The following is a 72089-nucleotide window of genomic DNA, read 5'->3' as shown; positions in this document are numbered from 1 at the left end:
CCTTTTTTACCTGAAAGATTTCTTTTGAGAAATCAGCTGATAGTCTTATGGGAATTCCTTTGTAAGTAACTATCTCCTTTTCTCTTGCTGCTTTTAAGATTCTCTCCTTATTTTTACTCTTCAGTAATGTAATTATGAAGTGTGTTGGTATGTCTCTCCTTGGATCCAACTTCTTTGTGACTCTCTGAGCTTCCTGGACTTGCATGACTATTTCCCTTGTCAGTTTGGGGAAATTTTCCTTCATTATTTTTTCAGATACTTTTTGAATTTCTTGCTCTTCCTCTTCTCCTTCTGGCACCCCTATGATTCAGATGTTGGAATGTTTAAAGTCCCAGAAGTTCTAAGCCTTTTCTCAGTTTTTTGAATTCTTGTTTCTTCATTTTGTTCGGGTTGAATGTTTATTTCCCCATTTTGTTCCAAATCATTGATTTGAGTCCTGGTTTCCTTCTCTTCACTGTTGCTTCCCTGTATATTTTTCTTTATTTCATTTTGTATAGCTTCACTCCTACCTTCATTTTATGTCCATACTCAATTATTTCTGTGAGCATCCTGATTACCAGTGTTTTGAATTCTGCATCTGATAGGTTGTCTATCTCCTCATCACTTAGTTCTTTTTCTAGAGTTTTGATCTGTTCTTTTATTTGGGCGATATTTCTTTGTCTAGGTGCACCTGTTGCATTGTGAGGGGCAGAGCCTTAGGTATTTGGCAGGGTGGGGCAACTCATGTTGCTGTGTTGTGGTGCTGTATATGGGGGAAGGATCAGAGAGGAAACAATGACACTTGCTCAGCTCTCCCCATCCTCCTCATTCCCTTTCAATCACTTCCCTCGCTTCCTATAAGAAGACTGTGCTCTTTCAGGTTCTTCCCTGGTGCCGATTCCTGGAGAGGATGAGGTTTATGTATGTTCTAGGACCCTGTAGGCCTCCCAGTGGACTCTTCTGTGAGACTTGTTTCTCCTGCTGCTGCAACTCCCACAGGTTTTTACATCTAGAGGTTTCGAGGTTTTATTTCCCCGCACTGGAACCCTGGGTTGCGCAGTCTGTCTCACTCCCCAGTTGTTCCTCCCAGCTAATCCCCATGCATATATGGGATATCCCTGCCTGCCAGCTGCCACCTTGCTGTGCATCCTTTCTGCCCCAGCTTCCAATCTCCACCCCTCCTACCAGTCTGGATGAATGTTTCTTCTTTAACTCCTTGGTTTTTGGATTTTCAAATAGTTTGATTTTCTGGTAATTCTGGTTGTTTTTTGTTTTTAAATTGGTCGTTATACTTCTTTTGGTTCTGTGAGGAAATGAAGTGTATCTACCTACGCCTCCGTCTTGGCCAGAAGCCTATCATGTGTTCTTTATCTTTGACCCTTGTTCCCTGTTGCGTAAAAATGTCCTCCTCCCTCCATATCTTTTGCAATATTGGATATAACTATTTTTTTTCAAGTTTTATAAGGAGTAAGGCTATCAACCAAGAAAAACAGATCTTAATTCCAAAGGAAATGATCTACCTAAACATACCTATTAGTATATTTAGGAAGAAATACTTCATGAGTTACAGAGTAACTCTTCCCTGAAAATACTATAAATTAGATTCCTGCTACAAAGGTGTGGTGGAACTGAAATTGCTGGTATTTACACATAGCTGATCATACACAGAGCTTTCCAATGCGCCTGTGTGTTTGAGACCTTAAGAATCTTCTGTGCCATCTAATGGAAACAAAGAAAACTGCAACTTGCTTTGGAAGACAATACTCAGGTTTCCTCACACACATCAATGCAGGAGATATGAAAGCTATAGAGAATTAGTGGATCAAATATGAGCCTCTAAATGTAATGGTTTGGGGGAATTGGCCCTCAATTTTATAGCACACACAATTCAGACATTCCCAGGATATTATGATTTCAACTTGTAAATGAATAAAAATACAATGTATCCATTCACAGCAGCAAACAATGATGTTAACCCACACGATCTTCCAAATCAAGATCCAGAATATTCCAGGTTTTATTTTCACTAAGTATTCATTTGCACGCTAGTGCTGTATTTCTTTTTCACATCTATACTGCAGGTACAATAAATTTAATTTTTAAAGTGTTTGCCTGTTTTAAAAACCATGAATTTCATGTCAGTACTGTGTCTAGAATTGTAAACCCAAATACAAACAAAGATATGTAGGTAATTTAGATGAAAAGTGAAGAGGGCATGGTGCATGTAAGTCAGTGGGGAGGGGAGGCACTTGGCAAAAAGGCTATTACCCTGCCTGTCTAAAGGGAGTGAGTGCTATTTATTCAACAGGTGATTGTTCTTTAGTGAGCATGTCCCAGGAAAGTCAGAAACCTGTACTCTTAAGTGTATTTCCTTATTTTTAAAATACTTGTTCATACCTCAAATGCAACTGTGGGCCAGATATGACCTAGACCTAAGTCCCACCATTTTTAATTGCTGTTTCTTCATAATCTAAGGCAATAAAATGAGAAGATAGTCGTAAGTCCCACAGTTCCTGAATCATTCTGAAAATAAATATTTTGAGAAATGAATACTCTTAAATTTTAATTATTATGCATAGATTCATTTTAACTCTATACGGTGATAGGGAATATCAAATCACAAATATCGTACAATCTTTCTACTATTCTAGGTCAAGCAGTTCTGAGTCTAAGTGCGCTGGGTCCATAGCCAGACTGCCGCCTGTGCAGCCCAGGGACAAAAGGCAGCTGTCCAGTTCTGTCAGTCCACGGTTTCTATTACTCCCAGCCCTCAGAGATGAGCACGCGGGAATGAATGCAAAGTGGACGTCTGCATTTGAAAGGTGTTTTCATGTGATTATCAATACACTTTTATATTTCTTGGGCAAATAAAGAGAAGGAAGGGACTAGCAGTTAATCAAAACTCAAACAAACACACACAAAATATATAATGATGGAAGGTAAGAGATGTTGGATATAAATAAACCCAACCAGGCAAAGCTGTGACTTTCCCCCTAAAAATGTTTTAAATTTGAAGTATTTCCTTTCAATCCTTTCCATGTTTCAGACTCTGTTGATCGCTACCTCACTATTTGGAAATATTTCTGTAGACATAGTTCCTCTAAATGAGATGTGTGCTTCCCTCTGCCATAGACCCACAGAGCCTGTAGGGACTCCTTTCACCAGTCTCGGGACAGGTGAATGAATGTCTAGCCTACACACTTTCTACAGTACCTAGGCAGCAGTTTAGTACTGACCTGACCCTTTATCCACCAATTGCTATGTCACAGAACTAGATCCTGCGTTCAGGAAATACTCATAATGCAATGCATATTAATTAAGCACTTAGCATAGCACTGAGTATATAGTAGATTTTTAGCAAATGCAGGTAATTATTATTCTCCCTCCAGAACTGCCAAAAGAGCTGCTCCTTTGCACTTTATAGGGAGCGGGGAAGGAGTCTACAATGGTGACAAAGCTAACAAGGGTTGGATTTGCTTCCCGTGTGTTCTCTTTTGCATGGCACACCTGGGGTTTCACTGGGGTGAAGGCAGAATGTGTGCTTCACTGGCCATTCTAGCTGGAGGGATTCATCTGGCCACTACTATTATCATTATTAAAATATTTCACATTCATATTCTGTCCATTAAATTTCAAGTTTCTTAAAGGCAAGAACTATGTCTCTTTTCTTTTGCAATCTTCTATTGTACTTTAATGCTGTTATACATGCGATAAGTTTTTTTAAAAATGAATAATAATAAATAAATAACACTTATTTCAGTTTTATGATACTGTCTTTGGGACCTCAGAGTGTTGACAAGTTAATTACATATACTATTTTATTTGTGATATACTGACATTAATCCTTCTATATGGCAGTTACAATTTACTGATGGCAAAGTATTATAATCTTAGTAAGGTATAGAAATTGATGAGTTAATATTTACAAAATAAAATAATTTTTTGTGCTTGTGTTGATTATTCTATGAGACTTAGTATCGCTTACTTGGTAGCATAGTAAATTGGTAACCAACTAACCTAAATAAAGCTAAATTATTAACCTTTTTAACATTTAAATGAAAAACTCAGGAAGATTTTGAAAGGCTATGTTATATTTAGAAATGAATATCTTTAAGGTACAAATTACTGAGGAATTTTTAAATTGCCCATATATATGGCACATTGTATGTTCCAGCCTTTTAATCTTATCTGGCTTCTTAAGTTTGCTGTCTCATAAGTGAGGTCCAGCACACCAGATGTCCTTTGACATTATGACCCAGTAATGTTGCCTCACTATTCCCTCTATGAAATATTTTTTGGTTTAACCTCAATTTCTGTTCCTCTGGACTCTTGGATCTGCTGCCCCTGAATTCAGTTTCCACCTTTGGCCTTTCCTGGTACTGATATTAAGATCCCCAATTATGAATCGGAAGTATTAGTTTTCTCCACACTAACCGATCCCATTCTGCCTGATACCCCCAGTTTTTAAAGGCACAATCTATGTTTCTCCCTAGAACTCACAGCCTTGTGAGGAGCCAACTCCCTTTCCTGGTCTAGGAAACAGTCACACAGAACAATATCTTTGTTCCAACTTTGTTAATAGAATGGAAAACATATTTTTAGGAAGCTTGAAAAACTGTCATCTTGTTTTGTGCAAGATACCCTAGGAGGTTCAATACTGGGAGTTCAGCAAACTTTAGATTTATAAAGTTCATTTATGCTAATATATCTTGAATGCCAAAATATTATGGGAAGATTGTTCCCAAGAGCGGGCAGTCTGGTTTGAAGACCTAAGTGGCAGAGGTTTCTGGGGGCGGTGGGGGGGGAAACAACTGGAAAAGGACGTTTCTCTCAGCTGAATCATGGGCACTAGGGATTGGCTAAGAACATTTGAGTGCAATGAAGTAATTCCTATGGAATGAGCCTTGGCCAGAAAAACACACTGGTGTTGGACAGAGGAAAGGAATTATCTATGGCTTCAGCTTTGCTAGAGCAAAATCTTAATTAGCCTGATTCTCTCCCTTTGGCTTTCACTGTCATTTAACTTTGAAAAGAAAGGGGTTATAATAAGTGAACACCTGAAAGCCAGGTGTTTTCCCCTCAGGGTTTGATGGCACCTTCTTTTGCATAGAGGATAAGTATTAATTCACATTTATTCTCATAAATAATACTGTGTATTTTCTTAGTTTTAAAAATAATATATGCCCATTATACAAATTGGGAAATTTTAAAAGAATAAATAAGAAAATTACAATTCCCAAATTAGATAAAGTTATTAAATTTGGGGTATTTTTCTCAATACTTTCTCTTGGCATCTTTTAATTTAAATATGATCAGATCCTCCTGCTATTTATTACTTAGAATTCAATATAAATATTTTCCTATTGATTTTAAAATGTGTTTGAGCATATTTTGGATATACTCAAGTCTTTATGATTTTGCTTATGTAAATAGACTACAGTTTACTTAACTATCCCCCTTTGTTACCCACTGTGGTGATAATCATTTGTGATTATGCTTTATTTTCTCTTCCTTTTACATATTAAGTATAACTTCTAAAGCTAAAAGTAGATTCTCCCATCCTGTGAGGTAAGTCATTGATGTGAAGTGAAAATGTAGGAAGAACTGAGACAGCAAATTTTTGTCTGTTCAAAATTGGACAATGAACTGCTTACTGATTAATGAAATAGCTGTTGTCAAGACTAATTTTCTGAAAAATTACAAAGAAAAATTTCTTTCTTTACATATTGGGCTAAGAAGTTTTGGAATTGAAGAGGTTTAGTATCTGAAAGTAACCCAGTTTGTCATTTGTAATCTCTCTCTTAAATGCTGCATAATGTCTTATAATGGAATTTCATTAGGATTCCGGTGGATGTTTTTAATTTCTGCATATTTCATGTTTTTATTTAAAATACTCTTAACAAATGATTTTTTATATTTATAATATAAAGTCAATTCAACATTTTGTAGAGTAAAGAAACAATGGACATTTGTGTATTTCCTGTTCAATATATTGTTCATATTAAATTCTCCACAGATAGCAATAAGAAAGCAATATAACCCCATCAATATTAAATACCAAATCTTAATCACAAATGAGTTGTAATTGGATTAAATTGCAAATGGGTTTTTTCTTCTCACTGCACAATTAAAATTTACTCACAGATTTTTTTTTCATTAGAAAAAAATCAGCTGCTTAGTTCTAAAAATGTTCTGTTACAAGAGCAAGGACGTTTCCTCTCTGCTGGTTTTGCTTCTTGAAGGCTGTCATATTCTGGTTTTCAGTTCTCTGGTATCAGTAATCCATTTTGTAGGGGTAAGAATCATTTAAGCTAAAATGAAGTATAAGACATTATGAAGAACAGTATCATAGAGGACGTTAGACTTCAATTGCTCAGAAGAGCAAGACATCTTCATTTTAAATATATTCTGAGCTCAGATACATTTACATTAAATGAAGAGTAAATTTCTGTGGTAGTTTATGTTACCTTCAGTCCACTGTGGACTTTGTCTTTGCTGGGGACAAAAAAAGTATTAAATCAATTTACTTCTTTTCATGTCCACTCTCTCTTTTTCTCTCTCTCTCTCACACACACACAAGCAAGAAATACCAAAGCAAAACAAAACAAAAAAACCCCACAAGATTTTAAAATCAAAACAGAATCCACTTCTCAAACATTCTGGTTGAAGCCACAATGGAAAGACACTTAAGAGGAAGAGAGACTGGAGTCTGGCAGAGGGGAGGCCAAAATTTCTCCACTTCTGGTAAGAAAAGTCCATTTCTCTCTCTCTAGAGATTTTGTCTAGACAATGGTAAATGTCACCCTGGATGATTAACTAGTTAGAAATATTTCTGGGAGACACTCTGCCAGATTTGGGGTGAACCAGCAATTTGGCTAAACTAAGGGACACAAACAGTGGCTACCATTTTCACTCAAAACACAAGAGTAGTGTATGTATCTTAATCTAGTGTTTAATTCAATTTTTTTAGTTATGTCTTTCCATTTTTGTCTTTTAATTCCTGTCTTCTATTTCCTCCTCAGTAGAATACAGATATTGAAGATAGATGAACTCTTGAGCCCTGTAGAATGTTAAAGAAACTTTCCTGGATTGTGAGTGCTAGGGGTGTGCATGTGTGCGAGCACATGCACTCACCCTGTGATCACTTCTTCTGCAAGTATGAAAATGACAAAGGAAGGACTATGTCCCTGTTTGGATATTTTATTTTCTTCCCTTTTAACTGTAAGTCAGTGCATATTCAACTAGAAACTTTTTAAATGAAGAAGATGGGATTCTAATTATGAATGCAAAATGAGATGAAGATCTTCACTGAGAGGTGAATATCATAAAAGTGAGCCGTCAGGGCTCTAGGCCAATCTTTTGATCTGCTTTAAAAATATCATCATCAAATAAAAATTACTTTTCTTAGGTTTTAAAATAGCATTATAATATTTGAGGTGAATATTTAGTTCTTTAGTGGTGTGTTTGAGGCAAGGTTCTCAAAAGCTTTAGAAGGTATTAGTGGGTATCTTATTGAACTCTGAAAAGAGGAAGATTTTAAGCTTTAAAAAAAGAAAAAAATAAGTTTTCATCCTTTCCCAAAGATGATATTCCCCACTGTAAATAAGCATGGATTTGATTTCTAAATATAATATTACTCTCCTCCCATTCCCTTCTCCTTCTGCCCTAGCTTTTCTTAGTTCCACCTTCCAAATGAACTAATTAATGATGGAAAAACCAAAGTTTGGGGTAGTCTGGAAACAAAGTGAGCAGGAAATCATTTGGCTGGGATACAAGTCTTAAAACCTCTGTGCCTGATTACCAACAAAAATCCCATTTCGGCTGGAGAGAAATCTATCCTGTCACATCAATGCCAGCTCATTGTCTTTCAGACCAGGTTTGAAGGCATCTTAATTAAATTATTTTCAGCAATTTTAGACTTCAAAATGCAGAGTGAGAGGTTGATCGATTTTATATTTAGTGGCCAAGCCATGTGATTGCCTATAGCTTGAGAAAATCTAAACCTGGGTACTAAATATTTAACAATTCTTTTGTGCATAGAAATTTAATGGGTTTACCATCTCTATGGAAAGCATTTTGAATTTTATTTTTTCAAGTGAAGAATGAACATGTACTGATTCAGTTTGGTTCCCCTTGACTGATGAATGTTGGTATGCAGTTTATGATAGTGATTTAGAGACCCAGAATCAATTTGTTGCTGTGGAACTCAAGGAAATGTCATGACTGGTTAATAGGATGAGCACAGGATACTCTTAGGAAGACATAATCTGCCATACTGATACAAGAATAATCTAGTTTAAGTTAATAATGTGAATAGGCAAGAGGATATTCCGACTCAGGTTGACTTATAAGGAAGAAGACTCTTATAATGCTTTGATAATGGTCAAAGAGGCAGACAAGAATATTTGGGAGATGATGTTAATGATGTATGATTTAGACAAGTATAAGAATATGGAACAGAGTAACAGGCTCCAATTTAAAAGATGGGACACATCTAAAATCTTAATTTTCTTTGTCTCTTGGTCTAACCAAAAAGATGAATCTAATAAAATCATTGCAGGGGAAAAAAAAAAACAAAGTGATAAAAACTCCAAAGAGAACCAGTAAAAACAGTTTGACTTAATCCTCATCTAAATTGTGTTGACCTTCCTTTTAGCCATTGCTTCTTATGATCAGAAAATGCTACCTATCGTAAAGGACATTAGATAATGTGTTGGAATGGCTCCTTGGTGAATACATCTAATAAAACTTATTCTCTAAACTCATCTGCCACATGGTATCTGTTGCTACACTGGCAATAAATTCTCAGGGATAGAGGATGAAAAACTCAGGGGGAATCTGGCAAAGTCTGGAAACAGAAATAGACCATCTGCCTCATGGAGAAATTGACAAGAGACTCAGAACAGATGCAGGCACCCTTTCACCACAAGGCAGATGGATAAAGAGAGAAAATAGGACCCAAAGCTGATTCTGGGAGACAAATAAGTAAGAGGCACAGGAGAGGGCTGGTTCTAAAGGATAAAATACAAATTCATCAGTCTAAGCTTGAGGCCTTTTATAGTATGGCTCCACTCTGGTTTTCCACACCTATCCATTACTATTCTCCCCAGACACATCTTTCCAGCCAGAAATACCAATTTAGCATCATGCAGAGTTAACTTTTACATCCATGCTGCCCCTGCCCCCCTCTTTGACAATGTGTATTTTACCTACCTTTAAAGGCTCTTTTCTCGGCAAAAATTTTTCATAACACAACTCGTAATGATCTTTTCCTCATGAGTGTTCAACATACATTATTAGGCCTCCTACTTTATAATTGTTGTGCTTGGGATAAAAATTCAATTTTTTCACTACTGAACTTCAATAGTTTATTTAACTAAATCTTATTTTTCCAATTCATCCTGTGGAAACCTCTGCATGGTTATGCACCAGCTACATTCAGCTTCTTTGAGGACTCGAACACTTCATGTTGATTTCTACCTCGTAACTTTGGCACAATACTTCCTTGAGCATCAGAATGAGACACGACCTTTAGAACAATAGAATGGAGAAAGCAGAGAGAAATTAGGGAGGGCTGCATTTCAGGCAGAGCTAATAGCAAATGAAAGCTAGGGATGAAGACAGCATCGGATGAGCACCTTTGGGAGCAAATAAGCAGAAGACACAGCGAAGAGTTCAGAATTTCCAAGAGCAAAGGGAGAGCAGTCAGTGGAGGCTCTGCTTCTTTGATAGTTAGCTTCTTTGATCTTGATGTCCAGGTACAGTATGTGTTTGGAGACAAACAGCTAGAGGCCACAGAAGAGAAAGGGTGAAGAAACAATATTGACAATGATGGACAGGGCATATGCTTTGTTTCCTGATATACAGGGTAAGCTTGTCACACTTCGACCTCCTTCTTCCAGAGATATTTTATTCTATAGCTGAAGAATGTACCAAATATAAATAGGAAAACACAATAATATCCAAGAAAAGTTAAGAAAGCCAGAATTAAAACTTGGGTATGTTTATGTTTTATTCAGAGACCCAACATTATTCAGCAGATGCATGACCAAAAACAAGATTAGCATGCACAGTTTTGTTAGACCCTCAATCTCCTTCATTTTAAAATTTTCTTTCCAATGCTAAACTTTGTTAATACAAGTATCTTCTACATTTAACTGTGTGTGGGGGGGAGAGTGGGCGTGGGAGTACGCGTGGGAGTGCACGTGTTTGCATACCTTGGGCATATTAGGTTTTCAGGTAATGTTTGTTGATTTATGTATAACACTATGCCACCAAGTTGCATCAGCGTGTGGCTAGGAATGAGATTGCAGTTGGTATTTATACCACCTTGCACTGGCATTTCAGTACTTTAACATGGCTCTGTGGTTTCTGCGGGACTTCAGCTCCCTCTGCTTTTCCCCCTACTTCAAGTGTTTTGGTGGTCCTGACAGTGCTTCACATAATCCTGTATGAGGACAAGCTGCTGGGCATGGCCCCTCTCTAGTCAAGTGTGGGCTGTACCTCTCTGGCACCTGCTGTCATATTCTCTAGATTTCTGTGGCTGTGGTTTGTACAAATATCCAAGAGAAAAAGAAATCTAAGGTGCTCTCTACTCAGCTGCATAATCTCAATTAAGCTTTAGTTCATATCCTTGCCAAGTATATGTAGCAGGAAAGTTCAACGAAATAGAAATTTGAATAGGGAACATTTTCTTGGGACATCCAAGACTAAAAGTTATTTGTGAGAATGTCTCAGAAGTATGGCCACCACATTTGCAGCTCAACTTCAAGCATTTCTAGAAGGCCAAAGACTTATTTCAGACACTACTAATACAACATATGTTTCAGGAAATTGTGTGTAAACCCCAAGGCAGCAGAATTATGGATCCATCCTCTCTCTTTACTATTGACAACCATTACGGTTGTAAAATCACACCATATGTTAATAACATCTTAAAGCATAAAAAAAACTGTAATATGAATTTAAACATAGTCTCTGACTGATATTTCTTATCAAGTGATCTACAAGAATAAGGACATTTCTATCACCTCTGTCAATGAAAAGAAAGAGCTTGGTTATATGCCACACTCTTGCATCATCTTGATTCCCCAGAATGGACTAAATCAATTGAAAGATAAACTCACTGTAGTCAGGCATATGCTGACATGTTGGCCCCTTCACAAAAGCTCATGGACAGATTTCCTCTAGACCCAAACAAACTATGTAAAGAGTCTGTTTTGATTCTTGTTAGCTTTGCACTCTCTCAGCAAGCTGCTAAGAAAATTCAAATATGGCTACTCTTTTGGAAAGAAATGGAATTCCAGGATCTTTCAGGTTTTTTTAAATATAAGTAAAAGTTATTTTTACAGAGCAGTGCTACTCTACAAAGCGCTTGGGATGGCATACAGTTCTGACAACTCAGTTAATTCAGAATTTGGGCTTAATGTGTAAAGACTTAAATTAATGGAAATATTATGTACAAATTGACCCTTGATGTCAAGATGACACTTGGCTCACTCCCTCTATCTGAGAAGCTACAGCTTGTCACAAATCATAAGATGGCTTTAGCGCTACACTATTTTTTCTCAACACCTAAAACGCTCCCTAGTGATTACAAATTAGAAATATGGAGTTCATACATGTTTTGTTAAATGAAAGAATAAACAAAATGTGTGTTGGAAAATTGAAAGACTAATTTAATAATTTCAAGCCTCTCATTTTTCATTTCAAAGCATGTTTACATGCCTTGGCAAAGGGAACTATCTGATGAAACTACACATGATTATTTGATTATTTGTGAAGTACTAGGTTTTATTTTTTCTCATTAATTCTTTTAAATATTTTATTTTTGATTTTAGAGAGAGAAAGGAAGGAAGAGAGAGAAGCATCTATTTATTGTTCCACTTACTTCTGCATTCATTGGTTGATTCTTATATGTGTCCTGACAGGGGATTGAACCCTGTCAACCTTGGCATATGGGGATGATGCTCTAACCAACTTAACTACTTGGCCAGAGCCTCATTATTTCTTAAAATCCTGTGAGATTTCCTATCAGTAAAATTTGGATAATAAGATTTAGGTTAATTGAGTTTTTAAAAATACACAGTTGGCAAGTGATTTCTAAATTTGTTTTCTTTTTCAAAATTCCATGTTTTCTAGATGAGGACACTGACTCTAAGAAAAGTGGACGATTATATACTTCTGGGTCTCAGCATAAGGTTTAACAGTATATTCCACTCTGATTTAGACAAAATGTTACATGTAAATACTCTCCCTATAACAAGCCTTTGAACCAGAATGTACTCAGGGGAGAAGGCTTTGTGCTGGCCATATGATGTAAGACATCAAGGCCTGGATGATATCTTAACTCACTTCACATGACAAGTTGCAAAATAACCCAAGCATCCTTATACAGTGTACGAAAACATCATTTGCTGTTATTCTCATTCTGTAGGGGCCTTTTACTAACCAAAATTGTTTCTAAATGATAACTTTCTACTCTTAATGAATAGAAAATTGAAGCCCTTGCAAGCACAGCGCTACCTGAGAGCTTTAAGAAGGATCTCAGCTTTGGAATGGCTTACACATTTTCTTAGTTTTCTCATATGATTCCAGCATTTAAAAAAAAAAAAAAAGTAATGGCTGAGAGACTCCAGTTGTGAAAGATATGTAACTCTGAGGACTATAAATTCTTCTAGTATTGAGTAAAAGAACAAGCAAATTATTAGAAAAGAGTGTGTTTTCTCAATGGATATTGATAGTTTCCTTAAGGTTAAGTAGTAAACCGATTATAGGTCACCTAAGTGCTGAGATACGGTACTAGACTTGAACATCTCTAGTTAAATGATCACTCCAGGAGCTGTTATGGTTTGATACTTTGATTACTTTTGGAATGAAAGGATTTGTTTCTCAAGCAAACTTTTCAATCATACAATGACTCTCATTATCATTTTCTAATTATACTCATTAATGTAGGTAGGAGGTCAAAAGACCAGAGTGGATAACCCTAGGGTGTCAATAAATTAGACAAGCATTATCTTTGGCATTGGAATCTAAATTAAAGTTGCAATTTGAATCATAAAATTTATAATATTTCAAGCAAAGTAATAAAACTTACAAGGAAGATAATACATCAGAGTTGGTAATTTTCTCATCATGGGACACTATACAAAACTACTCAGAAATCAACTCTCCAGAAAAAAAACCTTTATACTTTCTACTATTAGATAATAAAAAAGTACTGGTCATCTATTCTATGCTATCTTCTGTCCTATATATTAAGCCAGTTTTATGACCATTGCAAGCTTTAAATTCAAGGGACCAAATATCAACCTATGATTAAAGCACTGTGATTTGATCCAAATCTTCTTTTCCTTCACCATCCTGTATAGTCTTGCTTCACAGCCTGGATTTGAGGCTATATATTTTCATCTAATATTCTCCACCTCAACTCACTTTTCTGGAGAGTAAGTCTGCCTAATTCACTCTCGTTACCTTCACTCAGCTAACTCCTAATCAGCCTCTAGCTTTCCACCTAGATATATTTCCTTCAGAAAGTCTTTTTTGATGCTGCAATCCAGGGTTAGTAGTACCTTTCAATGAGTCATATAATTGTCTTTTTACTGGATATAATTCCTATTAGATTATCATACCACTCAAGGACAGAGACTAAATTATGTTCATCCCTTTGGCCCCAGCAACTAACATGGTACCTAAAGAATAGTAAGTATTTTTTAATGAAAGCATATGAATAGTCATATTATTTCTAAGTAAAATAAGATAACAATTCAACCCTCCAGGGGAAGGTCTTTCTCTGGTATCATAATTCAGTCAAATAGTTTCAAACAGGGAGAAGAAAACAAAATAGCTGGCTCCACTGTCAGGAAGACATTTTGACTTTTTTATTTTTTGTGCTATGTGATGTCAATCCATACTGTAACATTTTCTAGTTTTATTACCTGTCTCTGAGATGCAGATTATTATGCTATTGATTTTTTCTTAATATTTATGGATTGCATCCCAGGAATACAGAGGATATCTTTACAGTGTTCTACAGTGTCAAAGCAAACAATAGATATGATTACTTGGGATGCTAGATTATGAACATTTTTCTAAAAAAATATTTTCTAGACTAAAATGATTCTTTTGTCCAATAGCCAATCAAGGAAAATCAAAGACTTAAGCAAAATCTCCATCTTAACCTAGGTTCCTTGGGTTCCAGCACCACCCCCATCCCAAAAAGAGACCTTAGTTTCAATTTTGTTTTAAAGGTATATGTACATGGAAATAGGATAGGGACATTTGTATCAACATCTGGGAATGACAGGGCATTCTTCTAGAGAATTAGGGAATTGGGCATTTTGGGGTTTGGATCCTTTCTCTTGTCCACTCTCTCTAGACAGGTCTGTGTCTTTCACCCTTCACCTAAGAATTTTCCCAGTCTCACAATGCAGAAGTATTCCTTCTCATTAAATCACTTGCTGGGGCTTTGCTTTGATGTGGAGAATCCAGGTAAAGGGCCACATGGAATTCAGACTAGAGAAAGTCAGAACTTTGTTAAAAGCGTGGGAGTTGGTGAAAGAAGGTAAGAAGCTGGTGAGGCTGGGTGCCAGGAAGATTTTCTGAGGGTACAGATGAGAGGCTGTAGGTATGAGAGAAATGTTGGAGGAAAGGAAAAATTGAAGGGGGTTATAAATGGGATACTCTTTAGCTACATATCCATGTGCCCTTCTCTGGGCAGAATGTCTATATCTTTCTTCACATTTTCAAAAGAGTCTAATGATCTAAAAATGTTAAGTATTGATATGAGTCATATTAAATGTTCTGATCTCAAAGGACTTTTATTAGGAGCCACAGATTGTTCACAGAAACATTGCAATACTAACAGAAACATTTTCAACATGTCAAAAAAAAGGACCTATCTGAAGAGGATAGTTATTTAAAAATTTTCTTGGATAATATATGGTTGTGTGATTGAGTTGATTCATTCATTCACTCTTAGACCTTCCCTATAATATGGCAGTAATATAATCTAGGAAACAAGATTATTGAATAGCTACTATGTTATAGGTCTTAAATAGTATATACATAAATGAGGACACATTTACATTTATGCCCAAATGGTGATGGTTTCCAGACCTCACCTGCATTACTAATAAGATTTCTAATTCTTCCCAGTAGTTTTTCCCTATAACGTTTTTAAAAACTTCCAGGGCTTTCCTGGACTGCAAAGTGCTATAGTTTTTAATGACACTGCTATGTAAGTCACACACGCATACACCTTTTTTTTTCCAAAGGTGAAACTGAAACTTTTCGGTGACAGGATTGTGATGGGTTCTTTTTAAGCCACGCAGTGGTCTCAGAATCTGTACCCCTCTGCCTCCTTTATCCTTCAAGACTGTTTTTTATTCACTGGTTTCTATTTCTTGTCCTTTAATGTATACTTTCTTTCAAGAGCCCATTACTCTGTTTTTGCAATCTAACCTCCACCCAACAGCCACTTCATCAGACATGTATTTCTGCACGTGCATATCTCCATGGAGTCCTGAGCCTTTCTCCTTGGGGGGGCTCCAAGTCTCTTATGTAAATTGGTGATTTGAAAATCAATACTTAGCAAGTTTTGCTAAGGATCCAAGACACAGTGCAGATACGCGCTAGGGAGGGGGTGTTCTAACTCCACTGGTCAACAGTTCTAGAGCCTCAGACTCCTCATTAAACAATTTTACAAAAACCCTTCCAAATATGATATCATTTGTTCTTTTGCATTAATAAAAATATTAAATATGTTTTGATTTTTGGCTTTTCAGTGAGGTAGACTAATTGGTTTCATGTTTTTATAATTTTTCTTTATATATAAAGAATGTATCTTCTCATAATTTTATCTGACTTATTTAGAAGTTAATTGAAATGCAATGTTAAATAAAATTTTTATTTTCTAATAATTTTAATCAAGGCCCAGATTTTTTTCTTTAAATCAATTATTATTTCTATTTTCTGGACTTAACACAAAGTAAAACAAAAAAATTTTATTCCTTTTAGTATAGGGGAAAAAATAGGGAAATTTGTAAAACTTACAAAGTGGCCTAATATCTAGTATTCTGATAAACTAATACCAGAGACATCTATGTAAGAAAAGCTATCTTAATAGCACTCAAGTCTTAGCCATTTCAGTAAATATCTGCTGTGGGTTGCCTAAAGGTAGTATTTACTTGGATATTTAAAATATTCAGAAGTGAAAGCGGAGGCAGTGCTGGAAGTCAGAGGCACAGGCATTTTAAGGTACCACTAAGAGAAGCTGAACTCTTTCAGAGCATCACTGAGTTTCAGCTCTTTGGGTTCAGTTGTGCAGAAGAGTAAGGACTCCTCAAGTCTCTGTGTATTTACTGTTTTGTAAAACAAAAATGTGTGTCTTGGCATATTATTCAGGAAACATTTTGTTGTTGTTGTTGTTAGCTAATACCTCTGAATCAGCTGCATCTGGTCTTCCATGGTAGTTTTAGGGGCTTCCCTGTGGAATTTTCTGAAGATGGATGGGACCACTTCAAGCCTTTACTCAACCAATGTTAGAAAAACAGTGTGAGGAAAATACTTGTGGGCTTGGACATCTGCCTCTATGTTTATCTGCTCCAGATTTAAGAGCTGCAGTTTTATGGGTGAAGATGAGTTCTGAAACCTGCTGGGTCCCAGCGTCTCCACCGCTGTTTCTAAATGTGAGAGTGAGCACACACAGAGCAGGAGGCAGAGGGTGAGGAAGCCCCTTGGGACCATGGGATCCACAGAGCTGTGAAGAACAGCTTCAAGCTTTCAAATCTTTCTCTTTCACACTTTAAGCATCTTCTTAAAACTCTAGGCTTTTGTTGTTTTGTTGTTGTGTTGACTAGCCAGACATTGGAAGGAGCAATAGGATAAAAATCATTGATACAATGTTAGTCTTTCAGGTATATTTGCATTTTATTTTATTTTTTAAAAAGTTTTAAAGGTTTTACTTTTCTGTAGACAGGGAAGGGAGGAAGAAAGAGAGGGAGAAACATCAATGTGTGGTTGCCTCTCATGTGCCCCCTACTGGGGACCTGGACTGCAACCTAGGCATGTGTCCTAGACTGGGAATGGAACTAGCAAGCCTTTGATTTGTAGGCCATCACTCACTCCACTGAGCCACACCAGCTAGGGCTATATTTGCATTTTAAAACAAGGAAGGCAACGAGAGAAAAAAAATGCTTGACAAAAGTAATGCCTTATTAAGAGTGGTCTTTAAGTCTTCCGTAAGTAAGGCAGTTTTAGTTAGCATGACTTTCCAATACCCCACCTACCAAAACGGTGCCTTACACTTACCTTAAAAGATAATAATCACAACACACAGATCTATATAAAAATAAATATTTTCCAACAATATCATTAAGCTCTGTTTAAAAACATGATGAATTTCTTTCCTGAGATTGCCATTTTTGAGCTATATGATGTTGAATAAGGTGCTTAGTTATGTTGAGCCCCAGTTTCCTAATCTCCAAATAATAATTACTATTTTAAAAATATGTTTATTGATTTTAGAGAGACAGAGAGAGAGAGAGGGAGAGAGACAGGCACATGTGAGGGAGAAATACCTACTGGTGGCCTCCCATATTTGCCCTGACCAGGGATCAAACAGTCAACCTACATATATGCCCTGACTGGGGAATCTAACCCACAACATTTTGTTGTATGACACAACTCTCCAACTGAGCCACACCAGCCAGGGCCCAAATGAGGATTATTTTAACACCACAGTTTTTTTCTGAGGATCAAATGAAACTGGTTTACAAAGTTTTACATTGCCAAGCAAGACTTCATTTTGAGACATATAGCTACTTAGCAATGGAAGGTTGCTGTAGGGACTGAGCCATGAAAATTAACATTCTGGGAACAGCAGGACTGCTGTCCTCAATGTTGAGTTTATAACTTATAATTCACACATTGCCACAATGTGAATTAATTATGGAGTTTAGTTATGTTTCTTTTTTGGGGAAGCTGAGTTATGGATTTTTACAAAGTCAATATGACTATGGTAATTTCCCAAGACAGTCTTCACAGGAGCATGCGGTGAATGATGTTTAAGAGGGAGCAGGATTAACCTTGGTTCTGTTTCAGTCTTCATCTCTCTAGATCTATATAGCTTTCAGTCACACTGGTTAGCTTGAGACTCTTTATGTACATACAGAAGATAAAGAAGAGTATGATAGGACTTTAGTCAAGATGGAGTCAACGGAAACATGCTTCACCTCCTCTTGCAACCACAGAAAGAATTACAACTAGACCTCAAAACAACACCGAGAACCATCAAAAGATCAAGCTATATGGGAGTCTGACAACCAAGGATTTAAAAAAGCCACATTCAGCTAGATGGCTAGGAGAGCAGAGATGCTAAGATAGGCAGAGAGGCATGGTGATGTGGTGTGGTGTGGTGTGGTGTGGTGTGGTGTGGTGTGGTGTGGTGTGGTGAGGCAGCAACAGCGGAACGGGCAGTCCCACATTAATGTGTGGTGGATAAAAATTGGGAGGGATATCTTGGGGGTGAGTGATCCTAGCTGCAGGCCAAATCACACAGCCCAGGGTTCCAGTGCCAGGAAGGTAAATCCCCATAGCTTCTTGCTGTAAAAAACAATGGGGGTTGGGGCAGAATAAGAAACTGCTAGTTTTTCAGGAAAATCTACTTAAAGGGCCCATGAAGACTTAAAATGTACACAGACCCACCTCCTCTGGGATTTGATACCAGGACAACAGCTAGAAGGGTGCCAGTCACACAGGGTGCATACTAGGCAAAACTCCCAAAGCCAGGTAGTAGCATTGTCCCCTCTCCGAGCCCTCCCCCAACACAGAGCCACAAGTCAGTGAAACAGGTTGCCCCACTCGTGATTACCTAAGGCTCAGCCCCCCTCAATTTACAGGCTCCTTTTCTACAATAGGCCATGCTACTAAGACAGTGAGTCAAAGCAGCTCTACCTAATACACAGAAACAAACACAGGGCAGCTACCAAAATGAGGAGAAAAAAAAATATGGCCCAAATGAAAGAAAGGGAAAAAACCACAGAAAAATAAATAAACAGAATGGAGATAACCAATATATCAGATGCAGAGTTCAAATCACTAGTGATCAGGATGTTCAAAGGACTCAATGAATATGACAACAAAATAAAAAAGATCCAGGAAGAAATGAATGTTACACTAAGTGATACTGAAGAAATATCTACAGGGAAACAACAGAGGAAGGGATAAGATGGGATTCAAATCTATGATTTTGAACAGAAGGAAGAAATGAGCATTCAACCAGAACAGCAAGAAGAAAAAAAGAACTCAAAAAAACAAAGACAGTATAAGGAGCCTCTGGGATATCTCCAAATGTACCAACTTCAAATCATAGGGATGCCAGAAGGAGAAGAGGAAGAGCAAGAAATGGAAAACTTATTTGAAAGTGAAAGAAAACTTCCCTAATTTGGGGAAGGAAATAGATGTACAAGCCCAAGAAGCAAAGAGAGTCCCAAACAAGTTGGACCCAAGGAGGACCACACCAAAACATATTATAATTAAAATGCCAAAAGTTAGAGATAAAGAGAAACTATTAAAAGCAGCAAGAGAAAAGCAGAGAGTTACCTACAAAGGAGTTCCTATAAGACTATCAGCTGATTTCTCCAAAGAAAACCTTACAGGCAAGAAGGGACTGGCAAGAAGTGTTGAAAATGAGAAAAAGCAAGGACATGCAACCAAGATTAGTCTATCCAGCAAAGCTATCATTTAGAATGGAAGGGCAGATAAAGTGTTTCCCAAGTAAGGTAAAGTTAAAGGAGTTCACCACCACCAGGCCTTTAATATATGAAATGGTAAAGTGACTTACTTAAGAAAAAGAAGATCAAAACTATAAACATTAAAACGGCAACAAATTTGCAACTATCAGCAACTGAATATAAAAAATACAAACTAAGCAAACAACCAGAACAGGAACAGAATCATATATATGGAGATTATTTGGAGAGTTATCAGCTGGGAGGGGGAAGGGAGTGAATGTTGGAAAAGTTGCAGGGATTAAGAAGCATAATTAGTAGGAACAAAATAGACAGAGGGATATTAAGAATAATATAGGAAATGGAGAAGCCAAATAATTTATATGCACAACCCATGGACATGTACTAAGAGAGGGATTGCTGAATGGGATGGGGATACTGAGCAGAGGGGGGTGGGAAAGGGGGAAAAATTGGGATGGCTGTAACAACATAATCAGTAAAGTTTTGTGGGGTTTTTTTTTGTTTGTTTTTTTAAGAGACATACACAGGAGCAGGGGCAGTGACTCAGGCAATCCTGCCTGCAGACATGTTCTTGCAGGGAGCAGTGTACAAACCACAGGGAACAACTTTTCATGGACAAGCTAAATTGGCATTCAAGAACAAGGCTCCTGGCTTCAAGTTTAAGATGGTAGAGTAGGAAGATCCTGATTTCACCTTTTCTCATTGACTCCAAAACTGCAACTATATATAGAACAACTATCTCTGAGAACCACCTGAAGACTAGCAGAGAAGATTTTCTACAACTACAGATATGAAGTAAAAGCCACACTGAAAAGAGTAGAGACTAAGCCTAGTCAGGACCTACCTTACTCCCCACTCCTCATGGAGTGACTCATGAGTAGGAGGGTTATCACAACCACAAAAGTTATCCCTGAAGAACGAAGGGTCTGAGCCCTAGCCTGGTTGACCTGAACCAGAAAGTGGAGTCCTCATAACATCTGGCTTTGAAAACCAGCAAGGCTTACATCTGGGCTGTAGGAAACACAGATTGTGCTCTTTCTGAGTTCTGGTACAGAGGGAGAAGTTTGAAAAGCAGGTAGGTCATACATGCAGGTGATACATTGACTAATTTTAAGATGTGTGTTTTGTCGGGCAGGAGCCTGTTGGAACTTGCTTGCATCAGAAGTGCTGGTGGGAGCCGTTTTCACCCTTTCTTTAACCTAGCTGGTCTGACACTGGCAGATGCCATATCTGACACTGCTCATTAACCTTGCTAACACTGTTCACCCAACCCTGACATTTCACTGAGGACCTACCCAGGGTAGCACCCCTCCAAAGCACTTCCTGCCCTGCCACACCTAGTGGGTGGCATCACTCAGTACCAACACACAGCAGTGTGTCTGCAACAGCCAGGGTGGATTTTGCAGCTGGCCACATTGAAGTCTTGCCCTGTGCACCATTGAGACTGCGACAGTTGTGGCCAAGTCTCACAACCAGCAGGCCAGATATCAGCCTTTCCTGCTAGTGTGTCCACAGAAGTTGTGGCCCAGTCACAACAGAAGGCTATACTAGTTCACTGTCTAGAGCACCTGGCTGAAGTGACAAGGGGACCATCTTCTAAATAAGTACCCCACAAGAAGATAAGGCCATTTTTTCAAGACTAAGAGATTTAGCTTACCTGTCTAATACAATACATAGAAACAAACGGGCAAAATGAGGATAGAAAATAAAATGTTCCAAACAAAAAGACTGGACAAAACCGCAGAAAAAAAACTAAATGCAACTGAGGTAAGCTGTCTATAAGATGAAGAGTTCAAAGTAACAGTCATTATGATGCTCATTCAACTGTCCAAACAAATGAAGAAACTCAGCCAGAACTTCAACAACTTGAACAGAGACATAAAAATTCTAAGGAAGGACCTATCAGAACTGAAGAACATAAGTCAAAATGAAAAATACACTGGTGGGAACCAATAGCGAATCAGACGACACAAAAGAATGAAACAGCAATCAGGAAAACAGGATACTGGAAGCACCCAGATAGGAGACCAAAAAGGAAAAAAAAAATAAAAAGAATAAAGGTAGTATAGGGCACCTTTCGAACAACATCAAGTGTAGTAACATTAGAATGATATGGGGCTCCAGAAGGAGGAGAGACAAAAGGATGGAAAACCTATTTGGAGAAATAATGGCTGAAAACTTTCCTAAGTTGGCAAAGGAAACAGACATCTAAGTCTAGGAAGTGCAGAGTCCCAAACAAGATGTACACAAACATATCTGCACCAAGACACATTATAATTAAGTTGTTAAAAGTTAAAGATAAAGAGAGACTCTTAAAAGCAGCAAGAGAAAAAAAACTAGCTATATACAAGGGTATTTCCATAAGACTGTCAGCTGACTTTTAAACAAACTTTGCAGGCCAAAAGGGAGTGGATGATATATTCAACATGATGAAAGAAAAAAAAGCCCTACAACCAAGAATACTCTATCCAGCAAGGTTATCATTCAGAATTAAAGGAGAGATAAAGATTTTCTCAGACAAGCAAGAATTAAAGGAGATCATCACTGCTAAACCAGTATTACAAGAAATGTTAAAGGGAATTCTTTAAGTGGAAAAGAAAAGGCCAAATGAGAAATAATAAAATATATGATAGAATATCTTACTGGTAAAGTCAAACATACAGTAAAGATAGAAACCAACCAGTTATAAAAGTAGTATGAAAACAATTAAAATTGCAATAAGCACATACCTATCAATAATTACTTCAAATGTAAGTTGACTAAGTGTTCCATTGAAAAAAAACAGGATGACTGAATGGATTAAAAAAAAAAGAGAGATCCCTAAATATACTGCCTAAATGAGACTCCAGGGTGAAAGACAAATGGAGACTGAAAATAAAGGGATGGAAAAGATAGTTCATGAAAATGGAAATGAAAAAAAGGGATGGTGGGATAGCAATATTTATATCAGACAAAAACACTTTAAAACAAAGGCTATATAACAATAGACAAAGAAGGACCCAGAAGTGAAACAATTCAAAAAGGTATATACACCTCTATTTTACTGCAGCATTATTTACAATAGTCAAGTTATTGAAGCAGCATAGGTGTTCATCACGAGATGGATGGATAAAGAAATGGTGGATGTGTGTGTGCACATGCATATAACACACTGAAATATTACACCGCCATGAAAAAGAAATTGACTTTGACATTTGCAACAACAAGGATGGACCTAGAGGGTATTATGCTGGGTGAAATTAAGTCAGAGAAAGACAAATACTGTCTCATTTAATTGGGGTGTGGAATCTGAAAAATCAAAAGAAATGAATAAACAAAACAAACTGGCCTATAGATACAGAAAAACTGATAATTGCCAGAGGGTTGGGCCGCGGGGGATATGGGCAAAAAGGTTAAGGGGATTAAGAAGTACAAACTTATAAACAAGCCATGGAGATATAAAGTACAACATACAGAATATCAGTTATAACAATAATATCACAATAACTTCATGTGGTGACAGATGGATAGTGGACTTATCGTGGTGATCACTTTGTAAGGTATATAAATGTGAAATCTCAATATGTTCTATACCTGAAACTAATATAATATTGTATGTCAGTTGTACTTTAACTCAGAAGAGTTTTACATTTCAGAACAAAAATTAGACATGAAGCCCCCCCCAAAAAATAAGAGTATAATAACGTATTAAATGAGCCACCGGTGATGACTCCAAGGATGTCACTAGGAGGCACAGAGAGAAATGGCTCCTCTGCTTTTCATGGTACAATCATTACTACAGACTTGTTATGCAGACATGATAGATAGTCCACATTCCCTTAGTTTCAGTGGGATGTTTGGCAGAGCTCAGTCCTGCTCATTCCTCATCCCCTCTAGACCTTAGATGACCTTTGTTCAAATAGTGCTTTGGAATGTGATCCATTCTTTATCCAAGTTATTGCAAATATTTATCAAGAGAAGCTCTAATTTTACATTTCCCAGGCATTATTTTTGCCATAAACATCCATTTCAATGTGTCATAATCATAGTTCTTGTTGCATGCAACAGAAACAACTTCTGGCTAAGGGATTTATTAGAAGAATATCAGTGGGAAGGCTGTATATAGAGCCAGGATTGGCAGGAACCAAAGGAGGCAGATACAGGCAAATCTCTGCCACAAAGCTGGTCTGTTGAAGGATGCCACTGATGGCTCCATTGCCCTTGGAAAATGAGTTGCCTTGCAATGACTCTGAGTAATCTCTAACTGATCCCATTTATTTTTGTCACTTCCAAAATATATGAAATCCTGGTAGGACTTCTAACTGGCTACATAGAAGTCATGGACCAAGCTCAAGCTGGTAAAGGAAGGGATATACCCCTGACCTTCTACCTGCGATAACAAGGATATTCAGATACTAAACAGGATCAAAAAGTGGGCAATGTTCTTCTCTTTAGAGGACTGACTGCTTTTTGAAGCTCTTTTGTCTCAACTTTTCAGAGCTTGCTCTTCTCCTCAAACCCCGCCACTAGTTCTTTTTCCTTTTCTTTAACTCTCTTTGGGTCTCAACTCCTCTCTCAGAGAGATGAGGACCTCTCCTATAGCCTTGGTCACTTAGAGTCTCTTTTTTATCATGCACTTAATGTTCAAGCTCCTTTACCTACTGTTGTAAAAGGCAAAGAATCATCTTCCTCCACTTCCGCCAAAAATCACCCTTCATGAGAGATTCACGATGATGTGTAATTTCGTTTCTTGCCATTACTTCTAACTGCAATGTTACTACCAAATACCCTGAAAAAAACTTCACTTCATATGTTTTATTATATTGAGAAGCAATTGTATGCTATGGATGAAAGGGGAATATTTATACAATGTTACATCTCTTCATACCCTTATAGCTTCCCTCTTTATACCCTAGAAATGCTCAGATTTGTGACAGACATATGAGATAAAGTACATATATTATTGTAAATATTCTTGGGTTTTGAATAATTAAAAATGACAATAAAAATATTTAATTTTAGAACAGAGGATTTGACATGAGATAAGCAAACCTACTTTTAAAACCAGGTGTTACCACTTCCAAGCTTTCTGACCTTTAAGTAAGCCTTTAAGTTCTCAAAATCTGTTTCCAATCCCATTGGATTGTTCTGAAGATCTAATGAGAAAAATAACTAACACACTTTGTACAAAACCTAACACATAATAGGTACTCCATAATAAGATTATCACTATTAGTTTGGAAAGTGAGATATTTTCCATAAACCTACACAAATTTCCAAATCCTCATATCGAATGTTTCTGCAAACATCTATTTTTCTCCAGAATTTAATTTTCATGAGAATGAATGATTTTTTAAAAAAATAGATAATTGTTATTAAATTCTATCTATCATTGGATTGTTGTTTCTCAAAATAATGTTAGAGTTACTCTGATTAAAATGGTGAAAAGACAGCAACAATTCCACACTGAGTTAAAGACACGTGGCTGGTCATACAAGCACTATAGACTTTGTGTTTCAAACATAGTCTTCAAATTCCAAATTATTTTACATTTATATTACATTACATTATTATATATTTTACAAGGTATTTTACATTACATTGATTATTTTATATTGCCCTTGGTTTGTAATTATCAAAATCATGTCCCTTACACATGTGACTCTTAGGAGAATGGTCTGCACTGAATACAGAACATGTACATGACTATTTCAAACACTCTGACCTACAGCTACAGGACAATCAATAGGTCATCATAGGCTTTATTTAAATTCTGAACTCAGAATTTCATTGTTTACTTCTGAATACATTTGGATATTTCTAAATGAAGCTGAACATTCTTAAACATCATGTTAAAATATCAGTTATTCTTATGAGATTTTTTCTTTACTGAGGTAACTGAGTATTGAGATATTGGGCTTCTCAATAATCCTGAGATGAGGTAACCAAAGACCTGTGGAATCAAGGAATATACATTCTGAAGCTCACCTCAAATCTCTGTTGAGACTTTTGTTGACCAAATTTTATTTTTAAATTTGTTTTATCTATGTTACTTTATATGATAATTCTATGAGTTGCCAGTCTCACAGCTTGCTGACACAACATGCTCTTGATGACAAAATTCCTTTCCTGAACACCTTTAAGGATGGATGATACTAAACGTTGAGCTGGGGGCAAGTAGGGTAATAATGAGGAAAGACTTATTATGTGCACCAGACTACATAGCATTCATTTCATCTGCTTTTTTTATCCATCAATGAACTGTTTTCAAATATGATTGGTTGATTAGTTACCTTGCGTCACCCAGTGCTTGTTCCAGTAGACTAGCAGTAGTTTACAAAAGTTTTGGTCATGCATCTCTGCCAGTAAAAAGGTTTTTTTTTCCCTTTTCCTCTAATATGTGCTTTTTATTTATAAAATGTACACAAATACTAATATGCTAGGTACATTGTTCAAGAGTAGATAATAAAAAGTATGAGATAAAAATAGATACAAAGGGGAGTCTTAATATTTTTTCCCACATATGATCCAATGGACCAGCTTGCACACCTACTGTGGTGTTTGCATTCCATTTTGAAGACCACTAGTCTAAAGGTATTAGATAGCACTTGACAGGTAAAAACAGCAGTGTTGGACAATGGCCAGCTCTTCCAAAGGAGGCTATGATCTTCATCTGTGAAGAGTACAAACCACATCTAGGCAAGCACGAAGTTTTTGATCCCCAAACTCTCACCAGGTGTTACTGCAACTGTTCCACAGCATGCTGAGTATGAAAGCTAATAGAGAAGGGAGGAGTCTGGGGTAAACATAGACAGGGGGACAGCAGTCTTAAGGGCAGTTTGACCATTAGCACTCAATTCTAGAAAAATGAATGTTCATCTCCAATTTAATTGCATGACTAATAAGAGTTGAATAATACTCTTGAGTATATGAGGTCAGAGTCCATCATAAATGTTCAAGTCTCCAGTTTGATTTGGAGCAGGAAGCACAGAAAGCACCAGTAGGATGTAGAAAAAGTATCACAGCAGAAAACAAGATGCCTGTCTAAAGAAGAGTAGAGGGCTCCCCTTAATTCCAGGTGCAAAAGTATCAAGTCAAGAGGTGGCAAGAAGATTACCCTGGTTCCCAGTAGCTGGTAAAACAGAAGAGACAGACTGATACGTTCCCTTCTTTCCTCTAAGCTCTATTCCCCATACGTCATCATTTCAATGTTTTATCAAGGTACCATCACTCTTTTTGCCTCCAGCAGGAGTCAGAACTAATCTATGAAGCTCCAGAAAGTTCCTTATATCCTTTCTAGAACAACATTTTTAGATAGGAGGTTGGAGTTAAGACTGGGGGTAAAGGGCTACATATAACCAAATGAGAAAAATGGCATGAAATTTGGACAAGAGGTAGGTACAGTTACAGAGCTCTGGGGAATAACCCGCAACTTGAACACAAGGAGAAAAGAAACAACAGGGGTACATTTTGATTTTTATCTTTATTCTCTTGCTAATTGATTCCCGTTTCTGCTATGTTTTTGGCCCTCTGTTTTCTGGTCCACGTGGCTACTCCATTTTGATGAACCCAATGGTGACTGGAAATTGTGCTTTACACCATTCACCTTTCTCTCCAGAGTTCCTGGGTCCATTCATCCAAATCCTGAAGCTGCAAGGTATCCAAAATGATGTTAATCCACCTTTGACATTTTGAGCTGCCAGATAATGATACCAACTGGTAGAGTCACATTTGAATTAAATAATTGAAATATATCATACAACTACCTCTTTGTAATTCTGCCCCTATGTGAAACAGAATCATTATCACTAATGGATTAATCATATTAGACAGAGAAACTTGGTTTTACCTGGAAAAATGGGGACAAAATTAGATTTTATACATAATTAAACTGTATAACAATTACAAAGTATGAGTGGCAAAATGATCCAATGAGAGCACTATAGAAGAGAAAGTGAGGAGACATGAGTTCCAGTTCTTACTCTTTATTAAGCTATAAATTGTTTAATCTATTTATAATTAAGTTTTCTTATCTGCAAAATTAAATATATAATGTAAGGTATCAGAGATTTCTCCAAACGTTAATATTCTATGATTCTTTATTATAATGGTGTGGCTTATATAGTCTTAATAAAATATTGCCATTACCAATTTTCTAGGGGTTGGGGAGTAAATAAACTGTGATCCAACTGAAAATTAGTATTCACAAAAGCAGAACTATCTTAAGGCGAGCTTCAATAGTTCTCTACCACCCCACCCCTGGAATAATAACAGCTTTCTTTTCCTTGCATGGAGTCTGCTGAACCACCAATTCTATAGTAAGAGTAATTAGAAGGAGATATGTTTGCAAAAGAGTGCTGGGAAACATCCAGGATGTGTTTATTCCAAGGGAAAACAGAAACTCATGCAAATTAACAAGATTGTTGACTTTGAAAATAGCATATTATTAATTTGAAGAATATGTACTTAGCTATAATAACTTAATAATTTCAGAAAAGGAAAGGAAGATGCTTGGTAAAATATGCCATTATTTCTGAAGGTATGTTTTCAGAAATGTTCACAAGGAGGAAAAACGAGTCGGAACGAGTCTCCCTGTTTGTTTCAGCCCAGAGGGCTATTTGAATAAATTCTGAACTCAACAGGTTCTTACATGTCACCTGAAAAGCATTTGTTGTTTGGATAGATTTGAAATAATGTTCAAAAGGCCACAGTTTGAGCATTTAAAAAATGTTCCTCCTAGTAAAAGTCAGTTGCAGAAGTTTGTTTTTACTTCTTTCTCCTGTCCTTTGGTTTTTCACCACACTTCAGACGGTCTTTAGCTCTATGAAAAATTGCTAAATTTTTGCATTACACTCAAATATATGAGCCCCATGTTGGAAATAACTCCCTTGTTTAGAAAAGTAGATGCTATTGTTTCCAAATGATCCTTTTTCACCGAGAGAACAGAATGTAAAAAATAACTGTCTTTCTTTTTCCACTTGTAAGTTATATGGAAATAAAACCCTGAATTCAGCATTTTTCAAATATGACTTTCAAAAAAAATGACATATAAATTTTAAGGGCAACAAAAAGTTTAACCTTTAGAACAAATAAAACAACATGAGCAATAAGCATGTAATTTCAGAAGGGAACACACTGCTTTCTGGCAGCCCTGCTAACAATCGGCTACTGTAGATTGTGCAATTCTTCCAGTAATATGATTTCTCTATACCCTGGATCTGTTATAGTGAAAGGCTACAATCCAGGAACTTGAGACACTCTCTTGTAATTCTTTACTATTAGCCATCTCTTTTGGGGACTGGGTAAAAAAAAGATTTAAAAACTATATATGTAGATTTATAGATATAGATATAGATACTTTACAAGTAATCAAGCAGCGTATAGCAGTTTATTAACATATTTGGGATGATTCAAGTAGAAATGAACAATTTCTTAGAAAAGGCAAGCTGGAAAAGGCAATTTTTTAAAGACGTTAACCTAAAAGGAGGATCTAGAATGTAACAGAAGAGAAAAATTGTGGAATCCACAGGTTAACATAATTTTGGAGATTCTAAGAAGACCCCTTAGAGAATGTGTAGGTAGAATCCACATGTGATGAATTCCCTTTCATAATATGAATACACAGAAACAAGAATATAATTTATTGACTTTAACAATGTAGTGAAATAAAAACCTCTTCTGATATGATCCACAGTAGAAATAAATCTAAAGTATTATGGTATTCTTTATAGATTACAAATTAATAATTAAAAATTACATACCAGTTATATTAGATGAAGGAATGTTTATATTCTTCCTGTAGTAGCACATTTGATTCATCAATAAGGTATGTGTTATCACATTTTACAATGAAGGAACTATATGGAGTGAGTGGTGACTTTCCCAAGTTCACACAACTACAAGAGGTACTTTTGGATTTGAACACAGGCTGTCTGCCTTTTAGGTCTTAGCACTTAACGCAGCCTCCCTTGAGTCATGGAACCTGAAAGGCATGTTAAATATCAAGGAGTCCAACCGTCTAATCTTATAGATAAGGGGCTGCAGCTCTGAGAGGTGAAAGGATATTTGCATACCTTAGCAGCAGAGCCAGAAACAAAATCCTCATTTCATTAGTCCCACTTAAGAAGTCTCAAGTCTATTTTTTTTTCCCCTTGGAAAAGCAAAGTACTTAATAATGCCTTTAAACATTTATAATTATATCATTCTTTTTCTTCTTTGGTCTATACACAGTCAGTTGAAGAAAAACTAGGACTGTCATTGCTCACTTAGTGGGAGATGAGGTATACTCCATTCCCAAATGACCCAGAAGCATCTGGAGGCTCAGACAAGGAGCAAGCAAAACACTCCTTTCCTCAGGATTCATTTTCCCTCCAGACTACACAAGTAGTATCACTGTGAATATTTGTTTTGAAATAGAGAACACAACTTTGTTTTATCCTTCCTTGCTCTGTCTCTATGAAAAACCTCCTGGAATAGCTTCCCCCTCTTTCGCTCATGATAATGTCTTCAACTGTTTTTTTCTTGTTTGATAATGTATCCATCAGGTGGGGGCAGAGGTAGGAACAGAAATTAAAACTACTTCTGTGTGTCTATGAAGGCCTATGAAACAATAAAATGTTGACACTATTGGCTAAAATCAAAGTATAATCTCTTACAGAATTCTTCAAACTTTTGGATTCTTCACTATAATAATAGAGAAAGCTGATGTTCACATGCACAGTAGAATCACAAGAATTTTATAGGAGAAAATTAAGCTTCATGACTAATTTGTCATTACCACAACTACTAGAAATTATTCATTACAGACTATAGCATAGATGAACTCAGGCTTGGTATTATGTGCACCCACCTCTGTGGATGTAACTTAACTGTTTTCCTTCCCCTCAAGTGAACATATTGAAATGCAAATGGTTGACAGCCACATTATTATAAGGGTCACCTTGAACGTGTTTTCCTTTGTTTTAATAAAAGTAAATATTAACACATTTTAGTACACTCTTAACACTCCATTTTAATTCCTCTCACAATACTGTGGATAACCCATTCAAATCCCAAAACTGCACTAGAGGACCAAAGAATTTATAGAGCGGGGTCAAGCACATGCTCATTCATTCATTCAGCCACATATTTGAAGCCCTGCTTTGTGTTAGGTTCTGTGTTGGAGACTGTGAAATACTAAGATGAACAAGGAAAGGTTCTAGATCTCAAAGCTCACATTCTAACAAGGGAAAGAGAGAGCAATGTAGAGCATTAGAGTGTGATGGAGGAACACATGGTAGAAATAGGCAGAAGGCTTATGGGAACACTCGGGATCTTTGCCTTATATAGAGCCTGTAGAATGTCTGCAAAGCCTTGACTTTTTAGAGGATGCAAAACCTGAGAGCCTTAAAGGATGGCCAGTAAGTGGCCAGGTGGATTGGATGTTGTAATAAATCATGCAGAAGAAGAAAGACATTTCTGGCAAAAAGTACAAACTAAGGGGAAAAAAGGTTAAGCAAAAGGAGTGTGTTGTGACTTGGTTATTTTAACATTTAAGTTTAGATCTGGGGTGTTGGATGGTGGGCCACTATTCAATAAGAGACCCCAAAAGAATTGAAATAGAGACTATTACTCACAGGCGCAGGAAGAAATACCCAACATGCTTTGAGTGGCCACAACGGAGGTCAAGACAGAGTGCAGTCAGTGGGTGGAGTGCTTTGAGATTTCTGGATATGTAGTTTTTGTTTGGATTGGCCAATTCAGACGAAAAAGATTGGGATTTTAGTAAGCTTTGCACAGGGTGTTTTATCTAAGGGGTGCACAAGGTAGATTCTTTATTACAGGAAAAGTACTTTCAGAAACTTACATTTACTTGTCACTTTGTGGGCTGTTAACTAGGGCATATGCTTGTGTAAGGGGCTAAGTCAGCTTTAGGTCCCTGCCAATCACTTGACCAAACAAAATGGATGTTGGGGCCTCAGTATCATGGGGAAGCTTAGCTGAACCCTTGATACAGAGAAATAAGAAACATGGTATGTGTAGAGCCCCTCAAATACCTCTTGTGTTCTGGAGCTGAAACAGAAGATGAAGCTGGTGGTGAGGTGAACACCAGCGCTTCAGGAGGCTTCTATCAAAGTTGAAGGACTTGTACAGCCTCACTTAGGAGCTGGTGAGCCACTGAAAGTTCTAAAGCAAAGGAGTAAGTTGCTAAGGTTTCTTTTTTGAGTGAAGAATGTTGTCTGCTGTGTGAAGGGGGCATTTCAGGGGCCATATATTAGCTGTAAGAAAACCCATTAGAGACCTGCTGTATAATCCAGGAAAAAAAATGATGAGAATGTCAAATAGCTAGTGATAGAGGTAAATGACACCAGGCAGAGAGAGGGTCAAGATGACACCCAAATTTCTTACACAGTTGAATACCATTTATTGATTTAGAGAATACTGGGAAACTTGAACTGTTGAAGTGGAAGTTGTGAGTTCACTGTTGTACTGTGGTTTGCAGAACTTATGGAAACAGCCAGGTTGACATGTCCAGTGGTCACTTAGATACTGAGACTGAAGTTTTAAGGACAGGTCTCTGCTAGAGATAAAAATCCAGGAATCCCCCATGAGTGATAGCTGAGGTCTGAGTGGGTGGGGTAGGCCTGGAGGAGCATGCGCAGATAAAAGAACTGGTATCCAAGAACGATAACTTGGTGGCACTGGCATATAATGGGTAGGCAAAGGAAGAGGAATCTGATCCACAGACATTCTTACTTCATAGGTGGAAGAAGGAGAGCCCCACAGAAACTGAGCCAGGAAAGAAAAGACTTTTTTACTATAGAACATAGACTCTGAGACAAAATATTTTTCTATCTATGATTGTCCAACAATCACGTTGTACATCACATTGAGGAGTCTAAAGTGTCTTCCTTCCTTAGTTGTTTGACCTCATAACTCATTCATTACAGATTACATCACATCACCCCTTTGCGTTTTCATGCCTGTGGGTACACTAAACAGAATATGTCCATACTTGATATAGAGATACTATGTGTTGTGTACAAAAAGTGCCACTAACAGTTTTTCCAGGAGAATATTTGAAGGATCTCAGAGGTACCATTTCTAAATAAATGCTGGGTGCAATTTGAATATTTTATGTAATGCTGCCAGTCCTTTTTTACTTAGATTGATAGAATGTAGTCAAAGTGGCCTTCAAGAAAGTAGATTCATAAACAAACTGTCTCTAAAACAAATCTTATAAACTAGACAATACTATATTCCACAAAGCCTCTTCTCAGTTCTTACCATTGTAACACTTACAAAAAATTAAAGTCTAATTGACTTTTATTATGCTGTTAGTTTTAGGTGTACATTGTAGTGATTTGATATTTGTATACATTATGAAATGATCACCACAATAAGTCTAGTTACTATTTGCTTTTGAGGTCACAACTGAAGTAGCTAATCTCACATACATGCAAATCATGTTAGATACATGGCATACCAGAAGGGAAATAAATACTTAAAATATTAATTTTGGCACAACTGTGCTCACTGGCAGATAATGTTCCTGAATTTTGGGTGTCTGGAGTTCTCCTGGAATTTTCCTAACTAGCTGGTTTTTGCCACCTGTTTTCTATATCAAATTTGACATTTCTGTGTAAAACACATGGGCTATTTCTGGTAGGAATGAAGTGACATAAATATTTTACAAGTATACTGTGTAAACGCCTTATCTTATCCTGTATCATTAATTATGCTGTCATCAAACAAGCCCACTTTACTAGAGAATTCACAGGAAAAAAAATGAAGATGACCTTACTAGCTAAAAAAATCCAGATATAGAGTTATGTGAAGCTTCACCAAGACATTGTTGCCTATTAAATGTCATTCTATCTTTGGCCCTTGCTCTTACATATAAAGGCTCTTCTGAAAACTGTAGGAATGAGAACACTGTTCAGTATCAATTTTTTTTCAATTTTCCTATTTCCAACCTGCAAATAACTTTTGGATGATGTCTTTGGCTATGGGCTGAATGCATCTCTCCACAAATTTACGTGAATAAACATGATATCATAACTGAAGACTAGACATTTAACTTCTCTACACCCCAGTTTCCTGACTGCAAAAGCAGAAAACACATGATGTGTATGATAATATTATATATGAAACTGCTTTGGAAAGCATATGAAGTGGCCCACAAATGTCATTGTTTCTGTTCTGTGTTCAGAATTGTCCCAGGCACCTTCAAGTTCCCTATGTCACGAGGCTCCTGGGCCTGTTTTTGGTTGTTTCTTAGCTAAGTCACAAAGGCATTACTTTAGCTTTCTGATGGATTTTGATGTTGAATTTGGGATTCATTCACCTACTTTGGCCTGTTTCCTGCTGTGATAATTTATTGAGACTTGTGGGTCCTGCTCTTCTGTGTAGGAAAGACTCCTTGGACATTAGCGTAAACAAAGAAAAGAAAATGGGAGGCACTTTTATGTTTTAAGAAAAAAAAAGCCATTTAAATTCAAGGTAGTGCTGTGGATATAAGAAGAGAAATCTTCAGATGAAAGCATTCACTCAGAAAGACAGTGTCCTATTTTTCTTCAAAGAACCTCAGGTGATCTCACGTGTCAAAACAATTTGAGTAAACTCAAAATATTCCTTGAAGTACTCGTTAGAGTGGTAGTTTTGCTGGTAATATTAAATTGACTCAGAGGCTTTAATTTCACAGGAGACTACTTACCTCAGCTTTTAAATGATGCATTTTTATTCTTTACTGAAGGACACACTAAGAGGAGTTAACACGCTTTATTCTCCAAGTGCCATACAACCATTATCCTATGCTCATACTATCTATACAAACTGGCTTGATATTCTTGTCAGCAGCCTCAAATAAATAGCCAAAGGACCTCAGGGGCTTAGTGCTTTCTTAAAAGGCAAGAAAATATAGTTCCAGAGTGCTGCCCCTGGCCTGCATTCAGCCAGCCCCCAGGGTGAACTGTGCCTTTCCGCTTGCAGGCACACCTGCCTGTTTGAGCCAGACCTTGCCAGGGCCTCCTTCGTTAGGCAGCCTCCTGACCTGGTTTCAAATAAACACGTGGCTATCACTCGTGGGGAAAGGCTGTTTACTCAATGGGTGGTACTCCATTTACTCTGAAATCGTTTGAAAATTAACCTTTTCATACATCAGGTGAAACATTTTGCATAATTAATGTATCTAGAACCATTTTAGAGAGGACTTTTAGGCATAGTTGTGAGAAGAGCTGATTTGTGAAATGAAAGCTGTCACCAATCTGAGTAGCAATTATAAATACTTAAAATATGTCACAGGAAAATTACAGGGATGCCGAAGTGTGTGATGGCCGTCTTCTAATGAGCCCCATGAAAAGACACTGTGCTTTGGTCTTGTTAGGTTTGTTAGGGACTGTGGCAGATTATGAAAAACTACGGCCCACATTCATAGAGTGCCCACACTATTCTGGGCACATTACAAAGTGCTCTATATAAGTTGATTATATCATATGTCTTTCACGACTAAATGTTTGGATTACTTTTAAGATAGAGTAATTGAGACACAGAAGGGTATGTATCAGTATATGTCACAGCTGGACATACTTTGATTTGAACCCTCCTCTATGCTCCTAACACTCAGGCAGCACTGCCTCTGGGCTCAGCAGGCTGAAAGGGAAAGGAAGGGGAAGAGGGCTAATTTCTCTCTAGGGAGGGGCAGTAAAAGATGGATATTCTAAGTCTACCTAATGCAAACCTGGTTTATTGTTACCTCCCAAACAAAATGTTGGGTACTAAAGAAAGGGTAGGAATTAAACCAGATTAAAAATCTGTCCCATGGCTGATAATTGGGAGGGTTTGATTTCCAAACGTGGCTGGGCGTGGGTGATGTCTCTAGATCCGGTGGCTGGTTCACATGTACAGATCAGTTATATGCTCTCCTCTTGTAGAGATGATCTCAGGGTTTCTTGGGCATGCAGGTCAGAAAGGAAGAGTCAGGACAGGAGCTTTGTGTTTGAGACTAAAAGGCTTTCTTTATACCCTGTGGATCAGCAGTTTAGTTGCGACTCCATTAGCTCCTGATACTTGGAATAAGAAGGATTCCATTCTACCTTCTAGAGTCTACCCCATGGAACAATCTATCTAGATGTTTCTTTCTCTCCTGGTACCCAAATCTGCAGCAGAATTTGGCTTTGGCCTGTACTGCCCTGACTGCTTTCACATCTCAGTGGCTGGAGTGGTATCTTTCCTCATAGTTCTCTCTCCTTGACTGTGTTTGGTTTTGTTTCCATCCTGTGTACTCCCTAACCTGACCCTGTAACACCTCCTGCTCAGCTTGACTCTCCCTCCCCTTTTCTAGTCTAAAGGCTTCTGGAATGTTTTTGTGTTGTTATTGTTTTGTTTGTTTTTGATTTTTTCCCCCTATGAACAGCTCCTTGCTGCCCCCTTCTGGCTTAAAATATATTAACCCTTCTGTTTACTGACCAAGGGGTGAGTCAAATCTGGACATTAGGTGACTGTCAATCCCATATTCTTGCTACTTGAAGGGAGGAAGAGATAATTCTTCTTTTCCCTCGCTCCCTCTCACAATTCTCCCCAATTGTTTTTTCCAAATATTCTTTCACTAATGAGTATTTTTCTGGGGTTAATTAGTATTACTACATGGGGTTACATATACTTTCATCTTAGGTGTGTAACAACGAGAATTTTTTTTCTCTAATTTTAAACATAAAGTATGTTTTTCTTATTAATACTGTATACCTATTCAATATCAAAAATTTGTAAAACACTGAAAGGCATAGAGAGAGCAAATATACCCTGTAATTCAACTATAACAGATACTAACTGTTAACATTATGGTATTACCTGTACATCATGTTAGTTATATGATTCTGTAATCTCCCTCTTAGCCATAGGTAATTAGTTATTTTGGTTCTTTTTAATACTGATAACCTCTTTGGGAAGTGATTATAGTCACAACTTAGTTGGGGTCTCAAATTGTCATAGGATTTTAAGCATCTGCAAGGCAGATTTTAGATATGTAAACGGAAGCTTTCTCTGTATTCTTCCTTCACTGTAGAATGCTGAGCTCTTTATGTTGTGACGCTCAATAAATGTGGTTGACTGGCTGGCTGTTCTGAGTTCATGATGTGTTTTCCAAAATGGCAATAAAAATGGTAATGAAATGTTAAGTTATTCTCAGCTACTAAATTCCTGGTACCAGGGACATCATAAATTGTGTTTTTGATGATCAAAACTATTTGACCATAAATTTCAATTAAGTCACAATAACCTCTGAATTTCTCTCCAGCCCCTTTTATCCCATATGTTTCCAAAGTATTTGCATCATGACCAAATTACTTTACAACTAATTAAAGCATAAGAGAAAAACATAGAATGTGTTAAGAGGAAAACACAGTATATGTTAAGGTGGTTTGGGAAGTAACCACATTCAGAAGAATTATTCTATTATAAAAGGTATTTGGGGGAACATTTCACCCCCAAAACCCATGCTGTCAATAACTCATCTGTCCATCTTGTCTTTTCTCTGACCATAGTGAAGTCAATTCAAGTACACACTTCTCTGTGAGCTAGAAAACAATGAATTGGCTCAAATCAAAGTTCCATACCAACAAGTTCTCAAAATCACAAGCTATAATGCTCTACTGTGTTTTGCTAATGCTTCTAGCTTGTAGAAGCTGGTAAGTTTAGCTGTCTCAGGTTCAATAATTCCCCAAGCCTGAAGGCGTATCTGTGAACAGGTCTGTTTTTAGCTACTGCAAGGGCCCAGCCTTCACATGGAAGGGATCTATTTACCCCCCTACTCTCTTAACAGTTAAAAACAACAAAAAGGTGTTCAATCAAGGCCATATTGAAGAAAATAATTAATTTACTTGAAATGTTCACATTTAAAGAAGACAATAAAAATAGGGAACATGACATGCTTTTTTTCTTAGTGATAAACAATATTTTCGGGCAGTTTTAGGTTCACAGCAAAAATGAGCAGAAAGTACAAAGGGTTCTAACATGTCACTGCCCCCCCCACACACACACAGTTTCCCCCACTATCAACATTCCATACAAGAGTAGTGCATTTGTTACAGTAGATAACCCTATGTGGACACATCATCATGATCCAAAGTCCATAGTTACATTACCATTCATTCTAGCTGTTGTATATTTTATGAGTTTGGACACATTTATAGTGATATGTACCCACCATTGCAGTTTGTTGCAGAATACTTTTACTGTCCTAATAATCCTCTGTGTTCTGCATATTCTTTCCTCCCTTCCCCCAACTCTGGGCAAATACTAATCCTTTTACTGTCTCTCCATGGTTTTGGCTTTTCCAGAATGTTGGAACCATCCAGTATATAACCTTTTCAAATTATCTCCTTTCACTTAGTAATATGCATTTCAGTTTCCTCCATGTTTTCCTCAGGTTTTGATAGCTCAATTCTTTTTAGCACTGATTAATATCCTGAATGTACTCCAGTTTATTTATCCATTCCCCTACTGGAGGACAGCTTGGTTTCTTCCAAGTTTTGACAATTAGGAACAAGGTTGCTAATAAGTGTTCATATGCAGATTTTGTGTGGATATAAATTTTCAACTCCTTTCAGTAAACCAAAGAGTGTGATTGCTGAATTATATGGTAAAAGTATGTTTAGTTTTGTCTTCTAAAGAGATTGTACCATTTTGTATTCCCAACAGCAATGAATGAGTGTTCCTGTTGCTCCACTTCCTCTTCAGTGTTTGGTGTTGTCGGTATTTAGTATTTTGGCCATTCTAAAAGGCCTGTAGTGGTTTCTCATCGTTAATTTGCAATTCCCTCATGACACAGGATGTTAAACATCTTTCCATGTGATTACTTGCCATGTGTGTTTATTCAGGGCTCTTGCCCATTTTTTAATTTTTTTTCCTCTTAATGCTGACTTCTAAGAGTTTTTAATATATTTTAGATAACAGTTCTTTATGAAATTTGTCTATTGCAAATATTTTCTCCCTATCTATAACTGTCTTCTCATTCTTTTGAAAAGCATGTTTTTAAGAAACACTTTTCTTTTAATACTTTGCTCTATGGATGACCAATACAGAGAGTTCTTCTTAGCATATTTAGAAAATAATTGTTTAAACAGAGAAATGGAATGAACTGTATTTGTCTGATTATTCTTGGTTCCAATTCAGGAATCTTAAAATACCCTGTGATCTATGGATGCTTAATATCTAGCTCTTCCTTCTCTAAATGTTAAGTGGATGTGACCTTGTAAGAAAGAATACAGCAAAGAGGCTTTTTAACATTATGTTTAATGCCTCTGAATGCATTGCTTTTCTGACATTTATTATTTCCTGTTCAGGAATATTTTCATCGGACATCCAGATCTACTTTTTTATTATTATTGCAGAGAGGATTACCATGACAAAGCCCAAGAAACTGAAATTAAAAATCAAAATTATAGTGTATTTCAGTTTCTACCCAAAATTTTCAAATATGTTACCAAGATTGATGGCAAAGATTTTATGTGATATTTTTAGGGTAAACATTTAAAAAAAATAAATGTTTGCTGTGTCCTGGTACCATACAAAGTATTTAAAAAAAAAAAAACAAATAGCTTTACCAAATCCTTTTAAAATGCTGTTTTTCCTATATCCTTTTATTTTTTTCTTCTTCCATCCTTTCTGAGATATTTTCTGAATGCAGCTGAAATTTATCTTCTGTGTTTGAATTCAGTGTTATTTTTTGTTTACTCCCTACTTGGTCATGAGAGAGAATGATGAAAATGATAAGGTTAGAATTTTATAAAAGCTATATGTAAAATTTAATTATAGCTATTGAGTGCATTGAGCTGTTATGTAATTTCTTCTTTATACTTTTATTATATAGGTATACTTATCACTTCAGAAATATTCAGGTAATTTTAGATTAAATCAATCAGATTATCCCAGTAAATACACACACCTACACACACAAAATATCCGTTTGATTACTGTGTTTTTTTATGCACAGAAATATGGTCTCTTTCTCTTTCTCAACTCTTTTCTCTCTTGCAATATCCCTGCCCTTTGAAATGTAAATATAGACACAGAGTTTCTGATGAAAGATACTAGAGAAACATGAATTCTCAGCAACCAACACGCTCAGTAAGTGTTGTCTATATTTTCATTTAATCTTTTGTATGATAAATACAACAAGTTTACTCTTTCCATAGAGAGAGGCATTGTAGCAGTTAAGAGGCTAATAAATGGAAGTGATTTTGTGCTTCTCCTAATAAAAGCATCATACAGGTTCAGAACACTTCAGAACTACAATAATTTGAGCTGTTCTCGTTAACTCATTTAAGGGCGTGTTAGAATGAGTAGTCTATGCTCTTCAACCTGTCAATACAAAATCGGATGTGCCACAAAACACCTCTCCTCTCCACCTAGTGTCTTCAATATGTTTAAATTGGGTGAAATCACAGTTATTAGCCTGATAAGCCATGATGTCATTGACTCTTTGGGCTAATTTCTCCCTATTAAACATGGCTGCACAGGAGGAAGATTTGGGAAGGTACATCAGATGTTGGTATGTTTTGCAGACCCGACTAACATGGCAGCTTCCTCTCTATTGAACTTAGTATCTCTGCAATGGATAAATTCTCAGAAACCATTAATAAAGTAATTTTTAAAAAATGTCCTTGCCATTTCCGTGAGCTTCATATTACAGCAGCTACAGTAATTACTGTTAGTGATATGCTATATACCCAGGGCCTATTAAGGAGATTTTTATGGGCCTTTTTTTTTTAATCTTTGCACCTAAAAGGTCATAAAGAAAAAAGGGGACTAAGGATGGCAGCCTCAGCACTTGCTAGTTTATGATGTTTATAAGAAAGCTTAGAAACCTGATCTTTTCTCATTTACACAGACTCCTCCAAGGTTATTGATAGAGTTGCCACCTTTAGGTAGTTTGTATGTCTAATTAATTTTAGGATTCCGTTACAATTTACTTGGATGGCAAACTGCTACTCCTACAGTGGATAGGATATTTACCAAGACTTGTCATTTGCTATCTATGCTGGCTGCCAGGCAGCCAGTGGAAAATAATTTTTTGGGATATTCATAGTCATTTATATCTGAGGACTTTAGGGAATTGACTTTCCCATAGAGACTTTCTACGGAAGCATCATCTGTCTCTGATCCTTTGCTTCCCATCTGAATGCGGCTAAGCAGCACAGGATTCTCTCCCATTGAGAACTCCATATATGAGGATTCTATTCAATCTCTCTAACAGGCCTCTGGTGGGCTCTAGGGAAAGATTGGAGTTTTCTCTTGTGACTGAATAGGCAGCTATTTTTTTTTTCCTTACAATTTCTGCAGGTAGGTGGACATTTTTGCCTTCCATCTTCCTTGCTCCCTCCCGTCCTCCCTCCTTTCCTTCCTTCCTTCCTTCCTTCCTTCCTTCCTTCCTTCCTTCCTTCCTTCCTTCCTTCCTTCCTTCCTTCCTCTTTTGTCTGTTACATTTATTTACATGCGGCTCTTTTTCAGGTATGGGGCCTAACTGGGCTTGGTTCATTTAACATGTACTGCCTCCCTGTCTTCTGTTTGGAGGTGAGCATTTCATCAGAGTAATTAAGCACTCTGTGAGTCCTTTTAGAATCAACACAGAGAAATTGTTGGAATCTTAAGAAAGGAAACTCAGGAATGACTGTTGTAAAAACAGGTTTACCGTTCTTATTTATTCAACAAGAGGCAGTTTCTTCAGTTGAAGCTTGGACTTTAGAATTCATTGTGTAGGGAGGGGATATGAACATATGGAGGAGGGGACTGTGAAGTGTGTTCCTTTCAAGACAGAGAGTGAGTACTTTCCACTTATAAGGAAACAAAGGGAAGAGGCAGCTGAGAAGCACATTTATTATTTTGAAATCTATAACTAAATAAGTTGAATTATTTTTATCTCATATACATGTTTAGCAGTGCCAGGTAGTATTATACATGAGGGGAATGTTTCCTTTTTTTGAATAGTCAAAGTTACCCAGATTTCCTTCATAATAAAAAATGTTCATATATGAGGGAGACAATAATGCAGTGATTAAGAACATAGACAGGGGAGCCAGATTACCTTGTTTAGATTTGGGCTCTGTATTGTGATCTTTTTAATCTATCTGTGGCTCAGTTTCTATCTAACTCACAAGATTGTTTTGGGGATTAAAGGAAGAAATATTTATGTTTATAAGGTAATTAGAATAGTGTCTACCATATAGCAAACACATTAAAGTGTTTTCCAAGTAAATAAAAATGTTCAACCCTCTCTAAAAAGATGGAAATTTTAGCATTAATAGGGAAAGGAGGGGAGGCAGTGAAAATAGCTTATACAGCATTATGTCAATGCAGGATGACATCGCTTAAGATTTATTTCCCGTGAAAAAAGTTTAGCTATACATTTGGTGGATGGCCTATAAATGTTATTGAGTGATTGAGCGCTCTGCGCAGTTTTTGGTCCACATTGCTATTTTTCATATAGATTGCATTTTACTAAATCTTTTCATTAGATTTGAACAAAATTATGGTCACCATGGTTCCCAGGATCTTTCACCATGGAGTCTTGCTATAGGAAGCACTTAGATAAAGGCATTAAATTATCATTTATTGATAAGAAGCTAAACTCGGTGAATTAATTTTTTATTTATACATTAACCTTTAATAGTCATTTAACTTCAGAAATAGTCATAAGCATATGATATTTCAATATCTTCCTGTTAAGAAGTTCTAAAATCAATCTTTTCATTTCCAGAAATAAATCCAATTTTATCATGCCATTTCCCTGATTAGAGGTAGTTAGTGTCCCTCCACCATCCACGGAGGGTAAAATACTACTGCCTCAGCTGGCATATGAGGCCTTTCATAATCCGGCTCTTAACTTTTTTTTACCTAATCTCTTACTATTTCTTCCCTTTCCCCATAGATAAGCTCTAAAAATATAAAATTCACCTTTGCATCTGACAACAACTGTTCTCAGTGCATGTAGTATCCTTTCTAACCTCTTACTCTCCACTTCCTACCTCTTCTCTTTGCCCATGTCAAAGTCTGTCTCAGCCTTTATACTTTAGCTCTGTTGAACCAGACTTCTAGAGATATTTAAACTCTCTCCTCCATGTTGTCACTGTAATAAAAATAAGTGAACCCTCTATTGTACCTACTTTATAGTACCTGTGTGTGAGGCTCTATTCTAGTTGCTTTAAGTATATTAACTCATTTAACCCCCGTAATAAATTTAAGAGAAATATTTCCCCATTTTACAGACCAGGAAGCTGAATCACTGATGGTTAAATAAGGTCATACTCTCAGCCGATTACAGAGCCAGAATTTGAAGTGCAGTACACTACCCTGATGATTGTTTATTTTATATTTTTCCACTTATCAGACTTTTGTAAGTATTTTTATGTATGGCTCTTTCTTCTACTAAATACCTGCATGACCTACTAAGTTTCTGCTAACATCATAGATGCTCAATAAACATTTACAAGGTGACTGTTTATCAATTTAAAATATATGAAAATTTCTAAGTACAATTATTAAATCCAAAGAAAATTGTATGATTTCTCAAGTCTCCATTGCCCTTTCCTATCTTATTTCATATTCAGATTAGTAAAAACCTCAGCAAGGATTTTGCCCACTATTTTCTTTTCCATATATATGAACCTTTGCAGCTAAAGTAGAAATTGGGCCTCCTCTTTTCCCTCTTAACTTGATATCTCTAACCACTCACCGGTTTAGCCGTCTTTTCATTCTGACTACAATACCCCAAACAAAAAGATATGATTATAACATATATCCTCAATTTTGAAGACATAACTAGCTCTGTTTTTTAAAGCTTCCAGCAAAGGGGCAATAATTAAAATAAGAATTAAACCTAGAATTTTCCCACACTCTAATAACTTAGTACCAAGATTTTTTAGATTTGAAATAAAAGTTGGTTTTTTTTTTGTTTTGAGTAAGAATAGGTGGATATTTCTTTAATATGATCAAAATATGTATAATATTTTAATAAGAAGCCCGTCATGCTTGAGGGACAAACACTAGATGCATTCACATTAAAATCAGGAAAAACGACAAGGATGACGTTTTTCTACAATTATTTAATATTGTTCTGCCTTAACTAGTAAATACAATTATCCAACAGAAAGAAATATGATATTAATATTAGAAAGGAGGAGGCAAGATTAGGTAAGAGAATCAACTAAAAACTATTTGAAATTTTAAGGACTCCATAAAGAGACTAGTTATACAATCAACATGCGAAAACCAATCACTTTCCAATATAAAAACAATAAGCAGTGTAATTAAAGAAAGTATTTAATGTATAGTAGCCATAGAGAAAGAAAAGCTAGCTAAGTATTAATTTAGCAAAAAAATCTGAAAGGCATATGAAATTACAGTTAAATTACTCATTTTCTAGTAGATAGGAAAAGTTTTGTATAAGATGACAGTAAACATCAACACATGGTAGAAGGATGACCTGATTAATTTGCCCCAGATTTAATGCCCATATTTCTACTGTATGTTTTCCCACAGGTCTGATTGGTTTTCTTTCAGGCATTTAGTTGTTTACTCCATGGTCTGTTGTAGAAATGCCGCAAGCCTTATCGTACTATCCCTTTCTTTAACAATACTTCACAGCACTTTAGCTGGGACCACATAGTAAACATGACTACATAAGATAAAAAGCATCGGTAGCCATCTCCATATTGACAAAAAAACTTAGTCAACTCACTTTAAATGTGGATCAGACTGACTGGTTACTGACAGAAAAGCACTTAAATTCATCTTTATTTTTATGCTTAAATTTATGCTGTATGTTTTTACCTGCTTGTTTTGGCCCCAAGGAGACACAACTTTGGAGCAACTGGATAAATGAGGCATGGCCAAATTTCTGTTTGTTTCAAATATTCCTAGTCTCTCTGTAATAGCCATAGAAAAATAACTCAGGAATTTACCACCCAGAGTCTGAGTTTTTAAAATTAGAATGGTGGAATCTTTCTTACTGAATTTGACAGTGTGTATGTAAGCCTGTGTGAGTGCAGAATGAATTGCTAGAATGATCTCATGTCTTCACCAGCCTGGAGTCTGATCATCATTTCTTACTCTCATTTTTGCTTCTCTAAAAATGTTTCCTATGCAAGTTCCTATTGTACAAATACAGTTTTCCCCATTTAAAATTCTACTGAGTGTCATAGGTCTAGCTCTAAGGATGATTAAATTTCACACTTCTTGCAAAACAGTATTTTTTCTCATTAATATTATTCCCACTCTCTCAGGAATAAAATACAAAAACAAACAAACAAACAAACAAACAAAAACCTGGGGAATTTCTTTAATAGACCAATACAAATCCATAAAACAAGGCTATGAGCTTTAACAAGCATGCTACTTTTACTTATGATTTCTGTCAGCTGAACCAACCTACAAATTTTATCTCAATGGTAAACAGTAGGAAACAGAATAAGGTAGCCAATATAGTATGAATACAAAGAAAGTAAATCATATTTTTTGTTTTGCTACATTTTCTTCAATGTGTTGCTTAGCAGGGTAGAATTCTTTTGCAGATTTTGTGACAATACACAACTATGATAATATCCATTTCCAGCACTGTCAGAATGAATTCCAGTGGATAATCTCAGTTTATATCTGTATGTTGGAAGTCAGGTTTGTAAACGCATGTAATGTCTTTTTGTTTCCCTCTAACCTTAGTTCCTACTAAAAACCAAGTAGTGCCATTTTGCTATTTTAAATGTAAAAGCACAAGTTCCTACCAACCAGTCTATTACAACCCTGTGCCTCAGTTTGGTAGATTTCATTGATTTGTCTCTGAACATACCTATGTAAATGCTTATTTCTCCTTTCTCCTCTTTCATTCAACATCATCTCTCTCTCTCTCTCTCTCTCTCTCTCTCTCTCTGAGGCTCTGGGTAAACTAGAGGTCAAAGGCAACACGTATGAACATCTTAAAATATCATCCATTCATTCCACTACAAAATATCTTAAAATATATTTTACTATGGTTATGGTAACATTCATAAACTTAGTATCTTATTTTCATTTTTGTGGATATATGTATGTTCTGATACTACCCTATAACAATTTTTTCTCTTTGGGTAATCATAATATTCTTGTAAATTCTATAGAATCATGTAGTTCCAACAATTTTACAAACTCAAAAAATGTTGTTGTGCCCTGCCTAATCACCTCTTAATCCATATATTGGGAAAGTGAGAGAGTGATAAAATTATCTTAAATTCCCTCACTCTAATAACTTTCATTTTCATCAGAACAGAATAAAGATTTAAACAAATAAGTCATTAGCTTGCTACTAAGAAAGGGTCTGGTGGTGTATGCTCTCTTGATGCTAAATAATTCTTCTTCCTTTGCTTAATGTTTAAGGCTCCCAGAGAGAGGCTTTGGGGCCATGAACACATCAAGTTCACTGGTTATTTCTTAGCAGCTTTGCCCAGGGTGGCCCATGTCCTGCCCAGTCTAATTTTCTTTTTCTACAGGTAGAATTTGAATCAACATTCCTCACCTGTTGATGACTCCAAGTTATGTGACCACTTAATCTTTTTTACAGATCAAAATGTGTGAAGTTTTAATCTGCATACCTCTAAAGTCTACACGTCATCTCCAATTTCATATCAGATGGGTAGCCTGGCTGGATATGTTAAATATGTCAAATTGGTTTTCTTAAGGACCTCAGTGCAAATGGTAAAATCGAGAATAGAAGAGCTATATAAACTTCATTTGCAACCATAAAACCATCACAGTGATTCATCAACAGAAAAATGCAGGCAAATATTCTGACAGATTATGTTGTAGAAATCTTGATTTTGAGGCCTTGGATAAAACATCAAGAAGTATTCATTGATTTTAAGGACTGATTTAGAACTGCAGTTAATGAATTTTGGAAGAATTATTTTATTGGAAGTGGAGAATGAGGCCTCTTGGCTTGCATAAAGGAAATTGTTAATCAGGCTCAGACACTGTGCTAACAAAGACAATAGTAAATTAAACACTCAGGGAAAGAAACAATGCAAAAGCATTTTAGTAGCAAAATTGCATGAATAAGAGGATGTATATTGGAAAATCCTGTTTGAATGAAAAGACAACATGAAGACATTAATAACAAATTAAGGAGGTAATGAAAAAATACATTACAAAAATGTAGCATTAAGAAAACCTTCCAAGAAAGGATGGAAGCTAAAGGAAGGTGTGTTGGCAGACAGAATGGAAATTAATAGGTATAGATAGATATCACTTCCAACTCAACTGATCCCAATCCACATTAGTGTTTATTTTGTCTTGATCTGAGCAATAGTATTTAATTTGAATTTTAAAGACAATAAAGAAGTATGAGATGCTTTGCTCAGGTAAATATGGACATGAACACAAAACTTTGAACAACATAATACTACTTCTCTAAATTAAGAATGGGCTGGCCATTTATATCAATGAAATAGTACACTGAACTCTAGTCACCATGACTATAGCAAATAGTGTCTTCATTGGTGCTGCCCAATTCAACATGTTCTCTTAGTAACTAAGAAGCATTTCATTTCTCCAGTGCCCATGTATATGACATTTCTAAAAATGATTGTGTCTAGTCAAGTTATAGTCAGTTTCCTGCTGCACTACAGGGAGACTTCTCTGGGCCTAAAAGTGATCTGGGATGGTGAGGATTCCCAAGGCCTGGCTCAGCAGGCAGCAGAGATCTAGGATGGGCACAGGTGACTTTTTTGTATTTGATTTTAAGTCTCTGCACACAGAGGTGGCCATGAAGGTGTCACAGATACTTGTGAGAGAAAGGTGTATCATGCAAGTGGAATGCATTTTTGTAATTCCAGATATCATGGTTTATTCATCCTGTGATAACAAGATCTTAGGTACTTCTTTGCTATTCCTGTTATATTGGCTGCCCATTTGAGTAGTTATTTGTTCTTTCGTCACTCATTCAGCAAATATTTTTTTACTACATCAGCCAATTCGGGATAGTTTATTTTAGTAAATTATTTGCTTAATGTGGGTCTTGTCACCCCAAATGTAAACTGCTTTTGGGCATAAAAGAGTTTATATTTCCTTTATAGTCCCACACTCTCCCAAATCAGTTATATAGTAAGCCATTAATGCCTACCTAATTAATTTAGTTTAATTGAAATAACAGTCAGAAGATATGTAGATTTCAACTGAATAAATGTTTGTATTGGATAACTCATTTCTGCAATAACTTGTCAAAAAGCAGGATTCTGAACTAATGGAGACCAGGAATGTGATACTTTAAATTCCAAAGGTAGTAATGGAGAGATCTTAACAATCGCCCATCAGTGTCAAGCTTGAAAGAGAAGGCTTGTTCTGAAAAGTCTTGAACATACAGGTAAGCCCAGAAATCTTTCCTGAATTAATCTTAAACTAATAATCCAGGGAAGAACCTGGTAAATAAAGACACTTAATCAAGTGTCATATTTCAGGAACATGAGTTCCTTCACAAGGCAATTGTAAAACTTTGATAACCTTCTTTAGTTGGCTCTTTTAGTACACTACCCATATTTGACTGTATGTGGCAGATTTAACCAGTTATAGTTGGATATTGACCTGAGGCATCTGAATATTTCATAGGTAGCTTAGAGAAGTAGTTACTGCTGTCGGACTTAAAAGAGGTGGAATGATCGTTGGACAAAGTGTTGGAGAAGCAAAATCTACTGACTTTGTAGAGGGAGGAGAAACCTTGCCTTTATGCAGATGAGCTTGGTACTTAGAAAAACAACGAACTCTTGATTTAGGGGAATCTCTCACAGGTGTATGTTTTCTATGATAAGAGTTGAATTCTTGCCAATACGAAGATGAGGTCCTTACTAATGTTGTGATGTAATTGTAGCAGTAGGATGGGACTGAAGGTTTTGTAAATAAGAATCCCCATGTCACCCTGCCAGCTCCTGCGACATTCCCCTGTCTTCTTGTATGTATTTGATGATAGTCACAGAAAGAAGCTCTTGCTGGTGATCCTAGATGGAGAGGCCTTGGAAAAGGAATCATTTTCCAATTACTTTAATGTGCGACTTTCTTATTTCTCAAGACCTAGATAACCACATGCCATCACATTATGTAAAAATTACTTGACTTTTCCTAGATACTTACACAGAGCTGCCTTTCTTGGCAGCTCTCCTGAGAGAAATTTTGGCATGGCATTTCCTCTCTTAAAGAATAAGCTCTTTCTCTTCCATCAGATATTTGCTAGGCATCACCAATAGCTTTTTTTTATTAACCAATATATAATAGTCTTCTATCTGTGGAAGACATATTTCTAAGATTCCCAGTGGATATCTGAAACTATGGACAGTACCAAACCCTGCATGTACTATATTTTTCCTATACATGCATACCCATAATAAAGTTTATTTATAAATTAGGCACAGTAAGAGATTAGCAACAGTAACTAATAATAAAATAGAACAATTATAACAATTGTCACAGATGGGAAATTTTTCTCCTTTCTCTCTTAGTTTTTCTGGCTGGTAGATTAATTAAAATAACATCAGGCGGGCCCTGGCTGGTGTGGCTCAGTGGATTGAGTGCTGGCCTCTGAACCAAAGGGTCGCTGGTTCGATTCCCAGTCAGGGCCTATGTCTGGGTTGCAGACCAGGTCCCCAGTAGGGGGTGTGCGAGAGGCAACCACACACAGATGTTTCTCTCCTTCTCTTTCTCCCTCTCTTCCCCTCTCTCTGAAAATAAATAAATAAAATATTAAAAAAAAATAACATCGGGCAGGGTAATAGGAGAAAATCAAGTATTAAAAGTATTTAAAATCAAATATTAAAATCAAGTATGTGTGTTCAGAGAATTCATATAAGAATGAAAATTCCAAAAACAGTGAGGCAAAATGAGGTATATATGTCATTCTGGACTAAGGAAGGGGTCTAGGACTTCAAAGGAAAGTAAGGGAATTTTACAAGGGGATAAAAAGAGTTAATGTTTAGTAAACAAACATGTGTTGGGCCATCTTGGAACAGTGGGGCACAGGGAGGACATTGATCAACTGGTTTTTGCTAGGTTCCTCCCCATCTACCATACCTTGTTCAGATTAAACCATGGTAATCTATGATAATAGCTCCCTTCCTGGAGCAGGTCCCCTCTCTTAAATTCTGTTAGGCAGTAAGAAGAAGGTCAAATCTTCTTTCTAAGCCTTCTGAGTCTTAATTGTCTTCAATTCAACATAATCTTCATGCCAGAGTGACACTTCTTATGGCAAATCATTCTGAACCTCTGCACAGTATATTATAATTAAAGTGATGTAAATGTGGTCTTTCTCTTCTTGTGATGATGTGAAATGACACAAGGCCTATGTGATGAGATGAAGTGAGGTGAATGATGTAGGCATTGGGACATGGCATTAGTCTACTATAAAGATGACTGGAACACAAGCACCATGATACCTCAACAGTAGATCTGGCAAACTAGACAATTACAAAGTGACTTACAGTGGGTAGTATATACGGTGTGGATACATTGGACAAAGGGATGATTCACATCCTGGGCAAGAGGAAACAGGATAATGAAAGATTTCATCATGGCACTCAAAAAAAGCACATAATTTAAAACTTACGAATTATTTATTTCTGGAATTTTCTATTTAATATTTTCAGACTTTTGTTGACCACAGGAACTGCAGAAAGCAGAACTATGGGTAAAGGGGACTACTGTAACATTCTGATTCATCACATATGCCTTTATCTCCATAATGACTTTTTCTAAAACTTAAGTTTGAAAATACCTTCAACTAGATAAAATCAGACAAACTAAAGAAGGAAAAAAAATCATAAACTTTAAAAAAGGCATCCACAAAGATGTGCAATGAAGACAAAGCATTTAGTCTTGGTAATTGCAATAAAGTATATAAACTGATTCCATGCACAAGCAATTGTTACAGAAAGAGTTTGTCCATTGGGAGCCAACAGAGCCAAACACTAAACAGAGAGAATTGCAGTAGAGAAAGATTGGCCTTTTTTATTGATGCATGATGCCATCTGGGAGAACATGAAGCCAATGCTCAAAAGCCTGCACTCCTCAATAGTGTGTAGGTTCCAAATTATATAGATCAAAATCATAAGACACCATGGGTTGGGGTTCTGGGTCATGCTGGGAGCTGATTGGTCTGAGGTGATGTAAGGGTAACAAATCATTTCAAGTCTTGAGGACAGCTCTGAGGTCTTTTCTAGTGCCCCTCTGTCAGTTTTATGAGAAAGTAGGCAAGCGGTCATTCCACCTTAGGACTCAGGGACTAAAACATAACTTAGGTCAAGATGTTATCTCTAGCCTGCCAGTGCGCCATACCTTACGACTATTAGTTCAGTCATGGCTACTGTTTTCTGCTTCCTTGGCATTACTGATAAGCTGGGGGAAAGGCTGGGTCTCTGAGGGGCGAATAAATAGATTGATAGATAGATGAGAGAGAGAGAGATGATTACTAGAGCTAGGATTTAAAGCTAAATTGAATCAAAGTCATAAGGCCCCTTAGCTTCATACTCTCAAATTTTATGAACAGGATGTATTCCAGAACTGTTTATTTGGAATTTGGAAAGTATTCTCTCATATAAACAGTGGTGATTGGGAATTAGGGTGTAGGTTAACCCTTAAAAGCTTACTTAATTCATGTAGTGAAACTGCAGTGTGCATTGTTAAACGACCAGGCAATAGGAAGCATGCGCTTTGAGAGTTAGATGGAAGAACACTGATGGCTCCTCCAATTCCTAGAGATAGTTGTAAGCAAAAATTTGAAACCTGCAAGATTTGCTGTGGTTTTCTGCAATTGTCTATGTTCTCTCCCTCCACTCAGTACTGCTCTGGAAGTCCTAGCACGCCATTAACCAACCTTAAAGCACTTGTACCCAGGCACTCCAGCACCATTTCCAAGCTATTTTAAATAGTCTACCTTCTTTTATCTCCCAATTTCAAGTTTTATCAGTATATTTACTCTCAAATAGGCGCTAAGAAAAAAATTGATCAGAAACAACTAACACTACGGTGTGGAAAATGAACAATTTCTCTCTTTTTTTAAAGAGACTTATTGATTCCAATACATAAATTGAGATAAAATTATATGCTTGCAGCAACTGGACTAGTTGTTGGTTTGTGGGGGTATAAGAAACATCACAGAAGCTGGTCATCTTTCAATTCCTGCTAAGCAACTAATGATATCTATCTATCTAATCATCTATCTGATCACATATCTATCTATATCTATCTATCTATATATCTATCATCTATCTATCTATCAAATTTCATACCCTTAAGTTCTTATTTGAGTTCATATTAGAGTCAGCTTTTAGTTCTGGCTCTGAGATCCAAGACAATGTGTAATTTGTTATCAAAAGCATTTGTCTCAGGATAATTACTACTACCTACTGAAAAAAGGATCCAAAATCTCAAATTTACACCGTTAAAGTTCATTTTTGTTCGCACTAAGTCCTGTGGGAGTTGGACAGCTCTGCTCCAGAGGAATCGGGTTGTTCCATCATCTCACAGCTCTTCAGCTTCAGCTGCTAAAGAAGAAACATGGAAGACTGAGCTGGATTCCCCCAAGGCAGAATGGACACGTGACATATAGCTTCTTGGCCCATTTTTGCATTGGCCACAGTCTGTCACATGATCCAGTCCAACTTCAGGGGAACCTGGAAACGAAGAGGACCACATTGATAGGGTGAATATTAGTACTCTCTGCCACAGTCTTACCACTGGGTATTTGTCTTTAGAGTAGGTAACTCATCTCTTTCGTGGTTCTCTCCTACCTGGCAACACAACTTATCTGAAGCTCTAAAGTTCCTTCCCCTCACTTTCTGATACAGTGGCACATATGTTGTGTGCACGTGTGTTAGTCTGGCTATTATATGTAGCTTATGGCAGTGAGATAATCGGAAGGCAACTGGAGGAGGATAGTGGAGTAGTGTGAAAAATGGGAAGAAATAAGCAACAGGGAAGCAGGAAAGGCACGGAAAGACTGTTTGTATGCTGTGGTTCCTAAGTCAGCTGCTGTATATCTGGTCCTCATCTGTTTGAATGTTTAATAGCAGCTAGTAAAATCATTCCTTTTTTTCTCTGCTAGTTACTTCTTCAATAGCTGTTCGGATACAAACATGTCTAAAGTCTAAAGATGCAGGGTCCAGGATTAAACTCCAATCTTCTAAACTCCAATTATTTAGGCTGCTTTTCATATAGTGCAAGTTTTAATAAGAACTGTACACCATTGAGAATTATGGAGAAGGAAGTCACTTCAGCTGACTTCACTTATGGCTGGTGTGGTTGTCTTGGGAATCACTACAAATGTCAGTCCCTTGTGAAATGAAAAGTGAACAGTATCTGATACCTTAATGGGTTTACACAGTAGGTTCTGAGCTTGGTTTTGTAAACCAGGAAATACTCAAATTTATGCTCGAGTGGACAGTCCTCTGAACTGTCTAGTGTTCTCTCATTGTGGAATTAATTACCTGCCCTGATGTTCTCTGAATGTGGAGGCTGCAATTCTTCAAACTGATTTAAAATGTATAACTTTACTTTTAAAGCTTGAACTTTCCATGGTTTTTGTTTATCTTTCCTTTCATTGCAAATTCTATGATTTATTTTTAAATTTCCAACTACATTTCTCACATAACTAAAAATAATTGCACTCTACAAGGAACATACAGACAGCAGAGCTGATGTTACAACAGAGAACAATTGACCCATCGTGGAAAGGGAGAGAGTTACATGAACATGGAGATACACTATTATGGAGTTGTTTTGTTTGTTATTTTTCTGTAGCTGAGAGGATTTATAGACAAGACTCAATAACAGATAGATTAAAACTCAGATTATGAAGTATATGTAACAAAACTTAACTTTATAGTAACAATATGTAGACATGCTAAATCAGGAAAGAAAGAATTTTCATTATGTACTGTGGTGTGCTGCATTTTAGAATTTTAGGATATTTTCATCAACTGTATTTAATCTGATCTTTACAGCAACCTCATGTGTATGTAGAAGATGACTTATTGTACCTATCTCATAGTTAAAGCAAATTAAACCAAAGGACTTAGGCATCTTTCTGGGGCCACACTCTCCTTAAGTGGTTAAGAGAGAAATTGAACCCACTTCTCCTGACACTTAGTCTAGTTTTCTTTGTTCTGTGACAAACTGGAGTTTTCTTATCACCATGCTAAGATTTAACTTCTAGAAAAGCTGCTCATTTGTTGGTTTTTCTAGAGACAGTAGTTTGCTCATCTCTAGGGAAGTTCTTTTTCTTGATTTTCTTTTCTTTTTCCTGGAAGGAACATAATATTCACTCTTCTGTGGTGAGCACATGGAGGGGGTACACCATAATAGTTCAAAGGCATCATTATTACTGTTGATTCACACCTCATATGGAATCTTTGAGAAGATTCTATGGCTCTCTGGATAAAGTACATTCTAAATTCCACCACTGCTCACTACTTGGGTAACTGCCACGTGTCTAGTGTGCAGTCTTTCCGGAGTGTCCTGTCTGATCTCCCTGACTCCTTCCTCAGTGATCCCTCTCCCAAGTCTGGTCTCCCCATAGCAGGCAGACCATCCCTTCCCCTGCTCAAAACCCTCCAAGTCTCCTGATCAGCCTCAGAATAAAATTTTCCATGTGTCCTATAAGATATGCTCCTGGGAATATCTTTTACACATTTCACATTTTCTACCACTCCTCCCTTACTTACTTTATTTCCATTTGTCTCCTTCCTACCCCTTTAATATGACAAGAAATCTCAGTAAGCATTTGCCACCACCTGGGACTCTTTCCTTGCAAGTGTGTACCTGGCTGTCTTCCTACTTTTGGTTGAGTCTCGTTACAAAGACACTTTGTATAGGGACTTTTGGAGACATCCTATCTAGTAAAGCTGCACCCAACATTACTTTTATCTATTATCACTGCCTATTATATTAGACATATTTCTATACATTCATTTTCTCTCTTCCCCACTGGAAATGTGAGCTCTGTGATGGTAGAGATTTTGTCTGATTTGTCATTACAGTGATTGGCACATCATAGGTATCTAATAAGTATATACTCAGTGGGTAAATTTGTTAAAGGAATTAATGACTCATTGGGTAAGACCAGTTGAGTCTTATCTTAATATGGCTTGGCTATTAGCTAGATAATATTGTATCTAGATTTAAGTTTTCTTAGCCTCAGTTTTCACATCTATAAAATGGCAATTATGATAGTCTCTGCCTCATTATTAGTTTGCCATGAACGTTAAGTGAGATTATTCACGTACTTTGCTTCACAAGTGCCTGACAATAGGAACTCAGAACTTTCTGACAACTGTTGACTCTGCTACCCCTGGACTAAACACACAGATAAAAAGCAGTTTTGCTATTCTCAGTGAAACTGTGCCCATCCATTTAAAGTATGCAATCAATAGAACGACTGACTCAGCTCTTAAAAAAATTCAGGCTGTGCAGAATCTTGGATCTCAGTTTTTGGAGATTGCACAATTGCCTTTCAATAGCAAATGTGATGAAAACATGTTCAGGTTATGTAGGCTGCCTTTGTTTTCACTGTCTCTGTCAATAATGTGGCTTCTTTTTTGGAGATCTGGCTAGAGGCTGTTGAGCCCTTCCTTTATTTCACTAGATTTAACACCTGGTGCCAGAAGGGCCTTGTGTTAGATTTTTAGGAAGAGGTTTTGTGAAAGTAGGATTATATCCCTTTGCGTGAGCGAAGGGCTGAGCCTGGGCATGAAGCCAGGCATTCTGGGAACAATGGTCCAGTTTGCTTTTCTGAGTTCCTGGCTTTATGGGCTTTCTTAGGGAAGTCCAGAATTACCTCATACTTCTGTAGCCTAGACTTGGCCCTGGACTGCGCTCTGGATGCTCAGCCTGGTCATCCTGTTAACTCACCCTTAGGCCAAGGATGGATGGCTCCTGACCCTTTCCTACCTGGGCTTTTCTTCTGATAGAACTGCTCCTGTCACAGGTGTTTCAGGTTTTTAATAGGCTGTGGCTGCTCCTGGGGCAATGCTGTAAATACTAGCTTTATTGCCAAGGGACTCAACAGAGGGAAAAATTCTCCAAAAAACCTTATCACAGCAACATTTGTGGGAAATGAAGAAAGATATGTTAGAGAAAACTTGAGTTTGAGGGGTTGACAATCCATACAGAAGATAGAATGCGTCTTTTAAAAGAAAACATGCAGATCAGGGTAAAAAGAATAGGAGAATTCATTTAAAAAAATTTTAATGCATTTTTTCCATTACCCTGTAATCCCCTTGTGTCCTCCTTCCCCCTGCAGTCACCACACTGTTGCTCATGCTCATGAGTCTTTTTTCCTCCCTCCCCCCTTATCTATCAGCCTGTTCTCTATCTATGAGTCTATCTCTATTTTGCTTGTTAGTTCAGTTTGTTCATTAGATCCCACGTATAAGTGAAGTCATATGGTATTTGTCTTTCTCTGACTGGCTTATTTCATCTAGCATAATGTTCTCCCGGTCCAATCAAACTGCCACAAAGGGTAACATTTTCTGCAGCGGAGTAATATTCTATTGTGTAAATATCCTATAGTTGTTTTATTCATGCATCTACTGATTGACACTTGGGCTGCCTGAGATGGCAGAGGAGTAAGTGGAATCTATACTAATCTCCTCCTAGAATTTTAGGAGAACTTTTTTTTGAATGATTTGATAGAAAGGGCTTTAGGACACCCAAGGCTGGGGGATTTCTGAAGAAAATGTTAGAGACACAGAAGATCCATTCCACCTATTCCCACTTGAAAGCAATGTTTTCTACAGCTGTGGGGACAATTATATGGACTATATTTTTCAAGACCCTAGTGTTTAGTGAAACTCTTTGAGAAGCCTTTAGGACATACACAGTTCCTAACCCAACCTTCGGCACTTTTTTTTAATTCTTCTTTTATCAATTTATTTTTAAAATATGGATATTGTTAAAATTTAGAAAACATGTTCTCTTGTCTAACATGGTAATGTTTACAGACACTGAGGTAATTCTAAACACCTATCCACTGCATGGGTATTTTTTTTTCCTTTCGATTTTATTTTGTATTGGTTTCAGGCATACAGCTTAGTGGTTAGACAAGGCACTTCTTATTCAATAGATCTGAAGTCAGATCCAGATACCTGCTGTCTCCATCATCTCCTCCTTCTCCTTTTTCTTCCTTTTAATATATTTTATTGACATACCGTTAACATAAATGAAATGCACATATCTTGAGATCCAGTTCAATGAGTCTTAACAGTTGTGTACACCTGTATAACTACTTTCCAAAACAAAATAAAAATATTTTCATCACCATAGAGTGTTCCCTTGTCCCCCTTTCTAGAACATTCCATTTCTCTGTACCTCCCCCGCTCCAGTTCCTGATTTCTAGCTAAACATTACCCAATCTGTTCTTGGATTGTACATAAATGGAATTGTATAGTATTATAGTTTCGTATCTAGCTTCCTTTATTCACAATAGTTTGGGGGAATTCATCCATATTGTTGCATGTATGAACATAATTTGGTGGGGAATTCATCCATGTTGTATCAGTAGTTAGTTCCACTTTTAAATTTCTGTCTAATATACCAATATATAAGTAAACCACAAATTGTTTATTATATTTGCTTTGATGGGATTTGGATTCTTTTCAGTTTTAGACTATTTGGAATAAGTCTGCTCTAAACATTCTTAGAACTTTTTATTTTGTAAATGTAAGTTTTTGTTTTTCCTGGGTAAATGCCTAGGAGAGAAATTCCTGGCTCACAGGATAAATGCATGTTTAACTTTTAAAAAAACCATTAAACATTTTTCCAAAATGGATATATCATTTTATACTCAATGCAGAAGTGTTTCAGTTGCTTCATAACATCACCAACATTTGATGTTGTTAGATTTTTTTTAATTTAATTTAAAATGTTGAGCACCTTTCATGTATTCATTTGGTCATTTGTAGTATCTTCTTTGTTAACATGTCTGTTTAAATCATTTGGATAATTTTAATGAGGTTCTTTGTCTTTTTATTGTTCATTATTATGAGTCCTTTCTATATTATGAAAACAAGTTTATTTGTCAGGTATATGTATTACAAATATCTTTTAGTCTGTAACTTATTATTTTAAAGATTTCTTTTGATAAGTAGAAAGTTTAAAGTTATAGTGTTAAATTTATCTATTTTTATTTCATAATTAGTTCTTTTTTGGGATTGCTCCAAGAAACTTTTCCACAAAATTACAAAGATATTCTCATACACACACACACACACACACACACACACACACACACACAGAAGCTTTATAGTTTAGGACTCTGATCAGTTTGAATTTTTGTGTGTATGCATGGGTGTGTGCCTGTGTGCGTAATGAGACAGGAGGTTGAGATTCATTTTTGTTCTATACAGATATTTAGTTTTTATAGCAGCATTTTATAAGAAGATAAATTAACCTGATACTTTGACCTTCTGCATTTTTAGGTGGTTCTGATGCAGAACATTCAAGGATTGTTTAATATATACTGTTGTGGAAGAAAAGTGAGTAGGTGTCTGCTTTCCTTTGAGGAAAAATTATAGGCAGTGGAATAATAATATTATCAATAATCACTGGGAGAGATTAAACTTCTAATTAAGCTTTTGCTACTTTGCCATGATTATAATGAACAGTTAATATTTGATTTACTCCTTACAAAGATCCTTTTGAGTAGATATTATTATCTGCGTATAAAGATATAGAGGCCCAGAGTTTAATTCATCTTGTCCAAAGATGCTCTTTAGTAAACACTGAAGCCAAAATCCAAACTCTGGTTTTCTGACCCTGCAGCTATTCTCTTAACCATGGTGTCCTCTGCCTTCTTCCTTGATGTACTGACTTCATTTCACTGCTCATATCTGAATATAATGATTCCTTAATACCCTGGTTCTCAAACATTTGTTTCTCTCAGGTTTACTTTATGCTCTTAAAACTTATTGAGAACCTCAAAGAGCCTTTGTTATATGGGTAATATCTATTTATATTTATTGTATGAAAAGTTAAAACTGAGAAACTTTCAAAATATTTATGAATTTATTTAAAAAGTAACAGTAATGAATCCATTGCAGGGTAACATAAATAACATATTTTAGTGAAAATTATTTTCCAGAAAAATAATTAGTGAGAATACTGGCATTGTTTCATAGTTTTGCAAATCTCTTTAATATCTGGCTTAATAGGAGATAGCCGTATTCTCCTGTCTGCCTCTCATTCTGTTGAGATATGCTCTTTTTGTTGAAATACAGTATATGAAGACAATCTGGCCACACATGTATACATGATTGGAGAAAGCAGCAGTATTATAATAACATTTTCCAATGATTATGGCTGTTCTTTGATACTACATCAAAGCCCCAAAGATAGTGGTTTCTTAAATTTATTGCAATGTAGAATCTGAAACCATAGTTACATCAATGAGCTTTTTGTACCCAGTTTAGGTGAATATTTTATCCACGAATGTCTGAATAACAATGTACATTAGTCACTTGGAAATTATCACTTCACTGTGTTATACAGATTCAGGTGAGCATGAACATGCCCTGCTGAGATCTCCTACTGCACGCATGTAACGGACTAGCAGCGCCTGCTGCTGCCTTTCTGCATCTGCCATAGCATTTGTACAAAGGTCAAGCTTCCCACTGCTGTGCCCAGCCATGGTATAAGTTAGCAGAAGTATGAATGTGGTCCCACCCCTATGAGATGCAAACCTCCTTAAACTGGTGACTTTGGCTCTAGAACTTGTCATCGCCTTGGCAGAAACATTTCTAGAATGGTGCATCTACCCCATGCACTTTCATTCCTCTCTCACAGATGTCAGAACTGCATTGCAGTCTGAAGGCTTTCCATGCTTTCTCTGGCTCTTCCTTCTACCCTTCAGAGGTATTTCCACCAATAACTCTCTTAAATGCCTAATCTCATTTTAGCATCTGCTTTTCAAGGGACTCATACACAGATCTCTAAATGTTGACACATTCTATCATAGAATATCAAAACTCACATTCGTAAATATCACCACTGATCTCATCGGGAAAGTCTTTTAAGTATTGGGAAGCTGTCAAGTACAAAGTGAAAGATAGAAGTGTTCCAAAATTCTAATTTTCACTTGAAAACTTGAATTTTATCACTTGCAACATGTACTGTCAGTTGTTTTCCTTGAAAGAGTAGGTTTAGGCTCTTCAATTATGTAAAAATTTCTGTCCAATACTCAAGTCTGAATAACCATAGTTTACCTATCAGTGTTTTTTTTCCTAGAAAAAAATAAGCTGCTAGTTCAGGTCATAACTCAGTCAATCAAACAAGGTCCTTTCCTTGAGTAAAATCAATGGACTGCAGAGCACAGTGGGAGTGGTTTTAATTCGTTTGTGCCATTTCCTCATGTAAAGTATGAAAAAGATATGTCCTGAGGGTCAAGATTTAATAAAATTAATATATTTTAACTGTTTTTTCAAGGACATTCCTAAGTGGAACTGGCATGATATTCCTTGCAAGTGTGTGGCAGTGAAGAATATAATGCCTGCTAATAGTGTTTGTTGCCATTGCCCTGACCTATACTCTGACCCCAGTCATTTTACCCATCATTGTTTTTACTCTCTCAGTGCAAAAATCAACAGAATGAGAAAGGCAAATTAATCCAAAGTATTAATATAAAAATAGTTTTGACCTCTAAGATCCTCTGAAAAGTCTACAGAATCCCCAGGTGTTCACAGATTATACTTTGAGAATCATTTCATGGACGCACCAAACATTTATCAGGCACTCAGTAAGTATAGTATATCTTTCTGGACTCTACAGAAGCAAAGATGGACAGTGACAAGTACTTGTCCTCAAAGAACTCTGGCTTTTTAAAGAGGCACAAGTTATTAAATAAGTAGATTAGAGTTACTGGGGTGTGCTGTGCAATACACTAAGGATATTTTGGTTCTGTCTGTAAGGGTCTGAGAAGTCCATATCAGGGAGGCGATTCTTGAGTGAAGACTTGAAGGTTGAGAAATGGCTTATCCAAAAAGTAAAGGAACTAGGCTGAAGGAGGAAACTACATAATGCAAAGATATGATGTGTGTGACATGTTTGTACAACTATCTAATAAACAGTGAAAATATTATTTTAATCTACCTCAAAGATTTAAAAAAGTTTTAACTATATAATTTTCTGGCAGTTTATTCTGTGTTATTACTCAACTAAGTAGACCCTTGGAAGTCACCTCTCCATTGTGCCAAGGGCAGTGGTAGTTGCAGCTTCCACTGTGACCCCTACATTTTCCCTCATGGTAGCCACTTCTTAATCATTTGTTGAAACATTGGTTTTTGTTTTTGTGTTTTAATAGGACCCCAAAATAAGACACATCTGAATATTTCCCTACTTATTAAAATAGAACTCTGATGGCATCATTGATTAAAAAGTATATTGTTCTCCCACATTATGAAGCTCAAATGCCTGTATTCTCTAGAAGCCCAGATCTGGTTCACTTAACATGTATAAAACTATTAATCTCGAAGTCCAAGCCCTTGTTTTTCAAAGCATGCTTATGACTTGCTAAGCCCCAAGGAAATTGGATACTTTAGATTAGAAACCCACAGTGCAAATAAATGTATTAGAGTTGTGTGTAGGGAATGTTTATCTATGTAAACCTAAGATTGCTAGGGAGTGTTCAAACAGATCACTGTGATTCAGATGTTTCCTAACAACCACCTGGGGGAGGAGTGAGATCTTCTCATTTAGTCTTAATCACTGGCAATCAGGGACATTTGACAACTGGGAAATATCACACATGTTATTAGAAGAGCAATCATAAAATATAACAAAGGACAGAAAAACATAATCTTCTCTGTGCCAAGGATTTATGCACAATAACTTAAAATATTTAAAGATCTTTTTGCATCCCCTCCCAAGCCATCAGGCTTAAATCTGAGTTGTCTTTTTAACAAAGTCCTGTCTAAAGAAACCACAGTCTCTGGTAGACCAAGTATTTTTTATATGCAGAATAAAACAAATGGATTTTAATACTGAAATCCATGTGTTTGTTTTTGTATATCTCCTCAACTATTGGTGGCTAGGTGGGAAGTTTTAGCTTTGTAGTCTCTCTTTATAAACCTGTAAATATTTCTGGACCAAGAAGTATGCAAGTGTTGTGTCACCTTAGCTCTTGTGTGAGAGATCAGAAATCATACCCTCCGGTTCTGGATTTCACCACTCAAATCTCTGCCTTGATCTGGCAGAAGGAAGAAAGTTAGAGAATCCCTGCCTGGAGATGGTTACCTCATTTTGTTCCTATTCTATTGACTGGATATAACTTGCAAGACTCCACTTATCTGCAGGAGAGGCAAGAAAACATGGTCTGGTCGTATGCCCTGGAGGAAGCAGAACCAGAGTTTGGTGAACACCGTGTATTGTCTCAGCCACATTCATTAAATTGTCCGTAGTGATAGTTGTCAGCATTATGGGTGGACTGCATGTAGGAAAACCTCAGATCTGTTCTAGTAAGCATGTATTTATAATTTTGTCTACTCCCTCAACAAATAGTATTATTTTTTAAAGATTGTATTTGTTTATTTTTAGAGAGAGGGGAAGGGAGGGAGAAAGAGAGGGAGAGAAACATCAATGTGTGGTTGACTTTGTGCACCACCCATGGCTCCCACCAGGAACCTGGACTGCAACCCAGGCATGTTCCCTGACTGGAAATTGAACCAGTGACCTTTTGGTCACAGGCCGGCACTCAATCCCCTGAGCCATACCAGCCAAGTCTCAACAAATATTATTGAACATCACTCTAAGCAGGACATGGGACAAGGCGCTCAGTATGTGACACTAAGCAGAGCATGTCACAGAGATAGATCACAGACCCTGCCTTCAGAAGTTTACAGTCTCCTACTACCTAACACATCTATTTTCTCATTTACTTTCTTCATTCATCTCTAAGCTATTGACAGCGTTGGAATAGGATGGAAGGGAAGGCAAGCATTTCTCCTAATTTACTCTTCCAGAGATGAGTCCAGCAGCAGTCCTGCCTACCAATTTATCTACTGTTGCTATCTGAGGGACAACCCAGAACAACATGTAATTTATATTTTACAGTGTTTCATTTTTTGAAAATGTTTACATATATACCAGTGAAGAGGACTTGAAAGTAGCTATGTGATCTTAGGTAAATCACTTAAACACTCAAAGTTAATTCTTGACCTATGATAGGGGAATAATGATAGAATCTACATCTTAAGATAATTGAGAAAAATGAAATTTGTGATGTGGTTAGCTAAATGTCTAACCAACCATAATCAGAAAAGGGTATGAACTTGTGTTGTCATTTTTTGACTTTAAAAGCCACCCTGTGGAATAGATGTTTAACAGATGAGAAATAGATAGTTGAGAGAAGTTAACTATCTCGAAAATAGTTGCACAGCTTAGTAATTGCAGGGTCAGGACTGATTCCTGGGTTAATGCTCTTTTATTGATCCATGATTCCTTGCAAGACCTACAAGTTATAAGATACTTGTGAAGAACATTTACTTTTTTTTTCTATATTAAAAAGAAACTGGGTTACTCTCTTTAGTAAAATGAAAAGACAAAAACTACTCTCTCTTAGTAACCAGTCATGTGAGAGTTTTTATGAGTATTAAATTTTAGATTATAGGCAGCATATTATCAAAACACCTGCACCTTGCTGCCTTTATGTAAAGGTTGCTGTAGTTTGCAGATGGTGTGGAAAGAGAAGAGTGGGAGTAAGATTTAGAATGCTTAAGTTCCAACATTTGTTCTACAGGTGGCCTGCTATATAACTAGAGATAAATTACCTCACCTCTCTTCAGTTTTTCATCCATAAAATAGACATGTAGAATGTCATGTAGTTATTAAGCACCCTGCCAATGTAGCATAAAGCAAATTAACTGATGAGTAAGAGGATAATAAATGCATAGCATTTTGGAATTAGAAGTGAACTCAAGTCATCTTTATGTCCTAACTGCCGAATCTAAGTCCCCTGATCCCAGACCACTTTGTCTGCAGAGTTTAAATTCTTCAGCATCCCTATAAAATAGAGAGAGTCTGAATAGTCTCTGTTGCCATTGTAGAGAACATGCTACAGATACGGATTTTGTCTCTGTTGAAAGACTAATTATGAACAGACCATATTCATATCCTACAACTATCTCTGTGCTCCACAGAGACAGACATGGTTGTAAGTCTGTGAATAAACTTCTATAACTAATTAACTTGTTATCCTCTGATGATACCTTTGTGGTCATCATAGAGACTTTTACTTCACTTACTATAAAGACCAGGGAATAGCATTCTTTTAATTTCTCTAACCCTTTATTAATGTATCTGTTTAAAAGAAAAAAAGGCTTATCATCTTATTGAATGATACACTTACATTTCAATAAAAATGTTATAATTCAATAAGAGTTTATATAGTCTTTTTATTCTACTAAAATCAAGTTGGTAAAAAATGCTGATGAATTTAAAGACCTTAAGTAAAAAATAATTGATGAAAAATTCTATTAGAGTTTTTTTTAAAATAAAGGTCAGCTGTTTATCACATAATTAATATTTTAACCAATTTGTTTTTACCTATGAAGAGATGGCGGCACAGAGACATTCATAACTAATTAGTTACAGAGGAGGGGGTGAAAACCCGGGTTTGCTGAATTCCTGATACTGCACTCTTTTTTTCCAACTGCATTTGGTACATTCAGCTTGAACTTGCTTTGGTCTGAAAAAAACCTCTGTGAAGGATTTTATTGTCAGAATGTCAGTGAGAGACTGTGAATGTTGAGGGATAAAGACAGACTAATAGCCAGTTACACAAATGATTGAGTTTTAATCTGAATCTTGGCTGCCTACTTTGAAAAATATCTAGAACAGAAATACTTGATTGCCAGGATCATCATGGGACTTAAGTGAGATAGGAGTCAAAAACTGGGACTTAGTTGGAGTCAACAATCATCAGTTTCTTTCCTTCCTAATAATATTAGTCTTCATTAATTGTACATATTCTGTGTCCTAATTAGTGCTTAAACCCTTCCCATGAATCACATTAATTTCTCAAAACACAAGGAAGCTGAAGCTTCTGGAAATTAAATCTAGCCCCAAAGCCACTGGGTCAGTCAGGGTCAGAGACAGTTTTCTAATTTAGACGTCCCTAACACTAGAGACAATATTCTTGATCACCACACATATTTATTTCCTACTGCCGCTGTGACAAATTACCATAGCTTTAGAGGCTTCAACAGCACAATTTTATTCTCTTGCAGTTTTGGAGGTCAGAAATCTAACGTCAATTTCAGTAGGCTAAAGCCAAGGTGTTGGTAGAGCTAGTCGCACCTGGAGGCTCTAGGACAGATTCCGTCTTTGTCTCATCCATCTGCTGGAGGCTGCCTGCCCCTGTCACTCAGGGCCCCTTCCCGTACCTTCAAGCCAGGGGTGCGCCTTCCTCCCATCACCACCTTGCTGCCTTCTTCTGCGGCCAAATGCCCTTCTACCTCCTTCTCTGAGGTTACTTGTGGTTGTATTTAAGGCCCATGTTGATAATTCAGAATATTTTCCTCATTTCAAAATCCTTATTTTAATCACATCTCCAAAGTCCCTTTTGCCACATAAAGTAATGTTCACAAATTCCAGGATGTAAGACCTGGATATCTATCACACCATTACTTTATTTCTCTTTCCTTTCCAGTTATATAGTAACCAGGCCTTAGTTTTATCTCCTAATTGCCATGGCCTTTGGGGTTGAAGTCCACCCTTGATAGGTTTGTTGAACAAACAAATTTGGCTTGGTGGGAGGTGCCAAGATCCACATGCTGAGAGAATTCAGATAGGACAGGAAGGTTCTTGATTCCTGGGCAGCATGCACTGTTGCTTAAATCCCAGCAGGCTAAGAGCATCAGGTTTGACTCAGCTCAGCCCTGAAAAAGGCTAAATGTGTGGCTTTCTCCTGGACTGCTGACATGAACTGCTCTAAGTGATTGGAACATCTGGAGATAAGGCCAGGACAGGCTTCAGTTTCCTTCTTTTCTTAAAACCTTCAAATTTTCCTCTCTGATTTTTAAGAGCAAGTTCTGCTCATATTCCTGGAAAGCTTTCGGTATTAGTTTTGTTAATGGCAGAGGTAGGGTCTTGAAGGTCTTTTGTGATTCACCTCAGACATACCGTGTAATTTTTAAATCTATTTTTCCATCATCTATTTATCCACCTTTCTGTTTATATATTCATAGTGAAACATAAACACAAGGTGTTTCATGAAATTTCTAGTTCTTGGTGCTAGAGAAAGCAAGACAAACTACTTACACTGTTTCTTTAAGTATTCCTCATAATATAATAAACTTACTACTGTATTCTTATTAATTTTTGTCATAATGATAATCTGAAGGGTTTTTAGTTATTTTTAATATAATAATTGAAATACTTTAAAAATATCTGTAAACCTGCCATTCTATAAGAGAATTAATTAATTTAGTTCTTCTTACTTTTTTTGTCAATTCAACAGACAACTTCTGACCCATTTCCATTTGTTAATTTTCAAGAACCATATTGCTCCCTGCCAGTTGCAGACAAAATATGATCATTTCCCTCTAAGAAACTTCCTAGGACTACAACATTGAATATACTACAGCTTAACTCTTTGCAGAAATATAGTTGAAAGAAACACTATTTATGGAGGAATTTCAGAAAGATCTTTAAATTGGCTTCCAGTTACTTTAAAAATCAATCCTCAGATTAAGCAGTTTAGTAGAGGAGGTTGCATAAATAAACTTGATCCTTTGCCTCTCTGCAGTTTTACTTGAACTTTACTGTGCTTTGATCTTAGATCACTAGCCTACATTAAAAGGCAGTGTATGAAACAACCCAGGGACAGTAGCCCAGGCTGAGTCAGATTAGAACCTAGTTGAACAAGATATTCTTTCCTTTTTCCTTCAGTCTCAGAGTTAATCAGATACCTGGATTTGTGCTTTTTCTCTGTTTTGAGGACCCAGTCCTCTACTTTGAAGGAATTGCCTTTCAGGGCCTCTGTTGGCCATGACAAAATACTATTTTCCTTCCCAGAACAGAGCAGCATGTGTTCTTACAGGTGGGCACAGCATATTTATTACATTTGCAATCTTTATGTTCATCGGCTTTCTGTTATGTTGCCAGGATTGATTCTGGAATTCCTTCTTCTGGTTTCTTAAAGGCTCTTGGCACTGTCTTTATCATTTGGCTTAGCTGGTGTTGCCTCCACCAGATCTGTTACCATGATTACACTCATTTTCAGCATCAAGAGGGGCTGCGACCTTTGAAATGGTGACCTGTACCTGGAAGTCATGCTCAATTCCATTTGTTTATATGTTTGTGTCAGTGGATTCAAGGGGTCGTTGGCTTTTTCTAGGCCTTTGCCCTGCTCCCCCCAAATTTGCATTAACTCTTTGAGTAAACTGAGTGTGACTCAGAATACAGAGATACAGTCTGCAGTTGTTTACTGGTTTCTATGGGTGATTTTGGGACTCTCCCCATTTTCCTGTGGATTATAGCCTTGTGTACCTCATGGGTACTACGAGGATTAATGCTCATGTACCAGTTGCTAGAGCATAGGACTTTGGGAGGGAGGGCATGTTATAAATAGTGATATAAAAAAAATTACAGAAATGATAAAATAGCCTACCAAAAAAAAAAAAAGATACAAAGCCTGTGATAGTTTTGACTGGAAAGAAATCTTAGTGCCAAGGCCTTGAAGTCTTGCCCTACCTGAGAACAGTCACACATTATGGTCCAACTCCCTTGAGAAGAAGACAAGTTGGAAACGATCATGGACAGGTTGCATCCCAGTAAGGGCTCATAGTCCTTAGATATGTTACTTCAAAATGTTGATTCGAATATACCTCTTCATTGTAGACTTGATTCTTATCAGCCTATGAGCAATAGATAGATCTGAAAAGAAGACTGGGGGATATTCAGCATCCATTCCCAATTCTATGTAGTCCTATGATCTCATTAAATCAATAATAGAAATATAGTCTAGCTTAATGTGGTTAAAGCTGTGAATCGTTATGGCCGTGGCTATGTGATAAGAATACTTTTTACATTTTTTTAGGATATGCTTATTTGAAAAAAGTTCATCCACATTTACTATGGCACTGAAGCAACAACAGAGCAAATAACATTCAGCTATTCTTTAATAGCAGTTTGGAGGATACTAAAAATTCCTGGGAGAGATGTATTACCATTTGTTCAATTTATTAATAAGCTGTGAATCATTTGAGCTTTTGCGTTCCTTGAGGGAAAAAGACAAAGGAAAGAAAAGCTAAAAAAGAATGAAAAGGCCTGAATAATGTGGGTCAATAAAATGCTGATTTATAATTTTCTACGTCGATAAAATTGCTCCAAACTGCTTTTAAAATTTATAACTTCTCTCTGTTCATTTTTAGTAAAAAGAAACATATAATCTGAAAGTTTTTGTCAAAAGAGCTAGAAACTTAGATTTCTATTTTTAGAAGAAGTGTTTAAAGGAAAGCAAACTTGAGGGAAAGAGAATATGAAAAAAACTTAATGAAGTTGTTATAAATTAGTTTGGTAGAAAACAGGTTGTTAACAGCCAGAAAAGCTAAAGGGTATTGAATAACAAGGAACATAGTGGAGTTAGGTCGAAGTGCAGGAAGTATGGATTATAACGCCTTTATGTTCTCTGTTCAAGAAGATCTAAAAGATCTTGTTTTCCCAAGAGAGAGGTTCCTTAAAAAGTTTAGGTGCAATTACCAGTAATTATTGATTTCTTCCTTCTCAAAGATTTCCATCATAGTCTTGATTTCCCACATCTCTGCTGATAAACTGTGACCCAGCTGTAGGACATAAAATGGACAAGATAGTACTTTTAAATCCAGAGACAGTGTAGTGTAGTGATTGGGAGCAGAGCTTTTAAAAATTATCCCTTGAAAAATTTGCTGAAGTTCTCTGAGATGTTCTTCATCTGTAAAACCAGTTTTATTAGTGTGTCTTAAGAGGATGTTCTAAAGATTAAATTACAAAATATTCAAGTTGCCTGATACCCAGGAAGTGCTCAAAATATTGTATTTGCTACTGTTTTTATTGTTATTGTTTCTGAAAATTTAAGCGAAATATTTAGTCTGTGGATTATCTCTCTGTGGTGATGTAACAAACTGAAGGTGTTAATTGAATGTTAAATAACAATTACAAGTGGAGTAGATGAACAAAAGGCTCAGAAGCAAAGTATGGGCAACCTTACTTGAATGCTGACCAGCCAGAAGCAGATTTTTGGCTGCAGGAAGCACAACAAATGTGCCCATGATCAGAGCCCTTCATCAAGTCTGTGGAGCCAAAGCTTTGGGAACAACCACCTCCAGCCCAGGTCATCTAAACCTTCCCAGATTGTTGAGATGCCAGCAGTGAGAGCTGATGTTTTCCAAGTCAGGAAATGTGAATCAGAAAGAGGGTGTGATCCTGGCAGAGATCATTAGGATGATCATTTATGGCATTTGTTTTGAACAGGAATAAGATGGGTACCCGCTCATAGAAGACAATGCTCTGCAAACTGTGAGGGAATATATTCTGGTCTCGTAGACAAAATACCCAGGTCTAGTTTTATTGTTCACAAGTGTACTAGAAAATTATTGGCAAGCCATATAAACTCTCAGGATCTCACTTTTCCTCACTGAGCAAAAGGATAGGATGAGATGACCTTTGAGGTTTCTTCTTTTTGTCAACTCAGCTAGTCTATATTAGTTTCTCTCTCTCTCTCTTTTTTTTTTGTCTACATAGTCTATTATACTACAATTAGTCAACTTAATCTGTGGTTGCATATTTGTAGTTTATAAATTTTCCCCAGAGATTTATCTCTTGTTAATGGCAAAAAAAAACATAATTTCTGGGATTTTTTTTCATTTTTTATTGGTTGGCACACATATTAAGAGTATGAATTGGAGACTCACTATACAGTTTTCCAAATTAATTGAATATTGGCTAGTGAGCCAACAGAGTGCAAAAAGTTTATGTGGGGGTTCAAACTTACAATCTCATTCACATTTATATAGGGAATATTTTTCAAGAAGATAAGGTATTTATGGTGAGTGAGGCAGATTGAAAATAATTTGCATGTAATGACCTCCAGACAGCTGGGGAAATTTTAAAATTTTAAAACCAGAGACAACATGATTAATTAATTTTGTCCCAGGCTATTTACTAAGGAAATGAGATCCTTTTTTTCTTTAATGGACAATGTTTTTGTTATCTTTAATCAAGAGCTGGGTAAATATTTAAAGTAGAAGTTTAAGTACACTCAGTCAGCTGATGTGCTCTCTAACAAAATTGAGGGTAGAAAGTGGGCGTGGATATAGTTTATGGGAGTGTTCTGAGGTTCATCTCAGTTGCAGGCCCTCTTCCTCATACCAATTTGCTAAATAATATCACTTACGACTTTTTATTTTGCAATGTATTTTGGAAACTCTGGAGAGCATCTCTACTTTTAATTCTTTACTTTTCACTTATTTCTCCTTGGAAGAGCCACAGGCTTCCAAGAGCTTGTGAGAGTTACATTCCTTATCTTCCTTAGTATTAGATGTAAGACTTGATATTTTAAAAATTTTATGTGTGGAAAATCGTGCTTATCTGCATACTGTTTTAGGTCACTTGTAAAGGCAATGATGCAGTGGTAGCCAAGATATCTTGTAGCGCAGTAGAAAACATCCAGGCAAAAAGACGTATTTTTGTTGTTTACTTGTCTCACAGATAATTCGCTTTTAAGAAACAGAGTGTTATGCGGATAATCTTTTGTTCAGATTTTCTTTGGTCATGTACTATCTACAGTATTAAGAAAATAAAGATCTACGTTAACCCCCCCACCCCCTGCCAGCCTCTCCAATTTCTCCAGACTGTGGAATGTTGGGATTCATACTGTGAATGCTCTGAAAATCAATTATTGTCAGATTCTGTTTGCAGGGCTGCCAGACAATATTTTGGCTCAACTTCAGTCCATTTGGAACACAGCTGTTAAGTTGTTGACAAAAACTAAGGAAATATGAACATGTTCCACCCCTTCAAAAAAATTCATTTTCTGGCAACCAACCTGATGGATTTGAAATTTTCTTATTGGAGAGCAGGTTAGTACCACCCTCTGGCATCCTTTTGGACTGAACTGGTCGTCCCTGTGTTCCGACACACATGGCACCCTTCACTCAGCACTTGAGATATTCAACATTTATTTTTGATCATGAGCTTACGCTTTAAATTATTCTGTTAAAAACTGCCCTGTAACTTTAAGTTTTCTTGGGATTTAATGTCTCTGGTCTCACCACTTTTCCAGGTACATTTTTTAAAAAAGATTACTAGGACAAGTTAGCATTGATTTACTTTCAAAGGATTTTTTCCATTGCAGGTAATAGAAAATCCTATTCCACTGAACAATAAGTAGTATGTGACCATTTATATAAGAAAATAGGCAATTAAAATTATATATATATATATAATCCATGTATATGTATATATGTATACTTGCTGACATTAAAAATAAAGTCAATGGAAAGATTAAATCATAATTTTAAGAAAAAGTTTACCTATAGGAAGAGATAGTAAACAGGTTAGAGAGGACAGAAGGAGAAACAAGACTTCCTTAAATGTATCTTGTTTATGGATTTGTCTTGGGAATTATATATTTACTTAATAACTAATGCTGCCCAATAAAATTTTTATGATGATGAAAATATTCTACATATGTACCTTTCAGTATGGTAGCCTCTAGCCATATATGGCTACTAAACATTTACTGTGTGCCTAGTGTTAGTGAGAAACTATTTTCCTTTTTATTGAAGTTATTGGGGTGATGCTGGTTAACAAAATTATACAGGTTTCAGGTGCACAGTTCTACAACACCTCATCTGTACACTGTATTGTGTGTTCACCACCCCAATTCAAGTCTCTCTCCTTTACCATTTATCCCTCCATACTCTCCTCCGTCTCTCTCTACCTCTTGACCCTGGGCCATCACACTGTTTTCCCTCTTCATGAATTTTTTTTCTTTTTTCCCCCATCTCCCAGCCTAACCCCCTGACAGCTATCTACCTGCTTTCTATCCATAAGGCTGTAACTACTAGCTTATTAGCTCATTTTTTTAATTAGATTCCAGGTATGAGTGAGATCATATAGTACTTGACTTTCTCTGACTACCTTATTTCACTTAGCATAATGCTCTTCATGTCCATCCATGCTGTCACAAAGAGTAAGATTTCCTTCTTTTTTATGCCCCAGTAGTATTCCATTGTGTAAATGTCCCGTAGTAGTCTTATCCACTCAACTACTGATAGACATTGCACTGCCTCCAGGTCTTTCTTTCAAATTAGTATTTTGGGTTTCTTCAGATAAATCCCCAGAAGTGGAATCACTGGATCAAAGGCAGTT

Source organism: Pteronotus mesoamericanus, unplaced genomic scaffold (genome assembly GCF_021234165.1).
Source record: "Pteronotus mesoamericanus isolate MK-2021 breed Mesoamerican mustached bat unplaced genomic scaffold, CSHL_Meso_final scaffold_651, whole genome shotgun sequence".
In the NCBI taxonomy this organism is placed as follows: domain Eukaryota; kingdom Metazoa; phylum Chordata; class Mammalia; order Chiroptera; family Mormoopidae; genus Pteronotus; species Pteronotus mesoamericanus.
The sequence above is the reverse complement of the archived record's forward strand: the minus strand, read 5'-3'. Positions refer to the sequence as shown.